Below are 71,681 nucleotides of genomic sequence, written 5' to 3'. Positions count from 1 at the left end.
GAAAATTTTGATCGTAGCTTTAAGCTCTAGATCTATCCATAGTCGCTGCTGAACAAAATCTGTAAAATTGTAGTGCAGTTCAGTATTTCATGAACAGCTTGCACAAAGTTGTCAATTTATAAAGTTTCCACCATTTGATCGTGCTGAATTTGGTCAGCCTCTTGAAGACACATACATGTCTCATTTCTAACAGTTGGATTGTCGTTTTGAATTTTGTGTTTTGTCCATAGTCACTATTGAAAAGAATTTGTAAAATTGTAGTATAATTCGGTTTTTTCGAGAATGCTTCCACAAAGTTGTCAATTTCTGGAGTTTCAACAATTGGATCGTGCTGCATTTTGGCACACCTATTGAGAACACATAGAGTCTCCCTTTGAACGATTGGATCGTAATTTTGAGCTCTGAGTTTGTACGTAGTTGCTGCTGAATAGAATCTATAAAATTGCAATGTAGTTCTGTTTTTCAGGGACAACTTCTACAAAGTTGTCAATTGTTGAAGTTTCAACCATTGGATCTGTTGATTGGATTCAAAAGTCTTTTCTTCGCAAAATTAAGTTTCTTGTCATTCTAGCACCTCTAGTTTGAGGGACAATTATGAATACGTTTGGCAATATATTTATATTGCATTTGGTACCTCTATGGGTTTTTTGTTTCTAGTCCAGATCTGCTTATTTGATTCAGAAGTTTTTCTTCGCAAACTCAAATTGTTCGTCATTCTACCACCTTGAGTTTGAGAGAGAAGTCTGAGTACGTTTGGCAATCTATTTTTGTTGCATTCGGTTCATCTATTATGTTTCTATAATTTGTTGTTTTGATTCGTAAGTCATTTCTTCGTAAACTCAAGTTGTTCGTCATTCAACCATCTTGATTTTGAGGGAGAAATTTGAATACATCTAGTACATCATTGTTTGAACTTGTTGAATATTTTGAATTATTTGTGGTTTCTTATGGGACACTTTGAGGCATAAGGGAAAAGTCTGAGTACGTCTAACAATGTGTTTTATGTTACATCTGGTACATCTGTTATATGTTAGATAATTCAAGTCAAGTTGGACATTTGTTGGAATGCCTTCAGTTCTAATCAAAATTGTTTTAGGAGATTTCAAATCAAGGTAGAGATTTGTTGGGCCTTAAATCCTAATCAGAATTGGTTTAGGAGATTTCAAGTCAAGATGAAGATTTTTTGGAATGTCTTGAATCCTAAACTAATTAGAATTGGGATTTGTTGGAATGCCTTAAATCTTAAACCTAATTACAATTGATATTTGATATATTTAATTATCTAATTCTTTTCCTTCTTCACTTAGGATTTAGAGAAGTGCACTATAAAAGAACGGTGAAGTTCGCAGCGAAAGCAAGATCGTCTCAATTTACAACTTTCACATGCTAAGGAAGAATTAGAATTGGGGAAGAAAAACAACTTACCCTTAAAGAACCAATTCATCGTGAGATCCCTCCTTCTGATCATGAACTCTTCGCCTGTGTCTTAATCTCCAAAAGAGTTACAACTCCCTTCCTTATAATCAAAATAATAATAATAATAATACAAATATGATAACTAAATTATCATATATATATATATATATATTATGTTATATTGAATATAACATATAACATATAGTTTTAATATTGTATCACATGCAATATAAACTATAGTTTCTTTTCTCTATTATGACATTTAATATAAATCATATTTATATTAAATTTAACAACTATGAATCTCATTCATAGAAAATATATTTGAATCTCATTCAAATATTTGTTTCCTCCCATTAAGTTATAACGTATCAAATACATTATGACAATTATATCACATATAATTGAAACAACTTAATCATATCATATATAATTAAATCTCTCTATTAATTTGAACAATTCAAATTAATCCAAAAACTGATTCTTAATTAAATCCTTTTGAGCTACCAAGGGGACCTCATGGACCTGTAGCTTAAAGCTCCAATGATACATGAATAATTAATTAAACTCTTTAATTACATTATTCACCATCTATTAGCTGTCGGACACTCTACTAAAGATCGTCAGCTGTACTCTTCGCAAAACAGATATATTTCTGTGTCCATTGGATATAACCAATCAGCAGTACGATGACTATTCATAAATTTCTCGTAAGTACAGCTAGACTAAACTACCGTTTTACCCCTGTAGTTACATCTAACTTCTTAAGTACAATTGATCCCTCTAATGAACAATAGATCATAGTCCTACTATGACTAAACCCCTCTCAGGCCAGGAGAGGGTGTGACGTTACATTGTTCAAGACTTGGAATTCATAGAACGAACATATGCGCAGCGGAAGAAAAATGGATTTAAAGTACTCTAATTAAATTAATTATAAAGATAAGCATGCATACATTCAAACAACTAGAATGGAAAAAAATACAACCTTTATAGTCTTTAAATCTTCTTTAAATTAGCTCTAATCTCCTCACGAACTGTTCGTAGACCACCACGAGAGTCTTCCCGACTATTTTCCAGCCTTAGAACAAGATTGTGGAATCCGGTGAGTGACTGATTTGGAGAGGAAAAAGCTAAAGCTTTGAGAGAAAAAGAGATGAGATTATCCCATAATCTCATATAAACCCACTATGGCCAAGAGGTCTTCAAAGCATTAAACACTCCTTTTAAGGACCATTATATGAAAATTTACAACTTTGAGTTTAATGAGAATTTGACACTCAAAATTTCACTAACTCAAAATATGGGATATAGTGGGACAAGTGTTTTCAAATGAAGACAACACTTACCCATGCAAAAGTTGACATTTTCCACTCACAAATGTTAGATCTTTCCACTAACTTGGTCAAACTTTGACTCTCAAAGTCCAAAGTCAATAAATTTTACATTTTAACTTTCAAAAATCAAAAGTCAACAATTCGACTTCCATTGTATTTTTTACCTAGTCAACAAATTGACTTTTAATGCAATTTTGACCAAATCCATTTAATTTCAAAAATTAAGTCTAATAATCAATTTTAAAATTAAATTAGTATTAATTAATTAATTTAATTTAATATTAAATCCAACACTAATCCCAATTCGTATGTATCACTATTCATAGTCTTGATATTTAAATCTTATTTAAATATCCATTATTTTCTCTCTCTTTATGTTTAATTCACAATTAAATATTAGGTTAGATATATCGTATATATTTAATGTGTTGCTCCAAAAACAGAATTTGAACACTTCAAATTCGTTCATCATACTGTTCTAAGGTTTAGTCCGATATGAGCTAGTAGGGGGACCTCATGGACCTTTAGATCATGGGCTCCAACAATCTGCGACTAACCGACTAAACTTTTTAACCTAATTAACCACCATTCGTTAACTACCGGGTCAGTCCACTAAATCCCAGTAGTTGTACTCCCCTCACTGTAGATATATTATGTACACTCGATATAACCTTGATTAGTAAGTCACACCTTCACAGGTTGTTCGTAATAACGGCTGGGTCAAAAGTTGTTTTGCCCCCAAGATTACATCTTGTTCCTTAAGTCCCACTGATCCTCTAATGAACAATTGGTTTGTGATCCAATCATTAAATTGAGTCCCTCTCGGACCAATGAGAGGGTGGGACAAGATTCGCACACCGGTAACCTTTTCCAATAATGTCTTTTATTCACCTTACCCTCAAGGCAAGATTTGACACTAGTAAAGAATTTTCTTTTAACTCACTTAGAAGGTTATTTTTCACCAACCTCTCAATCCTATTGAGATTGATGTGCCCAAATCGAAGGTACCAAAGTTGGACATTTTCTTTTAGAGAAACTCATTAGTTTGAGTAATGACAGTTTTAAACATCTCTATGTTATGGAGGGAACTAGTTGCTAGCGGTCTTAGCACATACAAGTTATTTTTCAGTTTTGCTTACAGATTTCTACTCCATCTTTATGAATAAACACTTTATTCACATTAAACTCAAGAGTATATTTTCACTGCAACAAGCACTTCATAGAAATTAAGTTCCTTTTCAACTTAGGAACTGCAAATACATCTTGTAAAATAAGAAATTTCTTCTATAAAGTCAACCAGATCCCTCCCACTGCCATAAATGAGATGACACGCCCGATGCCTACTCACATCGTCATCTCACCAGCCTCTAGTTGCCGTCAGGATCTAATCCTCTAAAAAGAAGAACAAGCCTGATTAGTGGTGCCCAAATTAATAATCTAGGCAGAATCATCATTCTCTACCAAGCAAGTTTCCAAAATTAGTAAATCACATTTACCTTTTTTTTTTTACTTAGCCTTGACCTTAGCCTTGGCCACCTTCTTCTCCTTAAGCCAGCAAGGACAATTCCTCTTCCAGTGTCCGTCTTGGCTGTAGTGAAAACACTTTCCCTTGTCAACCAGCGCCGGACGCGTATTCCACTAGGCGACAGGTGGTGGGTTAACAGGCATCTTCCCCTTCCCTTTACTACCCATCTTCTTCTTCCACTTTCCAGTGTTAGAAGTTGAAGATGTAGACTTTGTCCCTGAGGTCGAACCTCGATGGAACGTCTTTGAAGATGAGGCAACATTTGCCTCTTCTCCCTTCCTCTCCTTACTTTCCAGTTAGGATTGGAATGTCTGCAACTCGTTAAGGAGAGTTGTAAGGGTATATTCCACATTCTTAAAAATCGCATTGCTAACAAAGTGTAGGAAGCTATCCGGCAACGAATGCAGGATAATGCTAACCTGGTTGCCCTCATCGATCCTAGACTCATTCATCTCCGCCACATTGAAGTGGACCATCATATTAAGCACATGTTCTCGAACAGAGGTACCTTCCTCCATTTTGAAGTTGAAGATGCATTTCAGAGCCTCGTGCTTGAGTTGTCCAGAGGGTTGTCCGAACATCCCCCGCAGGGACTTTATGATCTCCCACGCTGAGACCATGAGCTCATGCTTCTTGACCAAAACATCGTTAATACTGACCAAGATATAGGCTCGGGGTTTCTCGTTTGCGCGTATCCAATGCTCATAAGCCTCCTGAACATTTCGAGCGGTATTAGGAGGTGGAATAGGAGGATGTTCCTCCATAAGGACGAATATGAGATCCTAATCATATTTACTGGTCGTTGAAACATGTTTAGTGGAATATGATACTTCAACCTAGATACTAGATTCAGGAGCCACTAATCATATTTGTTTCTCGTTTCAGGAAACTAGTTCTTGGAAAAAGCTTGAAGAAGGTGAGATAACCCTCAAAGTTGGAACAGGAAAGGTTGTCTCAACTGAAGCAGTGGGAGATCTAAAGTTGTTTGTTGAAGATAGATAGCTAGAACTTAACAATGTTTTGTATGCACCTCTTATGAAGAGGAATTTGATATCTATCGTTTGTATTATAGAACAATTATATACAATATCGTTTAATATAAATGAATCGTTCATTTTTTGTAAAGGTATTCAAATTTGTTCTGCTACACTTGAAGACAACTTATATAAGTTAAGACCAACTAAAGCAAAAAAAATTTTAAATACTGAAATGTTTAGAACATTAGAAACTCAGAATAAAAAACAAAAGGTTTCTTCCAACGCCTATCTGTGGCACCTTAGACTTGATCACATAAATCTCAATAGGATTGGGAGATTGGTCAAGAGTGGACTTTTAAGTCAATTAGAAGATAACTCTTTACCTCCATGTGAATCCTGTCTTGAAGGAAAGATGACCAAGAGATCTTTTACTGGAAAAGGTCTCAGCGCCGAAGTACCCTTAGAGCTCGTACATTCGGACCTTTGTGGACCAATAAATGTCAAGGCTCGAGGTGGTTATGAATATTTCATCAGTTTTATTGATGATTATTCAAGGTATGGTCATGTTTACCTGCTTCATCACAAGTCTGATTCTCTTGAAAGTTTAAAAAATATAAGGCTGAAGTTGAGAATGAATTAGGTAAAACAATAAAGACACTTTGATCAGATCGAGGTGAAGAGTATCTGGACATACGATTCCAAGACTATTTGATAGAAAACGGGATCCAGTCACAACTCTCTGCACATAGTACGCTTCAGCAGAACGGTGTATCAGAAAGAAGAAATCGAACCTTATTAGATATGGTTCGCTCTATGATGAGCTATGCTCAATTGCCTGATTCCTTTTGGGGATATACACTTGAATCTACTGTCCATATTTTGAACAACGTTCCCTCTAAAAGTGTTTCAAAAACACCTTATGAGCTATGGAAAGGGCGTAAAAGTAGTTTACGTCACTTTAGAATTTGGGGTTGCCCAGCACATGTGTTGGTACAAAATCCCAAGAAATTGGAACATCGTTCAAAGTTATGCCTATTTGTAGGTTATCCAAAGAAAACAAAGGATGGTTTGTTTTATCATCCTCAAGAAAATAAGGTATTTGTATCAACAAATGCCACATTCCTAGAGGAATACCATATTAGAAATCATCAACCAAACAGTAAAATAATGTTGAAAGAAATTTCAAAAGACGCTACAGATAGAGCTAGTTCATCTAATAAAGAGTTGAGAATGCCTCTACGTAGTGGAAGGGTTATTCATCAGCCTAATGTTACTTGGGTTTAACAAAAACACAAGTCGTCATACCTGATGACGACATAAAGGATCCATCGACCTATAAACAGGCGATGAAAGATTGAACCGTAATCAATGGGTCAAAGCTATAGACCTTGAAATAGAGTCTATGTACTTCAATTCTATCTGAAAACTTGTAGATCAACCAAATGATGTAAAACCAATTGGTTGTAAGTGGATCTACAAGAGAAAATGAAACCAAGCCGGTAAAGTACAAACTTTTAAGCTCGACTTGTGGCAAAGGGTTATACCCAGAGAGAGGGAGTGGACTATGAAGAAACTTTCTCTCCCGTTGCCATGCTTGAGTCGATTAGAATACTCTTATCCATTGCCACCTTTTATGACTATGAAATTTGGCAGATGGATGTCAAGACAACCTTTCTAAATGGCGATCTTGAAGAGAGTATCTATATGGCTCAACTAGAGGGGTTTATTGCACAGGGTCAAGAATAAAAGGTTTGTAAGCTTCAAAAATCTATTTATGGGTTGAAACAAGCTTCTAGATCCTAGAATATAAGGTTTAATAATGCGATCAAATCTTATGGCTTTGAATAAAGTGTTGAAGAGGCTTGTGTTTACAAAAAGATTGTCAATTCTACTATAGCATTCTTAGTTTTATATGTCGATGATATTCTACTCATTGGGAATAATGTAAGATATCTTACTGACGTCAAGCAATGGCTAGATACACAATTCCAAATGAAAGATTTAGGAAATGCACAGTATATTCTTGGGATCCAAATTATTCGGAATCGCAAGAATAGGACACTAACCATGTCTCAAGCATCTTATACAGACAAAATGTTGTCTAGATATAAAATGCAGAATTTCAAAAAGAGTCTGTTGCCTTTCAGACATGGAATTCATCTGTCAAAAGAACAATGTTCTAAGACACCTCAAGAAGTTGAGGATATGAGAAATATTCCTTATGCCTCCGCAGTTGGAAGCATGATGTATGCAATGTTATGTACTAGACCTGAAATATGCTACTCAGTGGGGATCGTCAGTAGATACCAGTCTAATCTTGGACGTGATCATTGGGTTGCCGTTAAGAACATCTTAAAGTATCTTAGGAGAACTAGGGACTACATGCTCGTGTATAGTGCTAAGGATCTGATCTTTACTGAATACACTGACTTTGATTTCCAAACTGATAAATATGTTAGAAAGTCTATATCTGGATCAGTGTTCACTCTTAACGGAGGAGCAATAGTGTGGAGAAGCATAAAACAGACCTGTATAGCTGACTCCACAATGGAAGTTGAATACGTAGCTGCTTGCGAAGCAGCAAAAGAATCAGTATGGTTGAGGAAATTCTTGATAGATTTGGAAGTTGATCCAAATATGCATCTACCTATCATCTTGTATTATGACAACAACGGTACAGTTGCAAATTCAAAAGAACCTTGAAGCCATAAACGGGGAAAGCACGTCGAACGCAAATACCACCTTATCTAGGAAATCGTACACTGTGGTGACATTGTAGTGACCCAGATACTTTCTGAGCAAAACATTGTTGATCCTATTACAAAAACCCTCACGGCTAAAGTTTTTTAGGGTCACCTATAGAGTTTAGGTCTACAGTGTTTCTAAACTAGGACAAGTGAGAGATTATGTTGGGCGTGAATGCCCTAGTTTATTGTATTCATATGTTTATTATACTCATATGTAATATTAATTTCTCACATCTGAATTTAACATCGTTTGATCCTACTAGGAATTTTAGTCCAAGTGGGAGTTTGTTGGATTTTATGTCCTAAAACTCATAGTTTGTAATATCATATTCTTGTTCAATAAAGCTGTTATTGAAAATCTTTAGTAAATTTAAATTCTATATTCATGAATCCAATAAACTAAGGTTCAGAGGCTATTAAGTTTAAGTTTCAACTTTATGTAGTGACATAAATGTGGATCAAGTTCAAATATATATAGCCAAAATGGTCTATAGTATATGAATAAGGTTGGGCGCCTTATTTTGGGGACACTATGGATGCAACCCATTTTGTAGTTAGTACAAACGATGTGATCTTAAACCATTCATGTGCAAACATGAAAATGGGGGCATCCTATGTAAAGAGTTTACATAAGACTGAACCATGAAATAGTCACTTTTACGTTCTAAATGTCGTGTAATGTATAAAATTGACTATTTCGTTAATTGATGACCTAGGTAACTTAATCTTAATTCTGAGCTAACTATGAACTCATGTTAACTCGAAATTATCCTTACATCTGCATAGGTAAGAGCAGCTCATTATCGCTGACCCAATAAGCCTCCCATTTCAGGGGTAAGATCAAGTGGATTGCTGGGAATATAGGGTGCAAGACGGAATTCACTTCTACCCGTTATAGGGATAGTAGATAGGTTGTTTCCTTTAGTACTGAATCCAGGTCTTGAACAAAGGGCCCCACTCTCTCATTGGCCCGAGAGGGGTTCGGTTTATAGGTTGGACCTTAAACCAATTGTTCATTAGAGGATCAGTGAAACTTAAGGAATAAGATGTAGTCTCGGGGGTAAAACGATTTTTATGACCCAACCGAGATTACGAACAACCTGTGAAGGATTAACTTACTAATCATGGTTATATCAAATGGACACAAACATATCTATAGTGAGGGGAGTGCAACTACGGGACTATAGTGGAATGACCCGTTAGTTAACGAATGTTGATTAGCTCCGTCTAAAGAGTTTAGCCAGCTAATCTCGGATCGTTAGAGCCCATGATCTATAGGTCTATTAGGTTCTCCTACTAGCTCATATGGAATAAACTTAGAACAGTATGATAGAATAATTCGAATTGTTCTAATCAAGTGAAGAGAGAGAAACCGACAAGTATATGTGATATAGTGGTTGGTTTTTTAGTTTAGAGATACAGTTTTAATATTTAAATGTGATTTAAATATCAAGAATATGAATACGTTCATATTTGAAAGCTCGAAAATAATGGAAATGGTCAAAGAGTTTGACCGACCTTATATTCAAATGTGATTTGAATTCCAAGAAAATGAATGCGGATTCATGCTCGGGAGGTCAAAATTAGTCAACACGAAAAAAATCATAAAAAGTCAAAATGTTAACTTTTTTGTCAAAGTTTGACTTTGACCAAATGACTATTTTGCTCTTTGACTAAAGTTAGTGGGAAAATCCAAACTTTTGTTGGATAATTCCACTAACAAAATAGTGTGCTAGGTGTTGGCTTATAGTGGAGACATTAAGCCCACTAAGATCGTGGATTCTAGGTGTTGGGATTTTATAAAATTATTTCATGCAATTTTGCATAGCCCTTTTCTATAAATATGAGCTTGTGCTTTTAGATTAAAAACTTTTGGATTTTTGCCAAAATAGTTTTCTAAAATTAGGCTAAAAAGAAAAACCCAAACCCAATCAAAAATCCCTTCTTCTATTTCCCTCTTTTCTCTCTCTCGGGTTCTTCTTCCATCGGGTCCCACAACCCGGTTCTCAGTCCAGAGAATAGTAGGTCAGCTCTAGTGGTGGTCCGTTCGTGTTCGGGTGGAGATAGACGAGTTTCAGAAGCTTCAAAGGTATTATTTCAAAATAACCCTAATTAATTCTTTTAGGGCTACATGTTTATTTTGGGCAATTAGAGTAAAACTGATTCTTATTTCCGCTGTGCATGTCAATTTTTCCATCATGTGGTATCAGAGAATGTTATAATTTTTCTCAATTTCATGTGGTGGGTATCAATTTATTAAATAAATTTGAGATTGGAAACTAAAATGGTTTTTAGGTTTTGGCAATTAAATTAAGTTTTTTTTTTTGTAGTATTAATTTGTAATTGCTCACATGTTTATGAGCATTAATGTGTAAAAAATGGTCTGTAAATTTGCTAGAGTCATTAGAGTTGAAATTAAGATGTAATTGCTCGTTTCCGGGAAAAAGTACAACTTCAAAATGAAGGAACAAAGCTGACAGACCCGGTTTTGGCCCCAGACCCGACTCGAGAAAAGGCTCCGACTCGGATTGTTCGCATGCTGCCTCGCCCGGATCCGGCTAACGCGAGCCCCACGCCGTGCACCGACCTAGTTCGTGCCCGCTCCAACTCCGTCGACCCGACCCGCGCCCGCGACTTCCATTGACCAGTCGGTTCAGACAATCTAAACTGGTCCAGTTGAGTCAGTTTGACCGGTTCAACCTAAATTTTAGAGTTTTTAGGCTGGTTCGAGTGTTTGAAGCTGGTTTGAGAGCGGTTTTTTGTACTACACCAAATTATTATTGTAATAATTTAGTTAGCTTAATTTAAGAGCCAAAACCAATCCATTTTAGGGTGTTTAATTAATTATGCATGTTGATGTATGTTTTAATTAAATTTTGAACCTTGTTGTGCATATAGTATGCCATATGTGTGTTATTTAAAATCCACCATAAGGTAAACATGTACATGCATTTGATGTGTGTTATAATTGTTATAATGTATATAGTATGCATGTTGAGTTTTTTTTAATATAAAGTGTTATATTAAAGCTTGATAATCAAGTATGAATGTATGTTATAGATATATGATTCTAGGGTTATAATGGTTGTAATTTTATTTTATAATTGTTATAAAATAACCTAGACTTTAGAATCTATAATAAAGGTAAATGTCGCATGCTCACCTAGGATTAAATTGGTACAATTTCAATCGACTTTTCTAAAGAGTTAGAATAGGTCGATTACTTGTTAAACAAAGAGTTATTTACTTACTCGGGGAGATCTTGTCTAAGGTTGGGGGTTCTTAAGATGACAGTTTTATGAAACACCTCCTACCTAGAGATCAAACTGGCGTCTAAGTCAAATAACCCTAGTTTTAATGAGCATGCGTGAGAGATGTGAGGTAATAAAATTTGTTTATCACCTAGACATCATAGGTTAAAATCCAGTATAAGAGTTATACATGGATCTATCACCTAGACTTAGGATATGTTTAATTTAGCTTAAATAAATCTTTAAGTATTTTTTTATATACCTTAAACCGTTATAGAACACTTCAGCTAGAGAGAAGTATCGTATTTTTAGCTTTAGCGTCCCTAAGAGTTCACATCGTGAGGTCCATGCAGGGCTTTGGGCTGTGCTTAGGAGCGGACTCCCTTCAGAGAGTGTTTGCATGGATCAATATCAAGGTGAATAGGGGAAGTAGTTCATAGTAAGTGGGTGAGGGGTATATAACAACATATCCCACGGTCTCTTCCATTAGGTCGCACCGTGAGATTCCTATAATGCGTCTGCATGTCTACTTGGTTGTTATGCGTTATATAGTAATGACCGGACATTGAATGAAGCACGACACATAGTTTATTTTATAAATGTTATAAACGCCTCGTTGTGCACAATCTTTTAGTTGTTTCTTTTTAAGAGTTAAAGAGAAATTAGAACTGAAAGAAATAAGAAAGACATGCATGCTAACTTAAGTTTCAATTCATGGTTTTAAAATGTTTAAAACTTGGATCACATAGACCTAAGGTCACGGTTCTAATATGATTAGCAACCCTAAGGCTTTAATCTTTTAATCAGTTTAAAAGGATTAAATTGGCTAATAAAAGTTTAAAGTGTAGCAAATCTATCTATAAGGGACCTTTTTGCTGATTCTGTCTAGGCTGGGGTATTTAAGTTGACGGAAACGTAACACCCATTTGGGAACTTACTTGGAAAGGTGAATTAGATAGATTTGATGCATGCAAGCAAGTTAAGGACAATCCATTAAAGTGTTTAAATATGACTACTTAAACTTGTTCATATATCATAAACAAACGTTGTTTATGAGCAGAGTTTAAACAAACGACTTAGACTAAAATCAGTAGCCGAATTGTTTAGGTTAATGAATCCCTAAGTAGAACATTCAGTGGAGGTACTTGGGGCGTAAGATGCTTCACTTAAACCTTTCACTTTTCTCCTATAGTCCACATCATGAGATTTATCCTCGTCCTCGCGGCACCTTTGGCGTGTCCCCTCAACAGATGGTGTTTGGGTAGGTCAATATCAAGGTGGATGGAGAGAATGTTCATAGTAAGTGGGAGCGGGAAGTACGACAGCATATCTCTCGATCTCCCTCGTTAGGTTGAATAAAGTTACTACGCATCGCCTCAAGGCACCCTGGGAGTGTCCCCCTAAAGGATGGCAGTTTTGCGCGTTTCTATATTTGATCACTTATAAGAGGATAAGGTAACTTACTCTTGTTCTAATCTGTCTTTTCTCTACGGTAAACGCATTAAGGCGGGACTCTGGCACCGAAAACGATAGGTTACACTTACGCAGAATAGTTAAAGGTTAACGATTCTAGACCAAAAAATGGTGGTTGTTAGGTTCAGTTCCAAGAGTTGGTTCTGCCTAATGATTGAGAATCTCTCATCCCAACAAAGGTGAAACTGATCACCCCACCGGTGGCGTTTGTCCTGACTCACTGGGGCATTATTGCAAAATAGAAGTTTATAACTTAGGGTACTTGAAACTATTTTGCAAAACTGATTGGTTTAAAAGTGGTTTAGCAAAATCTAATAAAGTTCGTAATTTCAGCAACTTTTTCAAAGGGCAACAGCCACCTTATCGTTGTTAAGTGCCGAAAAACTAACTGGCGATAATTTTTCAACATGGAAACACATGATCATGACGATCCTAATCATTGAGGATCTCATGTTTGCTCTCACGAAGGCTTGTCCTCCTATTTCAGCTCCAAATGCCGCTCGAAATGTTCGGGAAACATACGAGCGATGGACAAGGGCGAATGAGAAGGCCCGAGCCTACATCTTACCAAGTCTTTCTGACGTCTTGGCCAGGAAGCATGAACCTATGGTCTCAGCTCGTGAAATCATGGAGTCCCTACGGGAGATGTTTGGACAACCGTCTGAGCAGCTTATGCATAAGGCTCTTAAATACATATTAAACTCCAAAATGCAAGAAGGCACCTCTATCGTGAACATGTGCTAAACATGATGGTCTAGTTCAATGTGGCGGAGTTGAATGGGTCTACCATCAATGAAGGCAGCCAGGTTAACATCCTGCATTCTTTGTCGGAGAGCTTCCTGCACTTTGTTAGTAATGTGATTCTTAACAAGTGAAGTACAACCTTACAACTTTCCTCAACGAGTTGCAGACGTACCAATCTTTACTGAAAAGTAAGGAGAGGCAGAAGGGTGAGGCAAATGTTGCTTCATTCTCCAAGACGTTCCAGAGAGGTTCGAACTCAGGAATGAAGCCTGCACCTTCTACTTCTAACTCTGCAAAGGGGAAGAAGAAGAAGGGTGGTAAGGGAAAAGGGAAGGCAATTGTTAACCCACCGCCTGTCGCCCCAAGGAGGCGTCCACAAGTTGCTAAAGAAAAGTGTTTCCATTGCAACCGAGATGGACACTGAAAGAGGAACTGTCCTTGGTATCTAAGAGAGAAGAAAGCAGCCAAGGCTAAGGCCAAGGCCGATAAAGGTAAATATGATTTACTTGTACTTGAAACTTGTTCAGTGGAGAATGATGATTTTGCCTAGATTATTGATTCAAGCGCCACCAACTATGTTTGTTCTTCTTTTCAGGGAATTAGATCTTGATGACAGCTGGAGGCTGGTGAAATGACGATGCGAGTAGGCACCGTGCATGTCGTCTCAACTATGGCAGTGGGAGGACTCCAGTTAACTTTACAGAATAGGTTTCTTGTTTTAAATGATGTATATATTGTTCCTGAACTAAAAAGGAACCTAATTTCTGTAAAGTGTTTATTACAATGTAAATACACTTTTTCTTTTGATTTGAATAAAGCGTTTATTCATAAAAATGGTGTTTTTATTTACACAGCAAATCTGGAATCAAGTTTATATGTGCTAAGGCCTTTAGCCATTAATTCCCTCAATAATACTGAAATGTTCAGTGCTGTCGTAACTCAATCAAAACGTCGACGAATTTCTCCAAAAGAAAATGCCCAACTTTGGCATCTACGTTTAGGACCAATCAATCTCAATAGAATTGAGAGACTGGTGAAGAATGGATTTCTAAGTGAGTTAGAAGAAAATTCTTTACCTGTGTGAGAATCTCGCCTTGAGGGTAAGATGACTAAATGAACTTTTACTGGAAAAGGTTCTAGAGCCAAGAAGCATCTTGAGTTAGTACATTCTGACCTTTGTGGTCCTATGAATGTGCGAGCCCGAGGTGGCTATGAGTATTTTATCAGTTTTACTGATGATTACTCAAGATACGGGTATGTTTATCTTCTGCAAAAGAAGTCTGAATCNAGGTGGCTATGAGTATTTTATCAGTTTTACTGATGATTACTCAAGATACGGGTATGTTTATCTTCTGCAAAAGAAGTCTGAATCCTTTGAAAAGTTCAAAGAGTTCAAGGCTAAAGTTGAAAATGCATTGGATAGACGGATTAAAACACTTCGATCAGATCGAGGTGGAGAGTTTTTGAACTCGGCATTCCAGGACTATTTAATAGAACATGGAATCGTTTCCCAACTCTCAGCGTCAGGAACACCTCAGCAGAATGGTATAGCGGAAAGAAGAAATAGAACCTTGTTAGACATGGTTCGCTCAATGATGAGTTACGCTTCCTTACTGGACTCGTTTTGGGGTTTCGCAGTGGAGACTACGGTGTACATACTCAACTGTGTTCCCTCCAAGAGTGTTGCAAGAACACCTCTGAAGTTGTGTTATGGGCGTAAAGCTAGTTTACTTCATTTCCGCATTTGGGGTTGCCCTGCACGTGTGCTTGGCAAATCCCAAGAAGTTGGAACCACAGTCGAGGTTATGCCTCTTTATAGGCTACCTCAAAATTACACAAGGGGGTTATTTTTATGATCCAATGGAAAATATGGTGTTTGTTTCAACAAATGCTATTTTCCTTGTGGAGGATCATATAAGAGAGCACAGTCCATGAAGCAAAGTCGTGTTATGTGAACTTTCCAATGAAACTACTGAAACTTCAACAAGAGTTGTTGAAGAGCCTGCCACATCAACAAGAGTTATTGACAAGAGTTCATCCAATAGGTCGGTTCCACCTCAAGAGTTGAGGGAACCTCAACGTAGTGGGAGGGTTGTGAACCCACCCGTTTGCTATCTGAGTTTCACGAAAATCCTTGCTATGGCAGTAGATGGCGACATTGAGATTCTGTTGTCTTATAAGAAGGAAATGGAGGATGTTGACCGGGATGAATGGGTCAAGGCCATGGATCTCGAGATGAAGTCGATGTACTTCAAGTCAGTACGGGATCTTGTAGATCAGCCTGATGGGGTTCGCCCTATAGATTGTAAATGGACATACAAGCACAAATGGGGTGCTGATGGGAAGGTACAGACCTTCAAGGCTCAACTTGTGGCAAAGCGTTATACTTAGGTAAAGGAAGTCAACTATGAGGTGACTTTCTCGCCTGTTGCCATATTAAAGTCGATCTGCATCCTCCTGTCCATTGCAGCTTATTATAATTATGAGCTCTGGTAGATGGACGTCAAGACGACCTTTCTGAATGGAAATCTTGAGGAGATCATTTATATGGTGCAGCTCGAAGGATTCATAGCCCAAGGTCAAGAGCAAAAGGTTTGCAAACTGAATAGGTCCATTTATGGACTGAAACAAGCGTCTCGATCTTGGAACATACAGTTTGATGCTGTGATCAAGTCGTATGCCTTTAACCAAAATGTAGATGATATCCTACTCGTTGGGAATGATGTAGGTCTACTGACTGCAGTTAAGAACTGACTAGCGACCCAATTCCAAATGAAATATTTCGGAGGGGCTCAATTTGTTCTAGGTATACAGATCTTTCGGGATCGTAAGAACAAAGTGCTAGCACGGTACTCTTCAGGAGCATTCCGTAACAAAGACTTGAAAAAGGAGAAGTTTATCTTGTCAATGATCTTAATACTGAGATGCAAGGACTGCCAAGCAGGAGGGCCTACTTCTCGTTCAGGAATTGGAGTCACTTTGTCTAAGGACATTGTGTCCTAAGACACCTCAAAGGTTGAGGAGATGAGACGGTCCCATATATGCGTCTGTCGTTGGCAATTTTGATGTACACTATGCTCTGTACTCGTCCAGATAATCTGCTACGTTGTGGGCATAGTCAGTAGTATCAGTCTAACACCAAGCCAGGTTCACTGGACCGCAGTGAAAACATTCTCAAGTATCTTTCGAGAGAAACGAGGGATTTACATGCTCGTGTAGGTATGGTCCGATGGATTTGATCCTTACAAGATACAAGATTAGAGACTTTCAGACTGATAAGAACTCTCACGTCCACATTAGGGTCAGTCTTTACTCTTAATGGAGAAGCTGTAGTGTGGGCGAAGCAACTAAGTAGAGGTGCATTCCGGACTCCACTACAAAGCGGAGTACGTAATCGCTTGCGAAGCTGTTTAAGGAGGTCGTCTGGCGCAGGAAGTTCTTGACAAACCGAAGTTGTTTTCAGTTATGTCTAGGCCTATTACCCTCTTATTGTGCTAAATAGTGGGGTAGTGGCGAACTCCAAGGACCCAAGGAGTCACCGACGTGGAAAACACATAGAGCGAAAGTATCAATCTGATCCGCGAGATAGTGCATCGAGGGGACGTGATCGTCACAGCAGAATCACTTCGGAGCACAATGTTATTGACCCGTTTACACAGAAGGCCCTCAAAGCTAACAATGTTTAAAGGTCACCTATAGAGCATGGGTCTACAGGATCGCCTGCGGCTGGACTAGGGCAAGTAGGAGATTTTCTTGTACTGGGCTTTTATGCCCTAGTTATTGTTTTATACTAAGTTTTCTGTATACCCCGCTTCACTTTAGGACAAGTGGGAGATTGTTGAGGTTGATGCCCTAAATTCTCGTGTCCTGTAATTTATAAATAGTATATACGAACACTTGTGTTGTTAATATATGATATTTACTTCACATCTTTTATTTTTCACGGTTATATGTTTTATTATTTTTTTTTGTCATAAACTAATAAACATAAATTCTCTGGTTATCTGTATGTGACTCAAGCATGTATGTGGTGACATACAACTGGATCATGTCTTGAGTGATAACCAAAATGGTCTGTAGTAAATGGATAAATGAGAGAAACCTTATCCTATTAACGCTGCGGGCGCGACCCACTTTGTGTTGGAGACATGCGAGCAGGGGCATTCTATACAAAGAGTTTTTATAAGACCTGACCACAAAGTGTTAACGTCTCGTTATATAACACCGTTCATGACAGAGACTTCACTTCACAAGGATGACCAAAGGTAACATGACCTCAATCCTGAGTGAGTTAGGAATTCCTGCCATTGAGGGTGGTCCTTTTATTTGTATGGGTACGAGTGGCCAGGTCGCCGATTCAAACCTACCATTTTGGGGATTCGTCTGATTTGGGAGTTGGGAACTCAGCTACACAAGATGGAATTCACTCCTTCCCCGAGGCAGGGGAAAGTAGATAAATGGCTCCCTTAAGGGCTAATTCCGGGATTTGAACGACATGGCGCCACACGCCTTCTCTTGGCCCGAGAGGTATTCACACATAGTTGGACTATGTTGTATTGTTCATTAGAGGAATCAGTGGTACTTAAGGAGTGAGATGTACCTACAGAGGCAAAATAGTAAATTGGCCCAGTTGTACTTACGAGCCTCTATGAAGGGTCATCGTACTCAGGATTGGTTATATTCGATGGACACAGAAATATATCTGTGGTAAGAAGAGTTCAGCTACTGGTATTTAGTGGAATCACTGACAGTTAACGGATGGTGGATCTCATGGCTAAAAAGTTTAATCAGCTATTCACGTACCGTTGGAGCTTCGCCCACATGTCCATTAGGTCACCTAGGTAGCTTGGATAAAGTTGAGAACCTGTGTTTGGGTTAATTTGAAATGTTCAAATTGACAAAAGGAAGTTCAATTATATATGATATAATTGGACTGGTTAAATATATGATATAATTGACTAAATGTATAAGATACATTAATTTGGAGGAAATTAGATATAAATATTATTTATATCAAGTAGAGGAGAAAATATTATAGTAGATATGTGATATCAAATATAGGATATAAATATAATATGATAATATTTATTAATTGATTGATTGATTAATTATATGATAATTAACCAATTCTTCCACGTTCGAACGTGGGTAGTGGGCAGCATTGGTTAAGGTAACCGACCGGATAAAAATGAAAATCGTTTTTAGTTTTCAAATCGTGCATTCATATTTTCGTCCGCCCAAAAGAATTCATGAAAGCCATCGGGAGAGCCTATACGATAGAAGCTCTTCCGTCTAAACGGTCGTCTATCTCACAATTTCTCTAAACGATCGTTCAGCTTTTCATACACGATCGTGTAGCTCTTCTATACAATAAGCACTTCCACTATACGATAGCACAACCTCATCTTCCACTTGCTTATCATCTACACGACGCGTTGTCCTCCGTCCTCTACCAAACTCACCAAAGCCCACTCTTTGGGTTTTCACTCCGAGGATATCTAGGTTTTACTAATGGTGGTGTCGTCCCCGCTGCAGTGTTCGTGTTAGTACTGATCATGCTGTTGCAGTCGACATACCCGTCGGGTGTTGGTAAATCTGTTGGAAGGTTTCTGCTGCTTTGGGTTCAAAAGTGCGAAGAGAGTCTTCAACTGGTATGAACCCTTTCCCTATTTTTAAATGTGTTCTGAGCATGCCGATAATTAGGTTTATATGCATAACTATTAGTGTTGAATGTATATCATTTCTATTTCGGTCACTATGAAATCGGAGCAATCTGAACATGCTCATGGAACTTTCAATATGAGATCCTTCAATTGGTATCAGAGTCAGGTTTCTGATACTCCGATTTCATCTGTTGCAATGAAATAACATATACATTCATGGTGGGTGCATTTCTACGCTGTTTTAATTATTAAATCTGTTATGGTTGTATCGGATTAATGGATGTTTTCGGGATGTCTAACGTCGGTTTGTTTAAATCCTTTTACATTTGCGGTTGTTTGTAAAGGCATTTACATTTTTTGGCATAAATAATCGTTATCGAGTCTGTATTCAAAGTTTGTTTGAAGACTTGAGTCGTTCTCGAAGTTCTGGGCAAAGGTTGCGGCTCTTCGAGGAAGGAGATAATCTAAGGTTGATCGCATTGTACAGAAGAAGTTCTACGCGATCGTTGTCCATCGCATCGTGAAGATGATGGAGTATGCGATTGCGGTTGAATGCATCGATTAAACGATGGGTTATGCAATCAAGAGTTGGTCGTATCGAGTTGACGATCAGGTACGTGATCACTGAGTATCGTTTAATGTGTGCGCGCTAGACGATCATTTAGGTCAGCTAGCTTCATCGCTTTGTAACTGACTAAACGATCACTTATCATCACAAGGTAAATCATTTACCAAGTTGCACACATCGGTTAGACAATGAGATGCTTGCATATCGGTTAAAGTGTGCGCGCTAGACGATCGTTTAGGTCAGCAAGCTTCATCGCTTAGTAACTGACTAAACGATCACATAGTAACACAAGGTAAATCATTTACCTACCGTCGCGCTACACGATCGAATGGACGGTCAAGCTTTACATCCTCGTCGTCGTTTACACGATCGTTTGCTTATACTTCTATCGTCTAGTGTGCGTTGAACGATCGTCTACCTGCTGGAGTTTGCTACATGATGAAGACCTCCTAGCGGTTCAAGACCCAGTTCGCCCGTGAACCAGTTTGCTCTATGAAAAACGTAATAGATAGGGTTTTTCATTCTGATTTTTAGCAAAAAGCTCATCTCGGTCCATTAATCCTTTGTTTATTACATGTGATGTATGTTTTATATGTCATATGGTATGCACATATAGTAAATCCCACCTTAGGTTATGCAATGACCATGCATCATCTCTTTATTGTAAGTGTTATAATTTAGAGAAGCATGATTTTAATTATGTAAGAGCATGCTCATGCATCATATAATATAAGAGTTATATTTATGCATGCATAAAAAAACATTGACATGCATCATCTTTATATTATAATTGTTATAGTATAAGGGTGAATGATAGCATGTTTGCTTGGTTGTTACGCGTTATATCAAAGTTATATAGTAATGACCAGACATTGCATGAAGCATGACACATAGGTTATTTTATAAATGTTATAAATGCCTCGTTGTGCGCAATCTTTTAGTTGTTTCTTTTTAAAAGTTAAAGAGAAATTAGAACTAAAAGAAATAAGAAAGACATGCATACTAACTTAGGTTTCAATTCATGGTTTTAAAATGTTTAAAACATGGATCACATAGACCTAAGATCAGGGTTCTAATACGATTAGCAACCCTAAGGCTTTAATCTTTTAATCAGTTCAATAGGATTAAATTGGCTAATAAAAGGCTAAAGTGTAGCTAATCTATCTATAAGGGACCTTTTGTCTAAGGCGAGTTCTGTCTAGGCTGGGGTATTTAAGTTGACGGAAACGTAACACCCCTACCTAGGAACTTGCTTGGAAAGGTGAATTAGATAGATTTGATGCATGCATGCAAGTTAAGAACAGTCCATTAAAATGTTTAAATGTGACTACTTGAACTTGTTCATATTTCATAGACAAACGTTGTTTATGAACAGAGTTTAAATAGACGACTTAGACTAAAATCAGTAGTCGGATTGTCTAGGTTAATGATATAATTATATATGATATAATTGGATTGGTTAATTATATATGATATATGTATGAGATACATTAATTTGGAGGAAATTAGATGTAAATATGATTTATATCAAGTAGAGGAGAAAATACTAGAGTAGATATGTGATATCAAACTATAGGATATAAATATAATATGATTATATTTATTAATTAATTGATTGATTAATTATATGATAATTAACAAATTCTTCCACGTGTCGACATGGGTAGTGGGTAGCGTTGGTTAAGGTAATCGGCGGGATAAAAATGAAAAGCGTTTTCATTTTTCAAATCGTGTATTCATATTTTTGTCCGCCCAAAAGAATTCGTGAAAACGATCGCGAGAGCCTATACGATAAAAGCTCTTCCGTCTAAACAATTGTCTACCTCACGATTTCTCTAAACGATCTTATACATTTTTCCTAAACGATTGTTCAGTTTTTTATACACAATCGTGTAGCTCTTCTATACGATAATCACTTCCGCTATACGATAGCACAGCCTCATCTCCCACTTGATTATCGTCTACATGACGCGTTGTCCTTCGTCCTCTACCAAACTCACGAAAGCTCACTCTTTGGGTTTTTACTCCGAGGATACCTGGGTTTCACTAGTGGTGGTGTCGTCCCTGCTGCAGTGTTCGTGTTAGTACTAATCGTGTTGTTGCAGTCGACATACCTGTCGGGTGTTGGTAAATCTGTTGGAAGGTTTCCGCTGTTTTGGGTTCAGAAGTGCGAAGAGAGTCTTCAACTGGTATGAACCCTTTCCCTGTTATTAATTGTGTTCTGAGCATGCCGATAGGTTTTGTATGCATAACTGTTAGTGTTGAATGTATATCATTTGTATTTCGGTCACTGTGAAATCAGAGCGATATGAACACGCTCATGGAACTCTCGATATGAGATCCTTCGATCATGTCATATATAATCAAACTCACTTTTGTCACTTTGAACACTTCAAACTGACCCAAAAACTTATTATCAACTTGAATCCATTGAGCTACCAAGGGGACCTTATGGACCTATGGCTCATAGCTCAAACAGTACGTGAATAGCTGATTAAACTTTTTAGCCACGAGATCTACCATCCATTAACTGTCAAGCATTCCACTAAAGACCGACAATTGCACTCTTCTCACTACAGATATATTTCTGTGTCCATTGGATATAACCAATCAACAGTATGATAAACCTTCACAAATCCTCGTAAGTATAGTTGGGCCAATTTACTGTTTCGCCCATGTAGTTACATCTAACTCCTTAAGTACCACTGATCCCTCTAATGAACAATACAACATAGTCCTACTATGTGTGGACACCTCTCGGGCCATGAGAAGGTGTGTGGTGTCACATCGTTCAAGCCTTGGAATCAGCCCTTAAATGAGCAATCTATCTACTTACCCCTGCTTCAATGAAGGACTGAATTTCGTCTTGTGTAACTGAGTTCATAACTCCCAAATCAAAGAAATCCCCAAACTGGTAGATTTAAGTCGGCGACCTGGCCATTCGTGCCCATGCAAATCAAAGGACCACCCTCAAAAGCAGGAGTTCCCAACTTACTCAGGATTGAGGTCATGTTACCTGTGATCATCCTAGTGAAGTGAAGTCTCTGTCATGAACGATGTTATATAACGAGACTATAACACTTCGTGGTTCGGTCTTATACAAACTCCTTTGTATAGGACACCCCCGCTCGTATGTCTTCACATGAATGATCAGGATCAAACCATCTGTAGCAAGTCACAACACTTGTAACTATTCTACAAAGCGGGCCGCATCCGTAGCGTTACCAATATAAGGTTTCCCTCCTATATTCATATACTACAGACCATTTTGGTTATCACTTAATATATGATCCACCTGTATGTCTCCACATACATACTTAAGTTACAAACGACAACCAGGGGTCTTAGTTTATTGGTTTGTGGTAAAGCAAATAAAACGTCCAATGTTCATAAACAATGGTGAAGAAAATATCATATATTATTATCACAAGCGTTTGTTCAAAATGGTGATTACAAACTACAAGACACGAGAGTTTAGGGCGTCATCCCCAACATTGTTCAAGTTTCAAAATAAGCCCTTGAGGGGGAAATTTATCTACTTACCCCAACATCAGAGAATAAGTGAATTCCATCTTGTGTAACTGTGTTCCCAGCTCCCCAATCAAACAAATCCCCAAAATGGTAAGCGTATCGATTCTGCGATCTGGTCACTCTCACCCATGCAAATAAAATGACCACCTTCGTAGGCAGGAGTTCACAACTCACTGATTCAGGTTATGTCACCTATGGTCATCCTGGTGAAATGTAAGTCTATACTATTAACGGCGTTATATTATGAGATTAATCATTTCGTAGTCCGATTTTATACAAACTTTTTATATAGGATATCCCCACTTACATGTCCCCACATGAATGATCAGGATCAGATCATTCGTAGCACTTTACAACACTTGTAATATCTATAAAACGGGTTGTATCTGTAGTGTCACTAGGATAAAGTACACAACCATATCTATCTATTACAGATCGTTTAGGTTATCATTTAAACATGATACATTCATATGTCTCTATACACATATTTAAATTACATAAATTAACATGTGATTTTTGTTTATTGGATTGAGTGTATGCTCATAAAATAACAATTATTTTAATAATAACAATTTGTTTATACAAAATTTACAAACTACAATAATACAAGAGATTTAGGATACCAATCCCAACATACTATATAAACTCTCTAATCGTATGGGCATTATTTGGTAGATTGTGTATTTTTAGTAACATTCTCTCTAATATTATTGTTCTCCCTTTGCCATGTGGACGTAGCTAACACATTGTTAGTGAACCACATGTGTCGATCTCTATTCTTTTACGTTCTTTTGTATTCTTTAATTGTCGATTTCATAACAGTTATCAAATCTATGGGAAATGTAGTGGAGAAATGTTGTAGACATCTCTCTCATGATTATATTAGTACTCCGAGTGGTAGTGGGCCTAGTGGTAATAGTACTAATACACCAATTGTCTTAGCCTCGGATGCCATTATTGATTGTGATCCAAATGAAAGAGTAGGTGAAGACTTTGTCTATGATACAATTGATATTGATTTCGAAGGTGATGAGATTAGACCTTTCGAACAAGGGCCAACAATTGATATTTATTTGTTGGAAGCAATGTTAAGAATGAAGGTGATTTTGACATACTTCAATGGTGGAAGATAAACAATCATCGGTTTGAGGTTCTTAGCCATATGGCTAGAGATATTTTGACAATTTCGATATCTGCTATAGCATCCAAATCAACTTTTAATACAGATGGACGTGTTGTTGATTCATCATGTTATTCATTGGCTCAAAAAACCGTGGAGGCTCTCATCTGTACTCAAAATTGGCTAAATTTTGATCTAATAGGTCTTGAAATTTAGCATGAATTGGAAGAGGCTACATTAAGTGTTTATTCAATTGTTTAACTCTAAACTTTAATCGTTTGTATTTTATAGTTGTAACTTGTAAGTTTAAAATCTTAATGAGGTTGTCTTTCTCTTCTTAATCTTAATTATATAAGTTTCAGTGTGGTTATGGATAATGAAAAGGAGATTGAAGACCTTCCAGATTTTGCAAAGTTCTCACTTATCAATCATTGACTTGTGAATGTAAGTTTAACTTATCTTATATTTATATTTTTTTAAATCTTAATGAGGTCGTCTTTCTATTCTTAATCTTAATATTAATTATATAGGATTCAAAGTGGTTATGGAGAATGAAAGAGACATTGAAGACCATCAAGATGCGATTGTGTTTTGTTGTTCACTAGTTACTTTAATTGTAATGTGACTGAGACTTGAAATGTTTTGTTGTATTTGTGACTAAGACTTGTAATGTTTGGTCGTATTTGTGACAATACTTGTAATGTTTGGTCGTATTTGTGATGTACTATTTATTTAGTTTCATTTTGTGCTAATTAATTAATTTAGTAATATAGATTTTTAGACATTGAAGAATGAAGTGAAGGACATTATGTTTGTTTCTTTTCTTAATATGACTTTAATTCTTTAGCTATTGTTGTTTGCGTCTGTATTTTGTAATATGAGTTATGAACAATGTAATTGATATTTGAGGATATAAATTGCAAATAGATCAAAGAAGACACTCTTGACTCTCATACTAGCTTTCTTTTTAAATATATGTGCTTTTTTAAGCAATTAAGCCAACACAATCCCAAAAAATAGACATTTTAAATATTAAGGGTTATCAAATCATATCAATATTTTAATACCTCTCTTCCGTAAGTATTAAAATTTATAATGGTATCTTAAATTATTGACCACAATCACAAATTAAGGGGAAAAGGTAACCATGATTAATAAGGCAATGTTCAATCTAAATTAATAAATTAAATTCATAGGGAGAAAAAGGAAGGTTAACAAATGATAAATTTTTACGTATTTGAAGGAATTCATAGAGGGGGGGAAATGATTTTTTTTTTTTTCGAACATGAAAAATTTTGAAAGTCAAATTACCCCTACATTTACTGTTCAATTTTCTTTAACTTTTATGAATCTTAAAATTAGTTTTTCTAAACCTAATTTTTAAATAGGTGACTCTTGATAGTTAATTTGTATTAGCATTGCAATTATGATAATAATTTAGAACAAAATATAACTTTTACCTAATCACATGCATGAGTAGTAATACTGTAATAGTAATAGCCTATAGTACTAAGGGGGCGTTTGGTGTCACGGTCATGCTTGTCCAGGGCGTGTTGTCCATGGCTGCTGACTGCCTCCACCTATGCTTTCATCATATATATTTTCTTTTGCTAGGTAGTTAGGTTTATATGTACTTTTCTTTGTGAGTGACCGCTCGCCCATCTCCATATGCAAGGGTAGCAGATGTGTTTTTGTTCAGAATGCACTATATGGGGATAAGACTAACCATCACTTCCCCATACCCAGAGTAGTATATTATAAAGTTGTTGTTGTTGTTGCTTATTGCTTTCTAGCCTATTACAATTTTTCTCTTATCTATTCTTACAATCAAATTGTTTGTGAAAACCTTTTCTCCAAACCCATTTTCTAAAACTGTTTTCTCTAAAACGGGGGTGGAGGCTGCAAGAGGCACCCGGTGTGCCATTGGCTGTTCGTATTCGTACTGGCTGAGTTGTTCGTGAGCGGGAACAACTGCCGCATAATCACTAAGTGAAGCTTCGGAAAGGCGATTGAGACAGTTGGTATCAGAGCCAAGTCGACTCGTAGAGTTGAAAAGTTGCGATCATGTTTGCTACGAAGCAATTGGGCAAGTCCCATATTGACCGATTAGTCGAGATTGAAGAGCAAATGCTCTATTTAATAGAAGTCTCTGATTAGTTTCGGTTACATGAAGTCGCTGACAAGGCCGATGAAATTGATGCAGTGGCTGGCCGCTTAGACGGGATGCCCGTTAGAGAATTGTTGACAAGGGTTGAGACCCTAGAAGAAAAAACCATGATGGATAAGCCTCTCGAACATGGGGGTTGTTCATCAGGATCTGTTGCCTCGATAGAAGAGCGTGTCAAAGAACTAGACAGTTCGCACAGAACGATCATTCAAATGGTGACCGAAATGTCCGAGGACTTTCGAGCCACCATCGATGTCATCTGAGCAGAGATTATATACATTAGTGCAAAAATTAACCTCACCATGAGAGCAGTGGGAAATCAACCACCAGTCAGGGGTGAAGCCCAATTCAACAGGGTAAAAGTATCCGAGAGGGATGGTGTACCATCGACACGTGGGAGAGACTGAAACAATAGTTGCGTTCTCAGTTCTTCCCCGAAAATGTTGAGATTTTGGCAAGACGCAAGCTACGGGAATTGAAACATACTGATATTATTAGAGACTATGTGAATTGTGAAATAATTTTTCGGATTGATGTTGGACATAAGAGACATGTCCGAAAAAGACAAAGTTTTCTGTTTTGTCGAAGGCCCAAAACTGTGGGAAAAAATAAAACTGTATGAGCAGAGAATACAGGATCTCCCAGCTGCATACACAACGGTCGAACGGTTATTTGACTTAATTGATGAATCTCAAAAGATGAGGCAACACTCGAGATTCCCTAATAGGGGGAGAAAGAGCAATGGTCCGAGCCCATCGAGAAACTGTAGGGGAGATAAAGACAACAATGGGGATAATAGACCTCCTCAACAGACGACTAGAAATACGTGGCGGGGGCAGAATCAGAAGAATTTTTATCGCCCCTTATCCTGTTATATATGTAAGGGTTCACACAAGGCGAGCGAATGTTCGGAACGAGCCGCCTTTAATGCTTTCCAAGCCTCGTTAGCTTCGGATTGAAAAGGAAAAATTGTTCAAATGAAAGACGAGAATGTGCGTGCAGAGGAAGATAGAACCCCACGGGTTGGGGCCTTGAGATATTTAGCTGCCCTCCAAAAAGATGTAGGGGAAGAAAAGGGATCCCATAGAGGCGGATTGATGTATGTCGATGCTTGGGTCAACCATAAATCGACCAAAAGTACCATGGTTGATTCGGGGGTCACCCATAATTTTATGTCCGAAACAGAAGCTAGACGGCTTAATCTCCATTGGGAAGGAGGCACAGGTAAAATGAAAGCAGTGAACTCTATGAAAGAGGACAGTCGTAAAGTTAAGGGACTGGAGTAGCCCTGCTAATTTCGTGATCGTTAAGATGGATGACTTTGATGTGGTGTTGGGAATGAACGTATTGCTTGAGCACAAGGTAATATCGATACCCCTCGCCAAGTGTTTAGTGATCACCAGGTCTACGCCCACCATTGTGAATGCTGAGATCAGACAACTAAAGGGGATAAAGATGATCTCGGCCCTCCATTGGAGAAGGACGTTATCCATGAGTCAGTCAAAACCGCGGAAGAGAGGCCCCAAGAAATTGTGTGTGTCTTGGAGCAGTGTCGTTTTGTTGAGCCGGACAGTTTACACAAGTCTCCGACTCCAAAGAGGAGAAGAAGGAGACACCGAGAGTTCCTACCAGGAGACTGGGTTCGAGTGAATTTGTGCCCGGACAGTTTCAAAGTCGAGGGCAAATTTAAAGGACCGATGGAAGTCATCGAAAGGGTTGGGAAAACCTCTCACCGGGTGCAGTTACCATCGTGGATGGAGATCATCTTGTCATCCACGTAAGTAGACTTAACCCTATCATCCCAACCATGCCGAGGAAAGATGTAGGGTGATGACCCATCCGCAAGCCACAACAAAGAGAATGGCAGGAGAAGAAGCCACAAGACACTTGCGGGAAGGAGCGACAAAGCGGAAGGACCAGACCAGGTTGGGAGAGTTCCTAGAGAAGTGGAAAAGCCTCCAAGACAGAGAAGTTCGTTAGAGAGCGCATGGAAAGCCTCAAAGGCCACTGCTCAACAGTATGTTGAGTTCGAGCAGAGTCGATTGACGGGGATGTATTTGTGGGGGAGAATGTCACAGTCATGCTTGTCTAGGGCGTGTTGCCCATGGCCGCATGACCTCCTCCACCTCTTTTTACTATGCTTTCATCCTCTTTATTTCCTTTTGCTAGGTAGTTAGGTTTATATGTACTTTTCTTAGTGAGTTCGCCCATTTCCATATGCAAAGGTAGCAGATGTATTTTTGTTCATAATGCTCTATATGGGGGTAAGACTAACCATCATTTCCTCATTCTCGAAGTAGTATGTTATAAAGCTGTTGTTGTTGCTTATTGCTTTCTAGCCTACTACAATCTTTCTCTTCTCTATTCTTACAATCAAACTGTTTGCGAAAACCTTTTCTCCAAATTCGTTTTCTAAAACCGTTTTCTCTAAAATGGGGTGGAGGTTGCGAAAGGCACCTGGTGTGCCATTGGCTGTTCGTATTCGAACTGACTGACTTGTTCCTGAGCGGGAATAAATACCGCACAATCGCTAAGTGAAGCTTCGGAAAGTGCGATTGTGACATTTGGCGCGCAGAGTTGAGTTGAGTTGAATTTGTAATTATTATAGGAGAAGAATAATTGGGAGAGTTTATACGAATAACAAGGTGAGAAATGTGAGTTAATGCGAATAACAAAATAATAAACCTCTTTAATAATTGGTGAACCAAATGGGGGTAGTTTTTTTTTACCCACCCAACCCAATCCAACTTGGGGGGCCAAACACCTAAATAATAAATAATTAAATATACATTTTTAATTAATTAATTAATAATCATTTCTTTAAAAAAAAATAAAAAGAAAAAAGATCAAACCGACCGTCCGGTCAGTCATTTTTTACTAAACAACGGTCTATGGAAATTTGGTCATTTTTCAAATGAATTATGGTCGATTCGGTGTCAATCTGGTCGGAAAACTAACTCCAATCAATTGATGATCACCCTATTGATAACATTAATTTTGACATTTTTTAAAAAAATATATGCTATTTAAAATGAGAATTGAATCAAGTTTAAAATAAAAATGGACTTTGTTATACATCTGTGTGTACTTTTTTCTCTTTTATAAAATCCAAAAGATTAAGAAGTAATAAACCTCTTTAATAATTGGTGAACCAGACGGGGTGGATTTTTTTTACCCATCTAACCCAACCCAACTTGGGGGCCAAATACCTAAATAATAAATAATTAAATATACATTTTTAATTAATTAATTAATAATCATTTCTTTAAAAAATAAAAAGGAAAAAGATCAAATCGACCATCCGGTCAGTCATTTTTTACTAAACAATGGTCTATGGAAATTTGGTCATTTTTCAAATTAATTATGGTCGATTCGGTGTCAATCTGGTCGGAAAACTGACTCCGATCGATTGATGATCACCCTATTGATAGCATTAATTTTGACATTTTTAAAAAATATATATGCTATTTAAAATGAGAATTGAATCAAGTTTAAAATAAAAATGGATTTTGTTATACATCTGTGTGTACTTTTTTCTCTTTTATAAAATCCAAAAAAATTAGTATGCTTTCATTGAGAGTCGAACTCAAGACCTCCCGCTTACTAAACGGGTGCTCTAACCAACTGAGCTATGAAAGCTTCTTTATGATAAAACGTTAATTAAAATATACATATACGAGCGATTAAAACAAAACAAAACAGAACATAAATACTAAGGCTTTTTTATAACGATCTTTTTATCGATTTTGAAAACGTAGGCTTATTTCCTCTCTGTTAGGGAGGATTTTGGGAAATTCTTATAAATAAAAACATCGAAATATATATATATATATATACATTTTATAGCAAAATGTTCCAAAAGTGTTACTTTTGAAATTTTTTACTATAAAGTGTAAATATTTTTATATTTAAAAAGATTTCTATAATTTTTGTATTTTTTAAAATATTGGGATTTTTTGTCAAATTAAAACAAAAAAAAACTGTTAAAAAGTACTTTTTCTTTTTAATTTTCAAAATTTATCTTAATTTTAGAAGAAAGTGGATATTGAAACATATAAATTTTGGGAGAAAATAGTGTTTATAAACTTAATTTATAAAAATAAAATAATTAGTAATTGGAACATATTATCCATATTTGGATATGAAATCCACAAATTTAAGAATTCAATTTAAGATTGTGAGTATGCATTCACATTAACTTGATTGTATGTGTCACACTACAAGATCTCATGCATATGTGCAATTTACTTGATCATATCTTATTCGACACAATTTCGTGACTACTTAATTTTTTTTTTTTTTATTATTATTGCTATTTCCAACCATAGATCATCTTGATTTTAAATGTTTATAAAAGCCGAAATAATCTAAATTATAAATTTTGAGCCATAACTTTGAGTGCTATTGGCCAAATTGGTTTTTTCTTGTAAATAAAATACGTGTAATTTGTTTGTCTACATTAAGGAAGATAGCTTATTTGACTATTAGACATAAGAAAATTATTTTGGTCAAGAATTTGGATTACGTAACAAATTTCTTCAACGTTTTGAGTTGTGGATGCCCAAACCATGATGAGATGAGAGATGATTGAGGGAAGAAGCGTGCTCCCTTGATGGTACCTATCTTGATATATTTCAAGGAATTGTCCAATAAAATTCTGACACATGGTAAATATTTTATTTAATATATATATATATATATATATATTTTGTGTATAAAAAAGGATGCACGTGATTAGATGCAGCCTACCCAAGAGGAAAAGGTTGTTATGGAAAGGAGAAGGAGAGGAAGTCATATGAGAAGATAAAGAGGAGAAAGGAGAGAGAGGAGAGAATTTCATGGCTATTTAGAAAGTGATTTTAAAATTGTTAAAATTACTTTTACCATTTTTTCTACAATCAATTTTAGAGATGTTTTTAATAATTCAAAACTAATTGGTACCTGAGTATGTGTCGATAACTATAAGGTCCGCGTTCAAATTCTCTCTATCTCAATTGTACCAAAAAAAAAAAAAAAATCAAAACCAATTTTTTTTTTATTTATTAAAGTTGTATTTAGAAGTACAAAATTAAATATCGAACTAAGTTTGAGTAATTAAATGCATATTTTAGAATGATTTTAAATAAGACAAAAGTGATTAGGGGCTTGTTTGGATTCACTTGAGAAAAAAATATTTTTCAAAAAACTTATTTTTATATAAACACTTTTGATCAAAATTATTAAAATATACTTGAAAAACTATTTTGAGCGGTTGTCGAATATCTTTAATTTCTTCTCAAATAATTTATTTTAAAAAAATAAACACTTAAAAATATATTCCAAACACATTTTAAAACAATTTCAAAATCACTACCAAACATATCTTTAATGTTTTTCTAATCAAAATGCGGAAAGATAATTTCACTATATATAAAAAAACCATATTTTATAATTTGTTTTGCTTTTTGGTTAGTTTTAATGATTGAAAAGTATTGCAATCGAGTGAGTCACTCAATTAAAACTTCTCATTTATTTATTTATTTATTTTTTACAGAACATTGTTTTTTCTTAAACTATGATAGATATTCATACGTTTTCATGAATTTAATATTGACATGAGAGGCGAATTGACATTTCTATTTATTGTAAAAAATTTATTGAAAACTAAAAGTGATCAATAATAAAATGTCACTAATGTAAATCTAATATAAATAATAAATATTTTAATTTATTAAAAAAAATAAAATATTTAAATAAATATAGGACTATTTTTAAAACTTGAAGGACTAAAGTGTATGTCCTAAAACTTCATATATCAAATAAATATCAACTCCAAAACTCAGGATCAAAAGTTCATTTTGCCCAATTTTATTTATTAATTTTAAGAAAAAAAATACATTTTTTTAGTCCACGAGTTTTCAAGAATAGGTTTAAAAGATCTCTCAACTAGTAAATTGGTTAAATTTAAACAAAAAATGGATTAAATATATGAGATGGCAAGATGATTAAATATATGGATCAAAGTGATTTTTTTTTCCTACAAGAATATAGCTCAACTGGTATAGTGTTTGTATCGACCAAATAAACGTATTCTTAAACTAGGACAAAAAAATGTTTTTTTTTTAATTTAAATATTATCCGAGATTCTAACAAAGAGAGAAAAAAGGGTAACGAATCACGTCGTCGTCTAGTAGCACAAGAATGAGAATCAATCAGCAACGATCACAAAGCCAAAGACGAAACCACACAAATTCCCTTCCCACATTCACCAGAAAGATCAATCAACAATGCCCGCCTCAAACATGGCGGCATCTCTAAGCTCTTGGTCCCACGCGCTCGTCAGAATCTCCCCCTACACCTTCTCTGCCGTCGGCATTGCCATAGCCATCGGCGTTTCTGTCCTCGGAGCCGCCTGGTATTCATCCTTCTTCAAGCTCCTTTTTAGATTTAGGGTTACTCTCTCTTCAAGTTCCATTCATCGTTTCCGCGCTTTCTATCTTTAATTGTGGATTGCTGTTATCTCTCAGGGGGATCTACATAACCGGAAGCAGTTTGATCGGTGCTGCAATCAAAGCTCCGCGTATTACCTCGAAGAATCTAATTAGGTAAGAAGTCCTATTTCAATTCTTCTTAACTCCGAGTTTACATTTCCTAATTGCTCGGTGTTGGGGTGAAGATCGAACTGAAAATAGGGTGAAGCTTTCACTTATTTTATGGTGATTGATTGATCCATGGTTGCTTAAGCTTAGATCATAGAAGTATCAGGAGATTATTCTGTTTTGGCTGTAGAATTTTGATAGAATTCAGACCTCTTATGCTTTTGAATCTCAAATTTCTTTTCCATTGTTGAGGTTGTTAAGATATATCATGTGGTTGATTCGAACGGTACTTTGACAGTGATCAACAATTGATGAATGGCTACTTTTCAACCTGTACATGGAGGTTTGGAAGGTGGTATTTAATTTTGAATCATGAGTCATTTTGGAAACATTGAAGTGTAGTAACTACTTAAAATAACTTTTAAAACACTTTCAAATTTTATTTTAAATAATTTTTATTAAAAGACTTTAAATAAAAATTATTTTTTTTGAAAAACATTTAGTCAATCCAAACAGATATTTTTTAAATAAATTATGGTCTTGCCTTGAACTTATGCTGTTGGCCTTGTTCAAAGATTGAATTTTTTTAAGTAATAGTTGAACTCGTTTTTTTTGGAGCATTTGTATTCTTTCATTTTTTTTTTAACGAAAGCTCGGTGTTATGGACTGTATTTATAAGTGATTCTTTGTGTTTCTTTCAGTGTAATTTTCTGTGAAGCTGTGGCCATATATGGTGTCATTGTGGCCATCATTCTACAAACAAAACTGGAGAGTGTTTCAGCATCTCAAATTCATGCTCCTGAGTCTCTAACAGCAGGATATTCCATTTTTTCTTCTGGGATTATTGTCGGCTTTGCCAATCTGGTTTGCGGGTTTGATCCTTCATCTTAAAACATTCTCTTTACTAGAATGAAAAGAAAGAAAAAACAAACCCATGAATTGAAAATTTTTTAATTGGGAGACATCTTTTGTTGTTAAAGGTTGTGTGTAGGGATCATTGGCAGCAGTTGTGCATTGTCTGATGCTCAAAACTCATCCCTTTTTGTAAAGATTCTTGTGATCGAGATCTTTGGAAGCGCACTCGGGTTATTTGGTGTAATTGTAGGAATAATCATGTCTGCTCAAGCTACATGGCCTGCTAAGGCAGTTTAATTTGCTAATTGCTTCTGAACTTGAGGATTTGTGGTTAACTTTCTTTGGAGTTAATGCCTTTTCTTTGTATATGTAAAAGCTTGGCTATGATAAACAAACCGTGTAAGAACTTGGAAAGTGCTTGGTGTCTTTTTTGGTCTCTAGGATGCCCAATGATATGGCCTTGGCATTCATGCAAATGTAAGGCAGTGGAATTTGAACTGCTGTAATATATCAATAATATCAAAAACCTTGGTGAAGGCTCCACAAATGAAGCTTTCCTTTGTAATTGAAACTCAGAGGTTTAAATCTCCATATTGGTTACATATTGGTTAATCCGAAGTTGTTTGTTTTGAAAAACATTGGCAATGTGTTTATTTCAGTATCTAGTTGTTAATACATATCTGCATCATGGCTGTTTGGTAATATATTTATAAACCATAAAACTAACAAGTTCACTAAATATTAGATTGAATATAAATTATTATTAATAAATTTGTGAATTTGATTTATGTTTAATTTTTTTATAATTATTGTTTTGTAATAGCACATAATTTATAGGATATTATTGTAAAATTTGAATTAAAAAAAAAAAACATGAAATTGTTGTTATCATAATTTACATTATTTGGATCATATAATCTAAAAACAGTTTTTGGGGGGAAAAAAATTCAAAGTGCATACCAAAAGTATGTTTTCAATGAATCTAAATTATCTACCAAACATGCCCAAAAACTTAATTCCATAAATACCAAACCATCCCAACTCATCACACAAACATCCTAACCTCAAGTCCTCGAAAGCGATAAAGAAGATTATTGAATAATAAAATGAAACCATGTAAATGATATATACAAATTCTAAATAGAATCTTACAAGGGTTCACATTAACAAAGACGTATGATATACATTTCAGATTTACAAAAGGAAGGATAACGTACTAAGGTTGCTAACCAGCCACCCAATTGTAGCACGACGTCCCTTTCCTTAGTAAGCTAAGCCTCCACTAAATGCATCCCCATCGTTTAGTAAACTTTCCGTAAGCCAATACCCATCCCACGAGCCGCCAACCCTCTGCCAATAAGCCACCAAAATTTCATTAATTATTGAAGGCTGTGTATTTATATTCCTGCAAGTACTTTCCACTAAAACATTGCCAACCAGCATGTACTTAGCACGTCGTGTCCTCGCTGGATGACTGCAGGGCTCTTTTCATATATAGTACGATATTGTCCGATGAGAATAGTCAAGATACTTGAAATTGGCTCTAACACTCACAAATATCAATATATATGTTTATATACACATACAACATGCAATATTGTAGATATATGTGGAATAGTCTCATCCTGTACTATGTTCATGGCCCATCCCATTACTTTTCAAGAAAGTACCAATTATTATATCATGGCAACTAATCGAAACCCAAGTAAGCGTGTTTGGTCGGGAATGGAAGACAATCTCAGGTTCAAATTCTCCAAAGATGTTCTTTGATGAGGAAATAATTATCAATCTAATGATGATGTGAATTACCATATCATAAAGTTTAGTGAAACAAGCATTATGTAAAGAGCTACTAACCATCATTCACAAGTCACAGCCAACGGAGATACACGATTTAAATAACAGAAGATCCAATATTCAAAAATTGTGTCAAGAATGATTGGAAAAAGTGGTTCAAAATGACATAGCCTAACCTGAACCATGGTGAATTGAAATATTTCTTCTTCCTTGGGGCGACAACCTCGTATCCATACCCGCTGCTTGAATAGGTTCTGTTTCAGAATTTGGAAATCCACAGGATATTATTTTACAATAGATAAATTTACAGGCAAAGAAAGTACAAAAAAGCTGAATAGAGCTGAACTTAAGCACGTCCGAAATTAGTTGGCTACTAGACATAAGAATCAATCAAGTTCATTATGGAGCCTGCTTTACCTCCTCTACAAATAAACTGCTCAAGATCTTTCTCTCTTTATGGCCTAACAATACACGATAAGTTGAATGGTGGAATACTCGTCTAAATCTTTCAAACTGCACTGTCAAAAATGTAGCAAATCATGAAAACACTGAGCAGTTACAGTAATGCTTATATTTATTTCTGAAGTTTCAAATGGTACCTGTCCCAAATCAAAGAAGGGACCGAAATATGTCGACCTTCGAAGAGGATCGAATCCCGCAAACTGTGATTTATTGAGATGTGTTTAATTTACAGGCCACCATGTCATTAAACAAGTATTCAATATGAAAAAACAAATACCCTTTATAATGCAAACTACCTGGTACATGACCTCAATTCCATAATCTTGATGGGGTCGATCATTGTATCTCAGTGCATCTAGCTGGTGTTGAATAGCTTCTTCTGCAGTGAACTATATATAGAGAAAGTTTCAAAATGAAGATATTGACAGAGAAACAACTACAAAATCTAGTACTAACTTGCATAGTTGAACAGTTACATGTAGTCTTGGACCTATAGGATCCTTCTTGTGTGCATCGTGCCTGCAGAAGAGTATGAATGGAGGTGTTTAGTTTGAAGAAACTAAAGCAGGAATCTGAATTCCAACACCAGAGAAAATTAGTAACTTATTACGAACAATCTTATCAAGAACAAATTTAGTTTCAATGCAAAGATTTATTCCTGTTATCTGTGTATTTTAACATCACTGAACGAAACAGGATGGAGGAATTTGTACCATTAGCCAAACAAGGAAGCCTGATTAAAACCAAACATTCAATTGCTTGACTCTGTAATCTCAAGGCCATGAGAAACACAATCACACCATATTTCTCGATAAAAACACGAAGTCAGTCGAAAATCTCAGATACGTCAATTCACAATCGAACACGAACAAAATCATCTTCCCATTTCTCTCGAGATCAAACTACGGTATGCAATAATACGATGCAAAAACTCTAAAAGTGAAAATGAATCAGAGAAAACCGAAATTCGCAAGGTTTGTGCGTACCAATCAGCAGGAAGAAAATCGGGAACTTCTGCAGAAGCTCTGAAGCGAGAATACATGGAAACAATCACGGGTTTATTGACAGAACTCGTGAATTTGCGGTTGGTAATCAAAGACATGGATGTAGGAGCCGCTGATAAGGACGAACAACATGACATCCTCTTCCACCGGTGAAGAATCTGGGCTCGTTCTTCTTCTTCTTCTTCAGCTTCTTCTTCTCTGATGAAATCGATGGTTGATGATAGATTGGCGTTTTGGAGGTGAAGCGTCGATTTGTTCTGTTCTTGTTCAATTACCATTTTTCTTGGATATGTGTTAAATTACCATTTTAGTCTCTTGATTTTGGTCCAAACTTTTCCTTATTGATCTATTATACACCGTAATATTTTACTATATTTGTAAATAAAAAGTTTCATTTTCTTATATTTAAAACAAATATTAAGATATTTATTTATATTATATTTATTTTGATGACATTTTGTAGTTTTTTATAATATTTTGTAAATTTTTCTATAATATAATAAAAATATCGATTCTTCTCTCATGAAATATCGATAAGTTGATGAAATTTAATAGAAAATTTGTATTGAATAATACAAATGGGAAAAAAAATCTGATTATACATATCACATTTTTAATATTTGCTATTATAGCAAACATTGACCGGTAAACCTTTATTTTTTCGGAATTCCAAATTTACCCTCTCTTTCCCTTTATTAACTTTCCTTTTTCAAGTTCTTGACCTCCTTTAAACATTGTCATTTGTGACCTTTTTCTTCTTTCACAGTGAAATATCTATGGTCTCCATGAAATCAGATCAAGCTCCATGATACTTTTTGCTTTCCTTTTTCTTTTACGGTGAAATATCGATGAATCAGTCTCCATGAAATCCCATTCGTGAAGCTCCGTGATACTTCGATCAATTTTTCCTAACAATGAAGAATATAAAGTAGTTGATGGGGACAATCACTTTTTGGTAAATTTGGCCTATAAATTACGAAGTTGTCGTGTTTGGGATTTGGTGGAGATTCCATGTGCTCATGCTTGTGCTGTTATTCGTGGGCTAAAATTAGATATATATACTTTTGTGTCAGACTACTATTTTTGCAGTACATTGTTATCAACCTATAAAGGATCAGTTTATCCTATTGGAAATCATTCTGATTGGAGATCTGTTGATGTTGGTGTGAATGTATTGCCTTCATGGAAGACGGTCAATGTCATCGTCGTGGCCATAATTGTAGGACATGCAAATTTCCACCAGTTGTTTAATGAAGAAGCTTGATTTGTAATTGATGTTTGTAATGAATAAGCTTGTTTTGTAATTGATGTTTGTCATCAATTTATCAATGATAGTGAGACAGCCGATATTTTTCACCAATTTATCAATTAGATTATAGTTGTTGCTTGTTGTCATCAATTTAACCATTAGATAGTGAGACAATTTGTTATTGATGTTTGTCATAAATATATTGAGACCTTGTTACTAATGTTTTGTTAGTGGAACAGACTTTGTTGTTGATATATCCATTCTTTAGTCAATATGATGCTTTTATTTATGAAGCTTTCGTTTTCCTTTAGCCATAACAATTGAAAGAAATTATATCAAGCTATTTGTAATAGCTTCTGTCAGCAATTAATACAATGAAGTGATAGATTTTATCACTTACAGTAGATAAGCATTTTTGTAGAAGATCCATCAATGATAGATTCTATCACTGATAGAATCGCCAACCAAATGTTACACGATCGTATAACATTACTGATACCATACTATCAGTGATAGAAGTTGTGCAGCTTGTGTTTAAACAAGTTTGTAGAAGAAAGTTTCTTAAAAAGAGCTATGGATTGTGAGTTATGAATTTTTTAAGTTGTACCAGGGAATTGGTGCATAAGCAGACAGCTGCTTGTGAAGAATAAGCAAGCAGTTCATCGTGGAGAATTACAGTGGGATTTTATAAGGAGGATATCGCTCTCGGGGGAAATCTCGCTAGGAATTGAGGTGAGTATTGCTAAGAATTTCACAGGAAAAGCTTGGTATCGCTCTAGAGGGTATCNGCTCTCGGGGGAAATCTCGCTAGGAATTGAGGTGAGTATTGCTAAGAATTTCACAGGAAAAGCTTGGTATCGCTCTAGAGGGTATCGCTGGTGTCGCTCTAGAGGATCTCGCCAGTGTCGCTCTAGAGGATCTCGCTAGTGTCGCTTGTGGGGATCTGTTATTCTTCAGTTAACGTAATGTCTTTGTTGCATGCATGTATTTATGTAATCTTTGTAGAACCTTAAGCGAGGTTTGCTGTTTGTATATATTACTAGTATTTTAACAGGTTGGTATTTAGATTAAAAGTCTTGGGTGGTGGGTGCTGGCAAGAGGGGCTAGTAACTACCACGGTCATATCATTTTCCAGAATAAAAGGGTAATCTGGGAGGGAGTGTGACACTATACGATTGCCTACCCAATGCTAGACGATCGCCTACTAAATGCTACACGATCATGTACCAAATGCTACACGATTGTTGAGCTCGACTAAACGATCGCTTAGCTCTGCTACACGATCACTGAGTAACAAAATACTATACAAAGTTGCAACTATATCAATCACATTTATACTATACTATCGCCCTCTTTTCCCTCCAACCAAACAACTTCTAAAATAAATTGAAAGTTGCAACTATATCAATCACATTTATGAAGGATTCATATTGATTCAATATAACTATCATTGATCTTGTAAAATAACAATGTAATTTCCAAAATCATAACAATCACTATATATTGTCAAAATAATTTCCAAACTATTGTCAAACAGAAGTCTATTGTCAATAAACAAGTCTATCTATTGTCAATCAAAGTTGTGATATTCTGAGATCAAAGCTTGGAGCGTCGTCATTCCACCTTGGAGACTGCCTTGTAGCTTTGTTTGGAGACACCTTGATAGACACATTTGGAGATACCTTATTTTTGTCTTTCTTTTGTTTCTTCCCAAATGTTGATCCTTCCAATGTTTTTCTATTTTCTTTCTCCATTTATCCTAAAAACAAACACATGGAACCATTACATTCATATCATTGATAGCAATAATAGTGATAGATACTTTTCCTATGAATAAACAATCATCAAATCACAGTACAAGGAACTAAATTAGCATCAATGATAGCATCCATCAGTGATAGTTTATTGATAGATAAATCCATCAACAAACTATCAATGAACTGTCAACATATTCCCTAAAGCATCAGTGATAACTTCTATCCTAAAAACAAACATGTGAAACCATTACATTCATATCATTGATAGCAATAATAGCGATAGATAATTTTCCTATGAATAAACAATCATCAAATCACAGTACAGGGAACTAAATTAGCATCAATGATAGCATCCATCAGTGATAGTTTGTTGATAGACAAATCCATCAACAAATTATCAATGAACTGTTAACATATTCCCTAAAGCATCAGCGATAACTTCTATCATAAAAACAAACATGTGGAACCATTACATTCATATCATTTATAGTAATAATAGTGATAGATACTTTTGCTATGAATAAACAATCATCAAATCACAGTGAACTAAATTAGCATCAATGATAGCATCCATCAGTGATGGTTTATTGATAGACAAATCCATCAACAAACTATCAATGAACTGTCAACATATTCCCTAAAGCACCAGTGATAACTTTTATCCTAAAAACAAACATGTGGAACCATTACATTCATATCATTGATAGCAATAATAGTGATAGATACTTTTCCTATGAATAAACAATCATCAAATCACAGTACGGGGAACTAAATTAGCATCAATGATAGCATCCATCAGTGATAGTTTGTTGATAGACAAATCCGTCAACAAACTATCAATGAACTGTCAACATATTCCCTAAAGCATCAGTGATAACTTCAGTTAAACAATAATAAAAAACTAAATTGACATAATATTCACTGAAATATCAGCAAATCACAACGAAACACAGTACTAATCTTCACATAATTAGCAATCAAACACAGTCAACAATAAACTATCTACATATTCCTCGAAAAACTAGCAAATTACACTCAACATTACAAATAATCTTCACATAATCAACATTTTGATGACTATTAGTCTATGATGACTATGTTGTGATGACTACACCGTGATGACTACCCTATGACCAAAATGCATAATAAAATGAAACATCTAAAAAGCTGGAGAATGCATGTAGCCCTAATTTGAAATAACTATTTATCTTCTTATATAAACTGTCAATGGAAGAAGAACGAAACCCTACGTTTTCGAATTTTTTCTATCAGTGATGAAGAGATGAACAAAGGAAAACGAAGAAACGAAGAAGAACAACGTACCTTTTGAAGTTTGGAGCGAAATCGATGGAGAAGAAAACAGTACTGTCGGATCGGAAGAAGACGACACTGTCAAAATCAAAAGGTTGAAATCGGAAGGAGACGGCACTGTCGAAGCTCGAAAGGGTTGGAAGTGTTTTTCGCGTTTTTTGGGAGAAGATGAAGGGTCGAAATGAAATTTATAATTAATAAAATAGTCCTTTACATTGTGGCCAAACGGTTTTATATGGGCTCATGTCCATTTTAGTCTTTTCCTTTTTCTGGACTAAATCTTTAATATAAAAAATCTATATTTGCAACTTTTATCTTACTACATAAACTCTAATATTTATTGTAAAATAAATATTCATGCAACTTCCCCAATTTAATACTACATCTATACTAGGAATTTAATTTTCTGTTCTTTTCAATAAAATAAATTTAAAAAAATATAAAATATAAAAAATAGGATATGATAATTTAAATTTCCAGTCTCAAAATGATGATATCATGATAATTATTGTTAAATTATATGTTAACCAATATAACCAATAGATGCACGATAATTTAAACATTCAATCTAAAGAGGAGCAATATGCCAATTTACCAAAATATGCTCAATTTGATATTTATCTAGCATGTATGTGTTGATGCCTTGGTGTGTTTATTTCTTAGAATGATACTTGGAGTATAACACATTTGTATCTTCACATGCTTATTTGGTGAACAAAAAGCTTAAGGGACGATCTCATAGTTCTTGGTCTGATTCCTCGATCAAGATCAAGAGCATGTGTAGTGTTTAACGAAATAGATGGTGAGAGAGTTATTTTTATTTTTAATAAATTTATCAATTATGGTGGGAGGGAATCGAACCATCAACTTTTGAAGACAAAAAATATAGTACTACGACAGTACATCCTCATTCTATTCGCCATTTGACACGTTATTATATAACACATACTATTTCATAGGTCCACATCAATCTTCAATGCTTCTCTTGTGGCAAACAAGTAACAAAACTATTATGAAAAGTTTCTCATGTTGATTTAGTATTCTAAATTTGTTCAATATCCGATATATTAATTGGTACGTACCTTCTCTATTGAGAATATGCTTTGATTGGTGGGTACTTTTTTTTATCTATTTAAAAGCGAAACAAATCATACAAGAATATTAAAGTGTTGACAGATCGCGAGTTACAACAACATCAATCCATGGAAGACGGTCTTCCATCCAGACATTGGAACATAGGTTATTCAAGTATGACAAGCTAGTTTGTATGCAACGAAACTATAGCTATAAGGACAAAACTGGAAGTTATATTTGCACCTCAATCATTGACTTGTGTTAATGCGAGTAAAAAAAAAAAAAAACTAGAACATTTATTTAACTTCTAAAAGACGAGTGATCATTTGGCTCATTATGTATAGTTAATAAGTATGAAGTTAATATGTTAGAGTTAATAAGTTTGTGTTTGGAGTATGTGTAGTTGTAAGACGAAGTTTCTTAACAAATGTGAAAAGTAAATAAAGAGAATAAGATCGAGTTACTCGATAAATGTGAAAAATAAATATGAAGGGAAGAAAAGTATAAGAAGATAGAGAAGATAAAGTTATTCGATAAATGTATAAAGTTGAATAGTGGTTACTACTAAAATTGAGTTGCTCACACTAATTTAATAAGTTCGTGGGCCAAAGGGTTCCTCGGTTTGTTGACTATTTATTATTTTTAGAGTCACTAAACTAGTTAGGAAACTAAAACCGATAAAAATATAAATATCGAAAGTATGAGAACTAAAATGAACGAAGTAGTAATTGAACCCTTTGTTTGTTCCTCGGATTATAAATCATACTTTTTAAACCAAACTAAACTCAATTTGCAAGGCTATAATAGTAATTTAGCACTTACGTATTTCGCTATGGTGAGAAACGTCGAGAATTTTGATCGAACTTTTCAATAACGTTAATTTGCTGTCCCAAAAGAAAATAGATAAACTGCTACATTTTACCTGAAAAAGTTTTTTTTTTCCTTTTCAAAGTTAATCTCGTTTTTTAAATTTACTTTTTTTAAACCCTTTTTTAAGTTGGGTTAGATTTTAAGTGGAGGCCCCACCGCGTGAATATTAAAGGAACCTTTGAAGGTCCTTGAGCGGAAGAGATCGATCCAAAATTCATTTTCACGTAAACAAAATTACAGAATACAAATGTTATGCATAATCATAAAATTACAGCATGCAAACAAAAAAGAAATGAGAGAATTAGTGTGAGAGAATTAACCCTTGAAGAATGATCTTTTTCGTGTACCCTCTTCTCCAAAAACCACGAACTTGATACACCACAATGGACACCACCACTCATTTGATTGCCTCAGTTTTATCTGGGTGAGAATCCATGAGTTTTGTAGGCTCTGACTATTTTGGAAGAGAGGGATTTTGAGAGAGATGAGAGGAAGTGATGGGATCCAAATTTTGTGGATCTGTATACCTTTGTGAAACCAAGGAAGAACTCTCTCTTGCCCCATTTTCATGTGTTAGAGAGAAAAGAGCCCTCCCTGAATGATTTTTAAAATAAATTAAGTTCATAAATCAATTTAATATATATTTATATGATAACTACCTTATCATATAATATATATTAAACTATATGTTATATCAAATATAACACATAACCTATAATTTATATTCTCTCGTTAATGGTATTTAATATAAATCTCATTTATATTAAATTTAATTATGTAAATAAAATTCATATAATTAATATTTAAATCATATTCAAATGTTTGTTTCCTTAAAAAAAAAACTTTATATTATAATTTATCAAATAGAATATAGTAATTACATCATATATAATTATATTAAATGAATTATATCACATATAATTAATTCTCTCAATTAATTTAAACAATTCAAATTAATATAAATTTTGTTTCTCATTTAATCCCTGTTGAGCTACAGAGGAGACCTCATGAACTTATAGCTTGAAGTTTCAACTGTACGTGAATATTAATTATTCACCATCCGTCAAATGTCGGGCACTCCACTAAAGGCTGACAGCTGCACTATTCACACCACAAATATATTTCTATGTCCATTAGATATAACCAGTCAACAGTACAATGACCTTTCATAAATAACTCGTAAGTACAGCTGCACCAAAATTACCGTTTTTCTCCCGTAGTTACTTCTAACTCCGCAAGTACCATTGATTCCTCTAATGAACAATAAATCATAGTCCAACTATGACCAAACCCCTCTCGAGCCAAAAGAGGGTGTGACGTCACATTATTCAAACCTCAAAATCAGTCCTCAAGCGAGCAATTTATCTACTTACCCGACTTTGGGGAATGAGTGAATTTCTTATTTGTGTAGTTGTATTCCCAACTCCCCAATCAGACGAATCTTCAAAAGGGTAAGCTTGTCAAGTCGGTGATCTGGTCATTCTCACCCATACAAATAAAATGATTGCCTTCATAGGCAGGAGTTCATAACTCATTCAGAGTCAGGTCATGTTACATTTGGTCATCCTGGTGAAATGTAAGTAGAGTTAGCAATAGGGCCCCCGTCCTCAGCCCCGTGGGGGAAATTCTCCCCCATCCCCGCCCTCGCCCCCACCATTTGAAGGCGGGGACGGGGGCAGGGATTCCCCATCAGGGATACGGGCCCCCCGCAGAGCCTCATTCCCCGTTTCCCCGCGGGGATTTTCCATTTTTTTTATTTTTTTTTTAAATTTGATTAAAATTTGTGCTTGACTTTTGGGCTTGATTTAGAATTTAGATAATTAATATTGGGTTCCACAAGACTATAAGTCTATATATTATAAACATACATATAAATAAGTTATTTTATATATTATAATATATATTTTATAAAATATTAAAAATATAAATATATCAAATCGGGGTTGGGGTTGGGGTAGGGATACCGGGGGATGGGGCCTTGAAAAATTTTCCAGTTTGATCCCATCCCCGGTCAAACCGGGGATTCTCCGCCCCGATCGGGGCGGGGCCCCACGGGGAATTTTGCCAACCCTAATTGTAAGTCTCTATAATGAATGACATTAATATAATGAGACTAAAATTTTTGTGGTCTGGCCTTATACAAACTCATTTATATAGAATATACCCACTCACATATATCCACATGAATGATCAGGATCAAATCGTTTGTAGCACTTTACAACAATTGTAACATCTACGAAACTGGCCATATTCGTAGTGTCACCAGGATAAGATATCTAGTCTTATCCATCTACTATAGACCATTTAAGTTGTCACTTGAACATGATCCACGTGTATATCTCTACATACATGTTTAAGCTACAAGATAACCTTTGATGTTAGTTGATGGGTTTGTGGTTAATGCAACCAATTTTGAAATAAAAATCACATATTTTATTATAGAAATAAAATGTTTGTACAATACAATTACAAATTATAGGAGCCTACGAGATTTAGGGCATCAACCCCAACAAATATATCATTTTGCCCCCACTAAATAGTTATCGAATTACATTGAATATGAATTCACCTAACTTGTAATTGTATTACATTAAATACAATTACAATTGTATTAATTTGAATACAATTGTATTAATTTGCCCCCACTAAATAGTTATCAAATTATATTGAATATGAATTCACCTAACCCACCTGACTCAACCTGTCAGACATATAACTTAAGTTAGAAGCCTCAAACTTGAGTTTTATATTTTGTTTTCACCTTCAGAGGAAAAATTCCTTGGGTCCTCTTAAGTGGAAAAATTCTTTTTTTTAGGGTCTCGACTTTATAGGAACAAATTTCCTTTTCCTCAAAGACGTAAGTATGTTGTTTTCTATAAGCATAGACAAATTAGAAATTTGCTTTTTCAAGAAAGTTTGCAAATCCAACCAAATTCTTACTCCTACCAAAAGTTTACGAAAAGAAAAATATCATAAATTCTAACTGGAACATATATACAAGTTGAAAAAAAAGGCATTTTGTGATCTTTCCCGTAAAGTCAACTTTACGAGACATGTATGACTTACCAAGATGCCTCGTAAAGTCAACTTTACGAAAAAAAGTCACACAATGCATTCCATTGGTTTTTCCTAAGCCACCTTCAACACCTTTCTCGTAGAGTCGACTTTTTCGACATTACGAAAACAATGACAATATCCATAGGTTTATATTTTTCAAGACAACACCTAGTCGTGGAATGGTTTCCCATGAGGTCGACCAAGTCAAATTCCTAGTCAAGTTTAAATGAAAATGTCATATGGTCTATCGTTCGCCACCTCCCCCATAAGCAAGTGATGTATCAACTGTCCCTCGAGGGAGATGTTGTTATCTAGGATGGGTCCGAATATGGTTTGTCTAAACATGTCTAACTGGACCTTAGTTTGCTTCTCGAGGATAACAGCACAAGTCATAGCAGATGGCTATAAGAAGTTAATTGTGCCTTAAAGTAGCCTTCAAGCACGATCCTCGGCTCCATAATAAATAGATATACATCCCAAAGTACAAGTATGATCCAACATTAATGTATTCATCTCTAAGGAACTAGCAGTGAGCATGCAAAGGTTCCACGACTTTACGAGAAAAAGTACAGAGGCATCATTCCTAATAACTGTCAAACATACCTGAAAGTTTAGGCTCTCTGATTATTTTCCTGTAAAGTATTGTCTTTATGTGAAAAGAGACAGAAAAATAATAACTTTGTGGCTTTATGAGAAAACAAACAGAAAGCCATTTCTTACCAATATGTTAGGAAATAGCTTTCTATCATCTGTCTTGTAAAGTTTAGTGATCTCATAAAATCACAAAGTTTACAAAAAAAAAAAGACATTGAGCTTGCTTCCAGGTATTTTTTAGAAGTTAAAACTCTGTCTTGTTTCTTGTAAAGTCAACTTTACAAGACCCTTAGAGTTTAGAAGAAAAATGACAGGGAGCCAAACCTACAAAAAATGCTTGAAAATGATATTTACATTATAATTACAAGTTACCCTTAACCCTTCTATGTGAAATCAAGCTCATATGAATGCAAAATCACTTTCCTCGTTTATGTGAAGACACATTTTACATTTTATTTATAAATCCTTAAAGTTCAAACATGGATAAAGGTTTAAAATTTAGTTTTTCACTACGGTCCTACCATAAATCACACAAAGACCCATCCAAACACGTCAAAATCTAATGGACGAGGAAAGAAAATAAAAGGTACTTATGTACCTCTGTGAAAATCGAATCGAGTCGAATCAAATGGAGAACCGACGAAGATTCAGGAGAATTCGATGAAGATTCTGATGGGATGTATGTCCGAAAACTCGCAGTTTATTTTGTTAAACACATTCTATTATCAATAAAGATGTTATTGACGTTTATTCAATAAAATTGTTGTTGGATATGTAAATTGCACTCGTAAAGACTAAATCCAATAAACTTAAAGATCCATGGCTATTTCATGAGTACTTGAACTTTATGTGGAGACATAAGAGTGGGTCGAGTTCGAGTATATATGATTTATAGTATACGAATAAGGTCAGTTGCTTTATTCTGGTAACACCATTTGATGCAACCCACTATGCAGTTGTTACAATTGGTTGTAAAGTGCAACAAACAAAATGATCCTGATTCATCCATGTATTGATATGAGGAGTGGGGACGTCCCATGTAATGAGTTTGCATAAGATCAGACCAAGAAATAAGTCACTCTTACTTTATAACGATGTTTACTGTTTAAGACCGACTATTTCAAGACGATGACCTAGGTAACTTAACCTTAATCCTTAGCTAACTATGAACTTCTGTTTATTCAGGATTATCCTTGGATTTGCATGAGTGAGAGTTGGCTCAATAGTGCCGGCTCAATAAGCCTCCCATTTTAGGGATAAAATCGAGTAGATAGCTGGGGACAAGGTGCAAGATGGAATTCACTCATACCCACTTTTAGAGTTGGTAAAGAGGTCGTTCCTTAAGTGTTGACTCCAGGACTTGAATAAGGGATCCCACCCTCTCATTGCCCCGAAAGGGATTTCGTTTGTTGATTGGATCTCAAACCAATTGTTGATTAGAGGATCAGTGGAACTTAAGGAACAAGAGGTAATATCCGGGGCGAAACAAATTTTAACCTAACTGTTATTGCGAATAACCAGTGAAAGGTTAACTTACTAATCATGGTTACATCGAGTGGACACAATATATCTACAAGGGGAGTGCAACTGCTGGACTTGATCCGGTAATTAACGAACGAGGGTTAATTCAATTTAAAAAGTTTGACCAATTAATCTTGGACCGTTGGAGCCTATGATCTGTAGGTCCATTAGGTCCTTTTACTAGCTCACAAATGGAATAAACATTAGAATAACGTGATAAGTAAATTTGAAATGTTCAAATTCGAATTAAGAGAATTAGTAATTATATGTGATATAATTACACGTTTAATTATGAAATTAAACGAAATTGGAGAATAGATCAATATTTAAACATGATTTAAATATTACTTTCATAAATAGGAGTTCACGGTAGTGTAATTGGTGTTTAGTTAATTTAATATTTGATATTAAATTATTATAATTAATTAAATAAAATTAAAATTAAAATTTAGAAAATCAAATTTGCTTTAATTTTAATTAAACAAGTTGATTTTTAAAAGAAAATTCAATTTAAATTGATTCTGCTTTAAATTAGTGGGATTTTCCCACTTTAAGTACCTAGCTCAAATTTCACTCCCGTTCCACTCTAATCTTAAGTAGGATCTGTTGATTTTGTGTGCAATTAGATTGCATGAAGTGCTGATGCAAAATTCAACTCCTAATATTGAGAAATGGACATGCAAAATAGTTGATTTTTGCTGGAAACACCTCGTTGAAGAAAGGTTCTTCAATTGCTGTAAACTATCCACTTTTCCTCGTTTCCTTCATTTAATTCAGCTTGTTTTGAGTCTCACAACTCAATCTAAGGTTTCTAGGGGATAGTAGGGAAGTCCTAGTGGTGGTTCACGACCAGAAATCGAGGAGATTGCAATTGATTTTCAAGTTTGAGGAAGATCGACATAGGTATTCATGAAACCCTATTTTCATTTGACGAGCATGCTTAATTTAGAGCTAAAATTGATGAATTAAAGTGCTTAATGATTATGTTTCCTTCTAGTACATGCTTGTTCAAAGTAATAGATTCTTGGAGAAGAGGAAGTAAATTCCTTTTTGATCCTTAACTTATTAAAGAAATTTCAGGATGAATGGGAAGAGATTTTTAATGGACAATAACACTTCAAAAAATCCTACTCTAACTTATCGGGAAGAAGAGAAACTTTCGAGATGAGGAAGAGGAAAGGATTTACGGTACTCTAAAACTTTTAACCAGTTCAATTGAATAACCATTTATTGAAGAATAACTATTTATTGAAAGACAAAATGATATATTCATATGGTGAGGTCCTCCATTTAAAAATATGATAAAACTGAAAAGAGGTTAGAAAAGGTAGAGTTAAAAAATGAGATTAGTTTTAAAAGAGAAACTTCTTTTTTTTTTTTTTGAGTCAAAAATAGAAATTTACCAACTGTTTGGATCAAACGGCTTGGCGTAATTTACACAGTTTTGCACTGCTCTGTAGATTAAATCACCACGGTCCATCTATAGATGATTCACCATAATCTTCTTGACTTGCGATAACAACTGTTTGTTTGCCTTTCCGGTTGATCGTAAAGCTTAAAGTAAAAGAATCGCCACTGAGTCTTCACATTCACTCCCGCCATTCAATGAGGCGCGCTGCTACTCCTCCTCCTCCGCTCCATCAACTGTCCGTCGCCGTCGCCACAGCTACCGCTACCGCTACCGCCACGACCGCCACCAATACATCCGCTGTCATGTCTTCTCGACCTCCCGTATGTTACATCTTTCCTTCATTCACGTCTTTTTAGAATGATTTATTTTGTTCCGCGCAGCACCATAACTTCAGTTTTTCCGGTATGCAGTACCGAGGTGGCCGGTACGGAGGCCACCGAGGCTTCTCGTCGGAACGGCCATACTCTGGTGGTAGAGGTCAATTCGTCACCGGTGATTCTCATTTTCAGTCTGTTCGGGAGTCCAACCTAGGGTTCCAGCGAGGAGAGAGAGGAGGCTTTGCGAACAATGCGGGACGTTATAGTGCAACTCAAAACCCTAGACCTCCGTCTTTTGGTGGAAATCATCAATTCCGACAGGCTCCGCCTTCCACTCAGAGGCACCAGTATCGGGGACCTCATCCTCATACCCACTGTCAGCAGCCACCGTCGTTCAATCAAAATCAAGGTGTTCATATGCCGCAGCAAATTCGACCTCGGCCTCCAAAGCCGTTAGATTATCGTCATTGGGATTATGCAAAGACACCACCTCCATCTACTTGCGGTAATTTGCTCGTTCCTTCCTTCTGTTGAGACCGTAAAAGGAACTTGACACTTTGTTATTGTTGTCAAAATTTTCAGTGCATTGTTTACTGGAATTATGTAGTTACTGTAAGGAAGGGGAGATTAACACAGGCGAACTGCTGGACACTCAACATACCAGTAGTTCACTCAACTGTTGAAGGGTAGATTGTCGGATTATTATTACTATTACTATTATTATTATTTTATAAATTACTGAGAGAGAGTCCGTTGGCTTAATCGAACTGAATGGAACTAGTTATATAGGTTTGGTGTGTGAATCGGAGCATAGAAGTGGACTTTTGTTCGCTTGATTTAAATGCTAAAAGAAGTCGTTTCCATGTTTTGAGAGCAGGGCAATGAACATGTTTGGTTTATTTCAAGTCTTTGGCCGCATCTTCTGAACCCTGAACAATGGATGATTTAGAAGTTTTTAGAGGTTCCAAATTCCAATTCTTAAGGACTTGCATCTCATTTTATATGTGGATAGTTTATTTCTTGAATTTTGATTTCTATGACGATCTTACTGATGTCCCAATCATGCATCAAATAATTAGAGAGATTTACCTTGCAAATTATGAAAATGGTCTTAGATCTTTTCTCCTTTCTCTTTATTGGAGGGTGGAATGATTATAAGGCATCCTCCCGATCTAGCCAAAAGAAATCATGGGTACTCTCCCGGACTAGCATTAATTAATGATGGGGAAGGAAGAAAAGAATGAAAAGAAAGAAAAAGAAATGGCCTTGTCTGGGACACTTTAATAGTAAAAGGCCAGAAACCTAATAATATATCGGACAACCACAAACTTACTCAGCCACTCAAATATTCCTCTTCTCGTGAGCCATATCTTTGAAAAGCTGTTCCTGTTCCAGTCATTAGCCCATAAAATATTTGCTTTCCCTAGAATGAATGACCATGCAACAGAATAGTTGATGTGATGGAGAAGAACCAAATTATGCTGCTATAGTTATTTACTTATTTTTGTTTTGTGTTGTACAGAGCGGTTTTCAATTCTTTCATACAACATATTAGCTGATTACCTTGCCATGGATCACAAGCAAAAGCTCTACCGTCATATTCCCGGTTACATGTTGGATTGGGAGTGGAGGAAAAATCATATTTTATTTGAGCTTGGATTATGGTCTACTGACATAATGTGCTTTCAGGTAATGGTAGATGCATAGTATGCCTTCATTTGACTTGTAGGTTTATAAGTCTTGTGATTGGACACATTCTCTGGGACCCTAATTCTGTCTTAATATCATTTGAGGTTTCAAACCATGCAAATATCGTTCTTGAATTTATGTTGCTTGAGAAAAAGGATAAGACAGGCTAAATTCCACACGATAAGAAACACTGTCAATATTGAAAGTTAGAATGACATTAAGGTTTCTGTATTTGTAGTCAGTGGTTTGACATGGATTGTAAGGGCTTCCTTTTCTGTCCGTATGCTTTACATTAGCGTCTTCAACAATTGCATGTAGTAATAAAAGGAATTGATGTACCAGGTAGAGTAGAGAGAACTCAAATTTATAAGTGAACTGATTAATGGTTCTCGAACTCTTCATACTCTTCGATGCATCCGGATGATAGGTAATTATGTGCTTGAAAGATCCTTAGAAGAAATGGAAATTTCAAAGTTATTTGGAGTTGGTAATTTTAAATTATAAAGCCTTGATAAACTCTTCATTCATTTTATTAAAATCTTGGAACATAGCAAAAAATGATCTTGGACCTGTTTCAATCTTTCGTGTATACCTGTTACGATTTTGGGTCAGATGATTCCATCTACTTTCTTTATTCTGTTAGCTATCAATCTATTGACATTCAATTTTTTTTTTCATCTATTAGTCGAAGTATGTTAACCATCCATTCCGTTCTTTATATAATTCCATGTGCATGCAATTGTGCATTGGTGTTTGACGAGGACCTTTTCATTATGTTGACAAATTTTTTTTTCAACACTGTTTTGCCTTTAATTAACTCATATATGGTGGTGTTGTATGCAAAAAATTTTCCCCAGGAGGTTGATAGATTCCACGACTTAGAGGAAGCACTGAAAGTTCGTGGGTTCAGTGGAATTTGGAAGGTAGGCTTGGAATTTTCAGGTCTTTTAGACTGGAGATCTTGTGGAACATGTTCAAACCATTTCTTGATTTCAATCTGTTGCCAATTAAAATCCATACTGATTTGGTAATGTATCTACTCTAAATAATACAATTTTTTCTGCACTCAATGTTACACAAGAGATGACATTTTAAAGGCTGAATTTTGTGTTTTTGTCATGGTGCATATAGTTAGTTGTAGGATCTTCATTTTTATACTGTGGTCAAGGATTCTTTTCCAGAAAAATATTCGCTCCACAATTTTGAAATGTACGTTGAAATCTTGAATTGTATGTGTGTATTTATTTATTTTTTAAATTGTATTATTAGTGTTGTTGTCGTCATTTTCTTTAAAAGCATTTACAAAAAATATTTATTTTTAATTTTTTTAACTAGCAGTCAATTATGAATACCAACGTTGCTCTCCATTTTAGCTTAGTTATAAGTTAATATAATATCTTTATCAACTACTAATTATTCACAATAAGTTAGTAACAAGTATCCCATATTTTTCAAGATTCTTTAGCGGGAGGGTTCTACTTGTGTCATTGTGTGTTATAACTCTTTATAATTTGCGAGATGTGGGCAAATTTTAGATCAAGTGCTTATTTTGAGGACTAAAAGGAGAAGAAGGAGGAGATTATCTTTAAGATTGACTTTGAGAAAGCCTATGAACTCGTCAATTGGATTTCTTTTGGATGAAGTTATGGGGAAGAAAGGTTTTAGGATTAAGTGGACAGCCTGGATGCAAAATTGTATTAGATTGGTGTGTGTTACATATATATTCTTTCTATTTTTTTCATTGAGAGGCCTAGGTGTAAAATATTTGCTACGAGGGGCCTTAGGCAAGGGGATTTGCTGTCATTTTTATTTTTCTCTTTGACAATGTTTTAAAAGGCTATTGAGGTTTACACCTTGAGACAAGACTTTAACTTTTAGCATCGAGACTTATGACTCCTTTGAACTACAAGAGGCTTACACCTTTGTGCAAATGCACAGAGGCTTAAAATCTTTATTCACCATGTAATTGTGGGAAGAATAATATTAATTTTTCTCATTCTTCAACAATTTAAAAGTTTGAGTTGTGACAATACAAACTATTACTACTTTTGCTACTAAGTCATTGAAAGAGAACTTATAATATTTGTCAATCCTATAAATGATAATTGTAGCAAGGTTTCAAGATATCATTTTTTAGATTTAAATTATTTATTTATCTTTTAGACTATTAAGTTTAGCAATACTTGGTCATACTAACTTAGGGTAAGGATTTATGTTATATGTTGCACATCCAGTTCGTGAATGATATTATCCTTTTTTGTTTGGACCAAGGGTTTTTTTCTTGTTTGTTGTCGTCTGTCATCGTTGTTGATCTATACTAGTTAAAGACTCTTGGGTGACTTCGGTTGGGTGTGAAGTGAGTAGCTTCCTTTCCACTTATGTAGGGCTCTCATTGGAAGGAAATCCTAGGAGTTGTCAGTTCTGGATTCCTGTTTTGATAAAGTTCTAGAAATGGATGTCTTGGAAAAAAGCTTACTTTGGTCTATAAGAATATTATAAGATTGATGAGGAGTTTTTAGTTAGTATCACGACTCTTGGTTTTTTATGAGCTCGTGTATTCTTTCGTTATCTCAATGATAGTTTAGTTTTCTTACTAAAAAAACATGAGTGCAAGTTGTATCTTAAATTTTAATATCATAGAATTATTCATCAAAAAAGAAAAGTAATATCATGGAATGATGATCATAGTAGAAAGAATGAATTCTCACACAATTTAGTTCTTTCCTGAATAATTGATTGAAATAATAGAAAGGTTCTTGTTGAGTTTAAAATTCTGATTATCTACGGATTAAGGTGTAGATGCGTACTGGAACTCCAGTTGACGGCTGTGCAATCTTTTGGCACATGTCAAGGTAAGATTTGTTAATGCTTGTTTGTGAACTTCTTGTTGTATGCAGCATTTAGCCTCAAAATCAGGATGACAGGTTATTAAGGTAGTAATTAGAAAGCATGTTAATATTCTACTGTTGAGAGTACAAAGAAGTGTAGATTACTTGTATAGAACCCTCATTTTGATTACAAATAATGCAACCTCCAACTTGTTTTCAGTATATATTTTTGGACCATGGTTCCCCCACATGAGACAAAGAAAGTTACTGGACCAACCTATAATTGGAAAATGGTTTCTCCTTTTATCACAAAGGAAGTTATCGGGCCTGGAACACTTGTGCTGTATTGTTCTAAGCTTTGACTGGATAGGAGTTTCATCAATGATGATTAAAATTCTCCAGGGATTTATAGATTTTCCTTTATTGATCCCTTTTGTTGTAAACAAGGACAGTCCCTCAAAGTTCCTTGTTTAATCTCTTGTTGCTCTTTCATTTATCAATGGAATGTTCTTTTTTCCAACAAAATATCTCTGGTTGCTAGTTGATTTCACCTTTTGTACTCCTGTGAAAGGGCCCTTATTTTGTATCTCTTTGGATTATTTCAATTATCAAATAAATTGTTTCTTATCCAGAAAAAAATCTCCAACTCGATTTGTGGTGTTATGCATGCACCAAATGTTTTAAACTGACTACAGCTGTTAATATTATTTGTACTGCTTTAATCAGTTTTAGAGTGGATGTGTACTGGAAATTTTATGTCATTAGCTGCAGCTGATGCCGGTCAACTTTTTCATGATTAGGATTATTTATATTTCATCTTGCAACAGTCTTCTTCTTCTTCTTTTGTATTGGTTTTTTTTAATAATCATTTTTTGCGGAGTTTCTTCTGTTGAAATGTCCTGAATTTGATATCAATTTCTATCCACAGGTTCAAGCTTCTGCATGAGGAGTCTATTGAGTTCAATAAGCTTGGACTACGAGACAATGTTGCTCAGATATGTGTTCTTGAGGTGTACATCTCTGCTAGCTTCATATAGTGTAAAAAATTTGATTGTGTTGTGTGATCTAGTATGTTATGTTTATACTAAATATATTCTCAGTCGCACGTCCATTCTATCATAAAAGTGTATGGATGCGTGTCTAGGTATCAATTCTATACGTATTTCTTTTATTTTCTATTAGATATCAAGTTAGAAATTACAATCTATCGACACTTGACCAATTTGAGGTGGTCAATCTTCTCTCCCAAGTTGCCAACATTACAAACTGATTTCAAGATAAAAACACACATGCCCTATCTACAGAACACAAAGCTATTTAAAGTAAATGACAAGTAACAACACCCTATTCAAATTTGCAAACTTAAACACTACCCTGAAACTAGGGAAAAGCCTTTAAAAAAGGAAAAAAAAAACTACCCTGAAACTAGCCATTCTAAATTCTAATCATTACCTGGAACTGAAATTCCTCTTTTACCTTTCTTGGAATACACTTTTGGAATTGGAGGTCTAACAGGATTTATGTGTTTGTTTCTATTTTATATTTTAAATTCCTTGATCATTTTTTATCACTTGCGTTTAATAATTTTTTACTCAGTATTATTTTCTGTTGAACAGCAGAGTCATCGGGATGATGGTGACAATTCAGTTACTCCACCGATTAGGTAATTTAGAAGTTATATTTTGCTATTAATCTCTCTTTGCTGTCTTAAGTTGATCAATCTTGGGGAAGTTATCATGAATAATGGTAATTAAGTTAATTAGTTTTAGGTTAATTAAACACTTCACGAATTTTCCTTTAAAATAAGTTTAGAGCTCCTTTGATGCTCTTTCTTTTTTCTTCCCCTTCAATGTTCCCGTTACCAAATAAGTTCCAATGGCGGTTTCTTTCTTTTTATGCTGCATTATCTTTCTGGAGGGTTCTGGGGTATGCTTCATTTTTCTGTGCAACACTCTTGTGACAGGAATGTTCTCTGGCTTTGTAGAAATAAAATAAAATAATTTCAAGTTGATCGGCAATTTTGCATCCATGACATGGAACTTGAAGTTTACAGCTTCTATTCTGTTTGTCCAATGATTTCATTGTTCACGTGTGTTTTCCTTTCATATCTATGAACTCTGTGCTCCATACATTTTTAATTTCTAAAAAAATTGTGTTGTATCTTTGCAGCACATCAAATCACAATAAAGTTGTTATATGTAATATACATGTCCTCTATAACCCTAAAAGAGGAGAAATCAAGCTTGGCCAGGTATTTTCTGATCTAACTTATCCGATTCTCTCTTCCCTTTAGCAGATAGAGTAGATAGATTGGTACAGTTACTGCCTAGAAAGTCTATATACTTCTAATCGTGCAGAGAATCGGTATCAGATATGTATACAAATACGCCTAGATAATACATGTCTGATATGTGATTTGAAGTATCTGTTTTTTCCTCCAAATTTAAGCCCATCCATTTAAAAGGTCCCATTTTATTTAAGAGTTCACTTAAATCTGGCAACTGCCCCCAAAAAAGACAAAAACCTAAAGGCAATCAAATCTTCATTCTTCTCACCTCACTGTCTGGATTACATTCACAGCTCCCTTCATATCTGACTTCATTCTTCCATCTTCATCTTCTACCTTTTTTTCCTCCTCCTCATTCTCTTTTTAAATCTACCTTAATTTAACTTAAAGTTAATGTATTATAACATTATCATAAAAAAAATAACATATCTTCAACGTATCTGTATCTTAGTTTCTTAAAAATTGGCATATGTCCGTATCCTATCGTATCCGTGTCCAGTCTATGCTTCTTAGGTTGCTGCTCTCTATTGGTCCTTGATACTGAAAGTCATCGTTATGCTGTAAAAATTTTACTCATAATGGAGTTCTAAAGCTTTAGTAAAGATGTTTGAAGCATGTTTATGCCCTCCATATAAGTTATCATGTCAAGTTAAACATCTTCATTATTGCTTTGGTAAGCTTAGCTTGTACTATATTTCTGAACAGGTCAGGGTTCTCTTGGAGAAGGCTCACGCTATTTCAAAAAATTGGGACAATGCTCCAATCGTTCTCTGTGGGGATTTTAACTGTACACCAAAGGTTGTCTTGTTAAGCATTCATAGTGTAACGCAGTTTGACTTCTTGGTATCTTTAGTTTTAGTTCTCTTCAATACGGTTACGATAATTAATGTTTATTTTATTTTATTTTAATAATTGCAGAGCACATTATATAACTTTATTTCATTTAATAATTGCAGAGTGCATTGTATAACTTTATTTCTGAACAGAAGGTAGTACTTTTCTAAGGGCTGTGTCAATATTCTTAGTCAGGATGTCTGGCCAAAATCCTATAATCAATGTATTTCACTCAATTACAGCTAGATTTGTCTGGATTGGATAGAGACAAGGTATCGGGACAATCTTCTGCTGAGATTCATCAACCTTCATCATTCTGGCGTAATCCTCGGTAATTTTTGTACTGTCTGGTTATCTGCATTGCATCCTTCATCAGGTAGCATGTTATATGCACAATTCAAACTAAAAGTAAAAGATTGTCAAATGTGCAGGCTTCAGACTGCCAATGGCTCAGTTCCCCTCCAGTCGAGGTCAGAATCTAGCGATATTGAAAGGAAGTCGGATAGTTCTTTGTCTGACATACAGAAGCAAGATTGTTCACGTAGCTGCATGGAAAATGAGAATCTTCCATCAGTAAACCACATCTTGCCCCCTGATAGTTCTCACATTGTCTTTGATGCTCCTGATACTTCTTGTAACGATCTCCAACTTGGAATGAAGGGTACCACTCTACATTCTGAAGGGAAAAAGGAAAGTCAACGTAGTGCTTTGTTTGACCACAAAAATGGAGGGGAAACAACTTGCTGTGAGAAGACAGATAGCTTCAACGAAAATTCAATCACGTGTGCTAAAGATGAGTTTACTGTTGGTCATACCAGTAAAAAAGTTGGCGAACTAGTCTCTCCTTTAGGAACCGACCCTGAACTAGTTCATCTGAATGAAACTGAGAGACGACAGATGGAGAAAACCGATGCCTCCCATTTAATCAATAAATCTTCTACAGATGGTTATGAGGATCACAATTTTGGCAAGGAAAGCAAAGACACTGTTGATCCTCTTATCTTAGATGATGCACAGCTTTATTCTCAGACAGTTTGTTGGGATTCAAAGAACGTTTCTTCTACACCTGCTTGCAAAAATTCCATGGCCGAAACTGCCATAGACTCCTCTGATGTTGTAACTTTTGACCGCTCATTTGGCGAATTTGAGAAGGAAAGCTCCTCCGGTAGGAATATTGAAGGTGGCCCATCAACGGGTTTGCCTGGGATTGACTCAGATATGGATGAGAGACCAAAGATTTTCCCTTCAGATGAGCAGGATGTAGCTGCGTTAAATGGAAGCTTAACTGAGGATGATCAGACATTTCTCTCAGCTTTGCATGGTGTTGAAGATCCCTTTTCATCCGATATTCATCATTCTGGTATTCATCGAAACTTGGTTCCACCACCCACTGGAGTTGAAGATGATTTGTTGCCAGGATTGAATACCAAGTCTTTTGAAGTTGAAAATGTTACTCATGATCGCTCATTATGGACTCCAATGGAAATAGAAACTGCTACTGGCAATGCAGATATTACTCTAATTGAACACTCTCTAAGGCTTAGAAGCACATATACAGAAGCTGAGGTGGAAGATTCTATCAATATATTTCTTTTCCTCTGTTGCAAATGATGACAACCACTTGATATGATGTTTTTTTCCCTCTATTTACTGTATGCTTCTTCCTTCGGGAATATACTCATAATTTTGTAGTGCCATCTTTGCAGGACCTCTCCGGGACCAGAGACTTGAATGGGGAACCCCTGGCAACTAGTTACAATAGGTGTTTTCTGGGCACTGTCGACTACATATGGTAAAGTTAAAGTACTTCATTAGTTGATGAATCATGTTAAAGTGCTGCTTGCTGCTTGTTTTGTCTAAGAGGGGGTGGGAGGGTTAATTAGCAGAGCATAGACTAGAAATTGATTTATCAAAGTAAATAGAACTTGGACTTCATAATAATATCCAGTTCTATTTAATATTTATATAGGCGTTCAGAAGGTCTTCAGACGGTTAGGGTGCTTGCCCCCATAAGAAAACAAGTCATGCAGCAGTTGACTCCTGGATTTCCTACAAAGGTATGGTATATGAACTTCAGGTTGGTTTAAAAATAAAAGAATTGGAGGGTTTTGAAAACAGGTGGTCCATGAACATTTTCAGCCGATTGCAATTGCAATTAGTTTCTTTTTAACCCTACCTCCAAACGATTGAGTTCCCTCTTTGCGTTTTTTTTTTCAGGCTTCTCTTTTTTTGGGTTTGACCTAAGATTCATATATGACAGTCTCTTTTATACTTCCATCATTATCAGTTTGAAATTGGTTTTGCATTGAACATTGTTCTATTTTTTAGAAATTTCTTGGACGGGAAAAAGTCCATTTACGAATAGTTTCTTCAGTTTGACAATCCAAAAAATTTCAGAGACGGAATATTTCTCTTAATTCCTTCTGTGTGCCTTCATTTCTTCCTGTTGGGATTCTCTCATCTTTCCTCCTTGGGTTAAAGTTCTAGTTCACGTATGACCCATCAAGACTACTAGTCAAGTGGGAGTGCATGACCTATGTGCTTTGAAAGGATGTGGGAAGAGAATATAACAAAGAGAGTCACTCCTTTTAGAACACGATTTTGTTTGTATTTAATTCCTGATATATCATTTTGTTTCATAGTCAAACCTAAAATGACAAAAAGCACAATTTTGCAGAAATGGGGCAGCGATCACATTGCCTTAGCTACTGAATTGGCATTTGTAAGGAGTCGTGAAGAGTGATACCGTGAATCTTAAGAAGCAAATGATAATAAGTGAATAAATAATTTCCCTTGTAATTGGAGTTTTTTTATTTGAGGAACCAAACTGGTTCCAATGGCACCAGCCTGCAGGTGCAGTGTGTTGAGTTAGAGGAGATAACAGAGCCTAAGATGGTGAGTTTTTTCCCTAATTATTATTATTATTATTTTATTTATAGATGTAGTTTTTCACCAATGGTTTCAGGTTACTTTATAGCTGATGTTATACTTCACTAATTATTTGGCCACGATGTGCTGTGTCACTTCCTGCATGGCATTTGAGTTTGTGTTTTTAATATTTACGAATTAGATTGGAATGGCCTCCCTTACTGAACTCTCCTATGTTGCCTGCATTTTTGCATTCTAAGAATCTAACCCAATGTTTTGTTGTAGAAGTGATACCATGATTACATAGGAACTTATAGACAAGTCTTTCGAAAGAAAAAGATAAATTTCATTCAAATATCAAATATATACAATCTTCTAAGTTCTAACATGGTAACACATTTAACTTACAAAAAATACCAATGCAAAAACGCTCTGCACAGAGAATATGAAATATCCAGATTGTGCAGAGTACGAGCATCAAATATTGAATGTCATTTATTTGACTTCAATTCCCCTGAAAACAAAAGATGGGGGGAAAAAAAGAATAGCGAAGTCTACGTTGCAAATAATCTGAGCAAGCAGCAGCTGAGGTAGGTTGTCCTGAAACAAATCGTACGATACTTAGTGGCTCTGGGGAGCACCAGCATCACTAACAAGTACAAGGTGATCGCCATCTCTAATAAGGTCTGTATCCTCAACTTCAGCTCCTTGAGTTAGAATCTTTGCCACAGAAATCCCAAATTTTCTAGAGCCTATTTCAAGTAGTTCTTTGATGGATTTGGGTAAAATCACTAGCTTTCCAGAAGCCTGTCCCGTTTCAGGGCAACTGAGAATAACTCTTGCCTGGTAAGTCGTTCTCACGCTTTGGGTATTGCTAAAACCGAGTGATGCAGGTTGTAGAACGTCCCTTTCTCCTGTATGATTTTAAGTAGCAACTTTTGTATATGTTAAAATCTAGCTTTAGAAAGTGAGCACCTATCTTATAGATAGTTCTCTACGCACAATGTGATAAAATCTCGAATGTTAATAGTCTAGTTAGACCAATGTAAAAGTATTCAGATCAAATATGTAAGTACTGTTCATTTTAGGTTTTAGTGTGCGCAACCTAGAGATTTTAAACCCAAAATTTAGGAAATTGAGAACGATTTTCTTAAGTTGGCAAAATGAAACCTCACCGGTATTGTTAGTTGTCATGAACCCAACTAGTGAGTTTTGATAACTATTGCTCCTCCTTCTAGGAGGCATATCAGAACAATTTGATTCTCGAACAGGAGTCATGCAGGAGTCTTGGGAAAACTGCTGCAGCATGTTTGATTCGTTCTGGAACTTCCGAAGGTAATCTGATCCAGGATTTTGTGGAATATGGACAACAAATGATGTATTCACAGGTTGCTTGTCAGAGAATAGTTTTTTTATTGCTTCATGGCCTTGATGATCTGCCAATCCTCGAGGAGTCCATCCATGAACATCTGCCTTATCAATGTCAGCCCCCTGATCTAAAAGGAACTTCACTGTTTCACTATTTCCTTCACATACTGCCATGTGAAGCGCTGTTGTCCCGCTGCTTCTTGGCAGCGTTATGTCTCCACCACATTGGGTGATGGATTTTAGTATATCTATGCTGTTTTGCTCCGCAGCAGTGCATGCAAACTGGGCAACATCGCCTGAAGAAATATTGACACCCTTGTCCAGTAGAAGCTTGACTATAGACTCATGTTTCCCTTGTATTGCTTGCCACAGGGGTACGTTTCCTTCGAAGTCTGCATAACATAAGAGCACATAGGAAATTAACTTCCCAAACTTTTCAGCATCAAGCTGCAGCAATTACTACTACAAAGAGTACGTACCTCTTCTGTTCGGGTCTGCCCCATACTGTAGGAGTAGAACTACGCAATCTTCGTTTCCTTTAGCTGCTGCAATATGCTGAAAATGAAAAAATGCGAGGTAAGTTGATCAACTCCATTTCGATTGATTGTGAATAGCCAAGATAAACAAGAATAATAGATGGGATTTGTTTACAAGTGCTGTCTTCCCATCAACGCCATCTACTTCATTTGGATTCGAACCCTGCTTTAGCAATTGATGCAACAATATATCATTGCCAGTGTCTGCGGCATAGTATAAATTGTGAGGCATATCCATTCCGGCCCTAGTCAATGTCTGTTCTGTTTCTTGCAGAATTTTCTCTATCCTGGGGTCTTTTATCTCCTTCAGGTGCTGCATATAGTTTAAACGTACAGGTAACCAAAACTTAAAACTTTTTGCCTTCTCTTAGACTATGAATTCATAGTCACAGACATGCCATAGGCTTGCTTTGCAACTGGTTGATTGCAACCTTATAGTACCTCGTAGCTTTGAGAACTAGACTAATTACCAAGCATGATAGAGATGAGTTCTAGTTCTCAAGTGCGTAACTTGAATTAGTGATATTCAATAAGCATTCATCATTAAGAGAAAATTGATATACGAGCTACTCTGAGGTTCCATCTTATCGAGAAACTAGCAAACTTTCTATGATTAGTTTTGACCTTAAGGAGATTGTTCAACTTTTGTTATGGTCAAGCAGTGCAGAAAAAAAATGTCATCTTATTGGCAAAAGTTGCTGACCTTGAGGAGATTGTTCATTATTATTGCCCCATCCCCAACGCTTGCTTGTACCAAGTTATAAAACGAGGAGCGACTTAAATGCAACAATTGACTCAAACGGCTGGTTCGAACGGTGAACAATTGTGGTTGATAACAAAGCACACCTATCTCACCGATGATATCTCCCGTCTTTGCTTCACCGACAATCTGAAACAATCCTTGTCGAAAAAAACCAAACTGCATATCAACATTTTATGTGTCGTCGCCAGTGCCATCAAATCTAGTTACTGAAAAATGTTAAAAGAGTTCCACCTTGTCCCCATAATTACCTCTTCCATTCCATTTCTTTGTATAATAAGATCCTGCAAGGTGGAGTAAACATCAGAAGAAATAGCATGAGTCAATCAAAGAGGTATAAAGTTCTCATTGAGGTTACAAAGGAAAACAATAGAAGTCATATTTCTGTGGCATTTTTGGCCTAGTGGTAAAGGCTTGAGATTTTTAGAGACACCATTCAACATCTAAAATTCATATAACCTCCAAGTTAAAGCTCAATGGCTGAAAATCTTTATTGTCTTAAGATTTGGCCTTGAATGGAAGAAGCTTTCTCATAAATTAGAATGCATAATGCGAGATATGAAAACCTCGTACTCCAAAAAATGCTCGAAGGTACAGACATGAAGTATGCGGAAAGTTTTTGGGATGTTTAAGAGGTCAAATGGTTGTTTCTGCTCTTACCGCAGCACCAGTTACAACTATATAGAAATCTGTTGGTGCTTCATTCTGCAAGATGATATCTTCTTTGGGAGGGAAGTACTCGGCCTTCATTTCAGTTACCTTCCAAAGTCAAAGATTGAAAACCACTGGAAATTGTTATGCTTTCTAATATAATGTCATTTACTAGCATTAAATAACAAGAATTTCAAGCTTAAGAAATTGAGGATTGAGTATGAGGAAGAAGGTATATGAAACTGAATTACAGTGGGGAAGTAATGGTAAAATTACCAGTTGAAAAATCAAGTCTGTTGATACTCTATGAAACAAATAAGCACGATCAACAAGTGAATAGAAGAGATGGTGGGCTATGCTAGATCTGATGGCTTTTGGAAGAGAAACAAGCGTCTCTTGTTGTTGTAATCCCTCTAAATCAGTTCTGAATTTCAAACACAGATGAGCAAGCATCTGTTCTTGAAGTCGATCAGGTAGATGATTTCTATTTGCAAAATTCGAGGCTGCTTGAATGGTGTCCCTCTGAAATAATCCATGCAACAATATGAAGATGAACACACGAAAATATTCAAGATCAAAGATAAAGGGCACATTACTGCCTTTGACCAAATCACCACTCTCTAAAACCTAAATGTTATTCTCCAATGGCAATATATTTAACAAAGGAGTTCAACAAACAGGAGAGTGAAGATTTTAATCTTTGAAAATGAGTGTCTATGCTAGTTCAGGTGCACCTTAATTAATCTCACAACTGTTTGACTGTACAACATTTGGCTGTCAAGGAAATTCGTAAGTTACTAAACCTTATATTAGATGGTCATCATGGATTGAACCCATGATTGCTTAAGCCCTTTATCAAGACTATGCCTTCCAATTAATCACTAGGCCAGCTCATGATGGTTTCTTGAGGTGGCCATTGAAGCAAAAGTTTGTATTAAATGCTCTATATCCATTTCATATCAAGGGGAATCATAATTTACACAATGGTAAGTGGTAAAGCAAGGGTGAAAAAAGGGGGTTAAGACTTACAAATTTCCTGGTTCGACTGGTGCCATGGACGACCAAGTTAGTCATATTTCCAATAAGGTAAGCTTGCAAGCCGAGAATAAAGAAGTGGTAAAAGATGCAAAAAATAATTTCTTGTTCATTAACAGGATGCAAGTCGCCATAGCCAATGGTTGTGATTGTGGTAATTGACCAGTAAATGGAAGTGACATAACGCACTCCCAAACTTGCCTTATGTAAATCTTGGGGGGATAAAGCTAACCATGTCATTTTTGGGTCTGGATAGTTTGCAGCTATTAGATAGAAGCAGCACCCAGCAAAATGAACCGTGAACACACACACCTGTATACAGCCTCATCAGATAGAATCGTTCAACTACAAACCTAACCTTAATTTAAGCCTTGTTTGATACCTTTTTCATTTCTAGTTTTGTCTTTTTTTAAATTTATGCTTTTGAAAGCTACTTTCTTTCCTCCCGTTTGGTAACTATTTTGTTTTTTATTTTTAGTTTTTTAAAATAAACTTGCAAACACCTATCCTATATCCCATCTCTAAATTTATTAGTTTGTTATCTACTTTCGAATCAAGTCAAGTTTTGAAAACCGAAAAGAGTGAGTTTTTGAAATCTTGTTTTTATTTCTTAAATCTAGCTAAGAATTCAATTCTGATATTTAAGAAAAATGCAAACCATTATAAGAAAATGAGAGTAAATAGGTTTAATTTTTAAAAACCAAAAACCAAAAACAAAATGGTTAAAAAATGGGGTCTACTTAAATTTTCAAATTTTGACTTGACTTTTAAGAGTAATATTTAGATGCATTCCATGATGTACCTATCTTTGTATATCGTCAACTTATCCAATCTACCGTGTGGCAAATACTTCTTTTTTGAAATATTTTTTTTGTGTATGACGTGGGTGATGTATAAAGATATGTTCCTCTTAGAATGCATCCAAATATCGCTCTTTTTAAAAACCTTGATATATATTAGATGGCAAAACAAATGAATTTATAAGTACTAGTGTTTATAAGGTTAATTTTAAAAATGAAGAACTAGAAATATTTTATTATTTTTTTAATCAAAATATCATGAACTTCAAGGTTTATGTGTATTTGGTGTCTGAACATTTTAAAGTATGTAATCAGTTTTAAACTTTAAAATTTTGGTTTAATAGATTTCTGACCAATTCATTTTAAGCAATTAATAATTTATTTTAGATATAAACTTGAATTTTATATGTAGTTTAAGCTCGTTAATTTGTTTACAAAACATCCGCTACAGTTAACTTACAAATACAAGCTTTGCGCATCGAACCAAGAAATAGTTATAGTTCCTGTCCTTTTCCAACCTGCCGCCATTTTTCAAGGGACACGAAAAAAAGCCAACGTCAAATGATGGAGTAGACATGTAAATGAATACAATAAGAAGTAAGAATTTCAAGAGATGCCCAAAAAACAGGCAAAATAGTGAAGATGAGAATTTAAGGATAGTTTTAACTTGTCAATATACTCATTCAAGATAGATTTCGATGATATGAAAATGAATAAGTGTAAAATTAAATATTAAATTTATTTTGTATGATTAAAAAAGTGACTTTCAATATAAATGATTTTAACAATTTCAAAATAACTCTCGAACATGTAATCTCGTTTGGTAACTGTTTGGTTTTTTAAAATCAAACATATTTTTTCTTAATTTCTTATAATTGTTTGCATCTTTCTTAAGCAATAGAGTTGAATTCTTAGTCAAATCCAAAAACAAAAACAAGCTTTTAATTGCTACATTTTTTTTCTTTAGATTTGAAAATTTAGGTTAGATTTTGAAAATAATAATCAATGAAATAGTTAACAAAATGCAGGAGAAAATTGGAATGATGAGGATTTAAGCATAGTTTTGATTTATGAAGTTCATAACTATTTGCTATTTTACCTTGAATTTTCATAAATGTTCTATGAAAAGAGTTGAAGAAAAAGTAGGGGAAGTTGCAAAGATGAGGATTTAAGCATAGTTTTGATTGATAAGTAATAATTATTTGCTATCTTATCTTTTGAAGACTACTTTATGATGAATTTCAATCAATGTTCAAATGAAAATAGTTAAGAAAAAGCAGGGGAAATTTGCAAAGATAAGGACTCAAACCTAGTTTTGACTTGTGAGCTATCTAATTTTTTAAAAACTACTTTATGACTAATGTCCATCAATGTTCACAAAAAGCATGGGAAATTTGCAAAGACAAAGATTTAATCATAGTTTTGATTTATGAGGTTCATAATTATTTGCTACCTTAGCTTTTATGAATTTTGTTGTTGGTTACTGCAACAAAGAAAACTATTCTAAAATCCAAAATGAATTCAAATCTATTTTTTATTTTAAATAAATTCTTACTAGAATGGTCAAATTTTGTAGGATTTCATAGGATTTAAAAGTAATTTAACTTTGTTATATTCTAATTTTTAACTAATAGATCATAGCCTATACTGGTAAAATCTTAATTTTTTTTTTTCCGATCATCGTCTAAACACACAATTTTTAATATATTCGCTTGTTAATTTAAATTTATTTTTCGAATTTCAAATTATAGAATTTAAAATCAAAGGTTAATGACTGCTTTGGTTTATGATGAATCTTCATCATGCTTCGATGAAAATAGTTAATAAATCATGATTGCAAAGATTAAGATTTTTTTTTTTGTTCTTTTAAGAAAAAAGTCCACAAGGACAGTTTAAATTGAAAACGGAATAACTAACAATGATGTTGACAAATAAAAATAATAAACTATTTTTTTTAAAAAAAAAAACAGAATTTAATTAAAAACATCAGGTTGGATATCTTAGAAGCTAAAAAACTCAGAAAATTTCGGGATTTGTTTTACCTGGCGAACATGGAACTGACTCTTCGAAGACGCCATAGACGAAGCATATTGAAGTATCCATAATTCTGAAGAGAAGGAGGAAGAATAGCTTGAGTCAATTCCGACGGAATAATCGACACAACGTCAAACACCAACCAAGTTTTTGCATATCTCAGAGCAATCAGATTCCGATCATCCACAAGCAGGTAAGTAGTTTTGTCCAAATACGCCACGAAGAAGGTCAAAACTATATCAATGGCGAATATTCCATTTACGACGTTATCGATCACAGCAAGAGCTCCCTGAGGCGAAGGAATGAACCCGAACTCAAACGGACAAACCCAGGCGGTGTACAGAACTAGAAATATCAGAAACGTTTCCCAAAGTCTGCGATTAAATCAAATATCAGATTCATCACAACAATCTCTGAAGAAGAAGAAGAAGAAGAAGAAGAAGAAGAAGAAGAAGAAGAATGTGGTTAATTAGAAAGATTAGATAATTATAAGAAGAAGAACCTGTAATTGTAATCGAATGGCGAAATTATATGACGACGGAGTTTGATTCTTCGATTCTTTTGCCCATTGACGCCTAGCGGTGGCAGGATTCCGCCGTTGAGACTGTAATGGCTACCGAATTGCTCGATTTCTTGTTCTTTCTCTCTCCCGCATATTGATCTCCCTAATAATCCGAACTTCTGCTTCGACATTTTGATGTAAATTAAACCCTAAATCCCTAATTCCTAAGGCTCATCTCAATTACAGGTTCTTCAGTTAAAAAATCTCAACGCGTGGTGCACTTCCTTCAAATCTGAGCCTGTCTTCTCAACAATCACGAAATCAAAATCATCCGCCGTCGCCGGTCGCAATCCCTGAGCCTTCGATCGATTACAGATTCTTCTTCAATTCAATAATCTCTACTTTTACCGAAATCAAAACCATCCGCCGGCTGCCGATTGAGTTCCTACAAATCCGAGCCAGTCGGAATCTTGAGCGCGCATTTAGGGATTTGAGTTGAAAGAAGTGAAAATTGGATGTTAATGGAAATTAGCAGAGGTGGTGTGGAATAATAATGGAAACGACGGTTAGATATGAATGAGTAAGAATCCATAGTCATGGCGATGATGGAGCTTGGATTGTGCAGCTAAATTTGGAGTGGAGGAGAAAGAAAGAGAAAGGGGGCCTCACGTACTTTCGCCATTATTGAATATTAACCACCTGAACCTGAAGCATTGTTGTGTGTGTGTGTGGAAGTTATGGAAGTGACATTCCATTTTCGATTTGACGTTGCTTATTCAACATTTAACATGCATTCTCCCTGTCTCTTATACACATCTAGATGTGTATAAGAGACAGGTTGTGTGTGTGTGTGGAAGTTATGGAAGTGACATTCCATTTTCGATTTGACGTTGCTTATTCAACATTTAACATGCATTCTCCTCCTGCTAGCTGCATGGCCCCGTTCTATTGAAGAAAAATACTCGAGTGCATTTTGGGTGGTGTGTCACGTTAATGTCTTTTTAAAAATAGAGTAGGACCCATTAACATTGATGTCTCCTACTAATATTTATGAAAACAATTTTATACTATGAATATAAAGAGTATAGTGCTAGAAGTATTACAATTTCATTTGGGACTGTATGTATGTGCATCCTTCTAATTATTCGATCATTATTTGTGAATTATGAAAGTGGATCCACTCAAGCATTACTTTAGAAAAAATATCTAATTAACAAAGCAATATATACTATGGATGTATAGATATATAAAACTACAACCCAAAATGCGTGTAATTACACTGGGTAACGATATTAGGGATAATAATGAAGTACATAATAATATTATAAAAGAATTACAAATATAACCAAATCTATTAGCAATAGGTGATAGAGTCATATACACGATATGGACTATGACCTCTACTATATAGTTTATTGTGGATAGACTTCAAAAACCAAAACCTACATTTTGCTATATGTGCAAATTATCTTACATTGTGCTATATCTGCAAATACTTTGGGCTAACTACTATATTTGCAACTGTCACAATATTTTTCAATTAACAAAAGGAACAGTTGTAGGTATAACAATTAGACATAAAGTATTTGTACACAACAAAATTCCGATCAAGGTCTCAGAGTCTATTAGTGATAGACCATATCACCAATAGGGGTCTATCATTATAGATTTTGCTATATTTACAATTATTTTAAAAAATTATTGTACACTAATTGTTATGTCTAAAAGTGTTACCCATTGCAATTACCCTTAACAAAATATAAAGGAGTCGTACTTGGATGGTATGTTTTCTTTTCAATTACAATGGGAAAAAGATGTAAAAAAGAACTTCATCGTTTTTATAAAAAGAAAAATTTTGCTAAGTGATAACTTGTGATTGGACACTTTGGTGAACTGCATAAAGATAGATAGATACATCATTAGATGTGCTCAAGTTTTTTTCAATATAAAATAACAAGTTTAGTTCTCAAACTTCAAATTTGTGTCTATTTGAATGTTTAAATTTTGCAAAATGAATAATAAGTCTAAGAAATTTTGAGTTTGTGTCTATTTGACCTATATTTTCTAAAAAAATTTAAATTGTACTTTTAATATACTAAGAATTCTAAATAATGTCCTTCCTCGAAAAAGTTATCAAAAAATATATATTTTTTCCCTTCTAAGTTAAAGAGCATGTGAGATGGTCGTGTAAGCCTTACTTGTTAGGACACTAAATCTACGAGATTTAGGACACTAAATCCAACAATCTCTCACTTGTCCTAAAACGGGTGGAGTGTACAGTATAAAATACAAGATAAAGTACAATAAAATAAATTAGGACATACTTTACACCCATAATACTTCCACTTGCCCTCGAAAAGATGACACATGTAACAACCCAAATTTTCAGGAAAAATTTATTTAATTTTCTTGATTCATATCGTGAAAATTGAGACAAAATTGAGTTAGTGTTTTAATAATTCAATTTTAATTATTTCGTGTGATAAGGGGTTAGGGGTTTGTTTTAAATTAATTGTAGGATTTGGAAAGGTTGGATTTTATTTGAATTTTTAGTAAGTCTTGGTTCAATTGGTGGCTTGTTGTTTGGAATTGAATAGTTGGTAAAGATAATTATATTGCTGGGAATTAAATATGGAATTTGGATTTTGGAGTTTAAAATTTACAAGATTTGAACCTAAGTTAATTTTGGGATTTAATTTAATTGTTAGAATTTTACTTGAATTTATTGTTGGTAGATTTAAATTGTTGAGAGATAGTTGTAACTTAATGTTTAGGGGTTAATTTGAGGTTGGATTTAGAAAGAGTTATGAAATATATATAAGAATATATATTTGAAATTGGACTCCATAGAAGATTTGGATATTAAATTTAAAAAAAGGAATTTATTTTTATATATATTTGGGGGTTCTGGAAATATAATAAATTATTTATTAATATTATATTAATGTATTAATGAAATTAGGAAAAGTGGTATATTTATATTGGATTTTAGGGTTTAACTGGGGAGAATTGTTATAAATAGTTAAAAATAGTTATGTCACCTAGTGTAGCGTGCAGTAAAAAAACAAAGGAAAAAAAAACAATTTCTTTTTTCCCTTTTCTCTCATAAATGC

The 71,681-nt window shown here is 35.2% G+C and overlaps 4 protein-coding genes and 1 non-coding gene across 8 annotated transcripts; 2 read left to right on the top strand and 3 right to left on the bottom strand.

The window, feature by feature from the left end:
* Window positions 1-30,084: 30,084 nt before the first annotated feature.
* TRNAT-AGU lies at window positions 30,085-30,158 on the bottom strand. The gene has a single exon. It is a non-coding gene; the product is annotated as a tRNA-Thr (tRNA).
* A 2,498-nt stretch (window positions 30,159-32,656) lies between these two features.
* LOC120086300 (V-type proton ATPase subunit c''2) lies at window positions 32,657-34,564 on the top strand. Of its 3 annotated transcripts, none has more exons than XM_039042870.1 (5): window positions 32,657-32,913; window positions 33,026-33,103; window positions 33,396-33,449; window positions 33,799-33,961; window positions 34,078-34,219. In XM_039042870.1, the coding sequence occupies exons 1-5, from the start codon at window positions 32,786-32,788 to the stop codon at window positions 34,117-34,119; spliced, it is 465 nt and encodes a 154-aa protein (XP_038898798.1). In that variant the 5' UTR covers window positions 32,657-32,785; the 3' UTR covers window positions 34,120-34,219. The 3 variants fall into 3 exon arrangements, with proteins under 3 accessions (XP_038898798.1, XP_038898796.1, XP_038898797.1); XM_039042868.1 differs by having other exon boundaries at window positions 32,667-32,913; window positions 33,799-33,969; window positions 34,078-34,564; XM_039042869.1 differs by lacking the exon at window positions 33,396-33,449 and having other exon boundaries at window positions 32,673-32,913; window positions 33,799-33,969; window positions 34,078-34,564.
* Window positions 34,565-35,029: 465 nt separating this feature from the next.
* On the bottom strand, window positions 35,030-37,518 carry LOC120086152. The gene is made up of 7 exons (XM_039042628.1): window positions 37,198-37,518; window positions 36,688-36,730; window positions 36,508-36,600; window positions 36,349-36,411; window positions 36,167-36,262; window positions 35,926-36,003; window positions 35,030-35,302 (listed from the first exon to the last, which is right to left on the bottom strand). Exons 1-7 carry the CDS (start codon window positions 37,491-37,493, stop codon window positions 35,216-35,218), a joined length of 756 nt encoding a protein of 251 aa, XP_038898556.1. The 5' UTR covers window positions 37,494-37,518; the 3' UTR covers window positions 35,030-35,215.
* Window positions 37,519-50,162: 12,644 nt separating this feature from the next.
* LOC120085825 (carbon catabolite repressor protein 4 homolog 6-like) lies at window positions 50,163-60,970 on the top strand. Of its 2 annotated transcripts, none has more exons than XM_039042037.1 (15): window positions 50,163-50,379; window positions 50,470-50,881; window positions 51,899-52,065; window positions 52,923-52,988; window positions 54,865-54,917; window positions 55,822-55,903; window positions 56,513-56,556; window positions 57,063-57,144; window positions 57,886-57,978; window positions 58,137-58,169; window positions 58,257-58,345; window positions 58,446-59,580; window positions 59,721-59,806; window positions 59,984-60,071; window positions 60,692-60,970. In XM_039042037.1, the coding sequence occupies exons 1-15, from the start codon at window positions 50,254-50,256 to the stop codon at window positions 60,755-60,757; spliced, it is 2,622 nt and encodes an 873-aa protein (XP_038897965.1). In that variant the 5' UTR covers window positions 50,163-50,253; the 3' UTR covers window positions 60,758-60,970. The 2 variants fall into 2 exon arrangements, with proteins under 2 accessions (XP_038897965.1, XP_038897964.1); XM_039042036.1 differs by having other exon boundaries at window positions 56,510-56,556.
* Window positions 60,971-61,198: 228 nt separating this feature from the next.
* On the bottom strand, window positions 61,199-69,287 carry LOC120085826 (potassium channel AKT1-like). Its single transcript, XM_039042038.1, has 11 exons — window positions 68,569-69,287; window positions 68,075-68,440; window positions 66,493-66,550; window positions 65,227-65,544; window positions 64,474-64,719; window positions 64,207-64,305; window positions 63,798-63,830; window positions 63,490-63,675; window positions 62,902-63,099; window positions 62,730-62,805; window positions 61,199-62,642 (listed from the first exon to the last, which is right to left on the bottom strand). Exons 1-11 carry the CDS (start codon window positions 68,757-68,759, stop codon window positions 61,918-61,920), a joined length of 2,496 nt encoding a protein of 831 aa, XP_038897966.1. The 5' UTR covers window positions 68,760-69,287; the 3' UTR covers window positions 61,199-61,917.
* Window positions 69,288-71,681: the final 2,394 nt, after the last annotated feature.

The sequence above is a fragment of the Benincasa hispida genome, chromosome 9 (genome assembly GCF_009727055.1).
Source record: "Benincasa hispida cultivar B227 chromosome 9, ASM972705v1, whole genome shotgun sequence".
Lineage (NCBI taxonomy): Eukaryota > Viridiplantae > Streptophyta > Magnoliopsida > Cucurbitales > Cucurbitaceae > Benincasa > Benincasa hispida.
The sequence above is the reverse complement of the archived record's forward strand: the minus strand, read 5'-3'. Positions and strand labels throughout refer to the sequence as shown.

Bases quoted from the DNA above. Each gene is read 5' to 3' on its own strand.
- LOC120086152 (XM_039042628.1), bottom strand. From the start codon at position 37,493: ATGGTAATTGAACAAGAACAGAACAAATCGACGCTTCACCTCCAAAAC. The intron at 36,412-36,507 runs GTAGTTTGCATT...AATAAATCACAG, and splicing joins GAATTGAGGTCATGTACCAG to TTTGCGGGATTCGATCCTCT. The intron at 36,263-36,348 runs GTACCATTTGAA...TTGACAGTGCAG, and splicing joins CCTTCTTTGATTTGGGACAG to TTTGAAAGATTTAGACGAGT.
- LOC120085825 (XM_039042036.1), top strand. From the start codon at position 50,254: ATGAGGCGCGCTGCTACTCCTCCTCCTCCGCTCCATCAACTGTCCGTC. The intron at 50,380-50,469 runs GTATGTTACATC...TCCGGTATGCAG, and splicing joins TCATGTCTTCTCGACCTCCC to TACCGAGGTGGCCGGTACGG. The intron at 57,979-58,136 runs GTTGTCTTGTTA...TAATAATTGCAG, and splicing joins ATTTTAACTGTACACCAAAG to AGTGCATTGTATAACTTTAT.
- LOC120085826 (XM_039042038.1), bottom strand. From the start codon at position 68,759: ATGTCGAAGCAGAAGTTCGGATTATTAGGGAGATCAATATGCGGGAGA. The intron at 68,441-68,568 runs GTTCTTCTTCTT...ATTTAATCGCAG, and splicing joins CCATTCGATTACAATTACAG to ACTTTGGGAAACGTTTCTGA. The intron at 65,545-66,492 runs GTAAGTTAACTG...GGCTGTATACAG, and splicing joins GATGCGCAAAGCTTGTATTT to GTGTGTGTGTTCACGGTTCA.
- LOC120086300 (XM_039042868.1), top strand. From the start codon at position 32,786: ATGCCCGCCTCAAACATGGCGGCATCTCTAAGCTCTTGGTCCCACGCG. The intron at 33,450-33,798 runs GTGGTATTTAAT...TGTTTCTTTCAG, and splicing joins TGTACATGGAGGTTTGGAAG to TGTAATTTTCTGTGAAGCTG. The intron at 33,970-34,077 runs GTTTGATCCTTC...TTGTTGTTAAAG, and splicing joins TTTGCCAATCTGGTTTGCGG to GTTGTGTGTAGGGATCATTG.